Here is a 70,773-nt window from a genome sequence, read left to right on the forward strand (position 1 = left end):
CGTTGGAAGCTTCGGCCATCTTTTGGATCGTTTTGGGTCGCACCACAGTTCTCCCTCCAACGAGCTCGCTTCCCGACCTATACCTCCGGAAAACGTGTCAGGGAGCATGCCAGGAGTGTGGGTTGAAGTCCTCGGAGCACGAGACCCGAAGATCGAAAGACTTATGACCAATACGGAGCAAAGGGAAGAAACCGTCGGGGGACCGCTTTTTACCCCAGGACGAGAAAACCAAGTCTGGGGCATTCCCGCTCGCGTTTTCTTGGGACGAGCACCGGAAGTCCTCGAGCTCAGCCCGTTTCCTTCGCTGCAAGTGCATTTCCAGTGGTTTCTGACACCGGACGAGCGTTCGCCACTCGTTCGAAGCTTCGGCCATCTTTTGGACCGTTTTGGGTCGCACCACAGTTCTCCCTCCAACGATCTCGCTTCCCGACCTATACCTCCGGAAAACGTTTCAGGGAGCATGCCAGGAGTGTGGGTTGAAGTCCTCGGAGCACGAGACCCGAAGATCGAAAGACTTATGACCAATACGGAGCAAAGGGAAGAAACCGTCGGGGGACCGCTTTTTACCCCAGGACGAGAAAACTGAGTCCGGGGCATTCCCGCTCGCGTTTTCTTGGGACGAGCACCGGATGTCCTCGAGCTCAGCCCGTTTCCTTCGCTGCAAGTGCATTTCCAGTGGTTTCTGACACCGGACGAGCGTTCGCCACTCGTTGGAAGCTTCGGCCATCTTTTGGATCGTTTTGGGTCGCACCACAGTTCTCCCTCCAACGAGCTCGCTTCCCGACCTATACCTCCGGAAAACGTGTCAGGGAGCATGCCAGGAGTGTGGGTTGAAGTCCTCGGAGCACGAGACCCGAAGATCGAAAAACTTATGACCAATACGGAGCAAAGGGAAGAAACCGTCGGGGGACCGCTTTTTACCCAAGGACGAGAAAACTGAGTCCGGGGCATTCCCGCTCGCGTTTTCTTGGGACGAGCACCGGAAGTCCTCGAGCTCAGCCCGTTTCCTTCGCTGCAAGTGCATTTCCAGTGGTTTCTGACACCGGACGAGCGTTCGCCACTCGTTGGAAGCTTCGGCCAACTTTTGGACCGTTTTGGGTCGCACCACAGTTCTCCCTCCAACGAGCTCGCTTCCCGACCTATACCTCCGGAAAACGTGTCAGGGAGCATGCCAGGAGTGTGGGTTGAAGTCCTCGGAGCACGAGACCCGAAGATCGAAAGACTTATGACCAATACGGAGCAAAGGGAAGAAACCGTCGGGGGACCGCTTTTTACCCCAGGACGAGAAAACTAAGTCCGGGGCATTCCCGCTCGCGTTTTCTTGGGACGAGCACCGGAAGTCCTCGAGCTCAGCCCGTTTCCTTCGCTGCAAGTGCATTTCCAGTGGTTTCTGACACCGGACGAGCGTTCGCCACTCGTTGGAAGCTTCGGCCATCTTTTGGACCGTTTTGGGTCGCACCACAGTTCTCCCTCCAACGAGCTCGCTTCCCGACCTATACCTCCGGAAAACGTGTCAGGGAGCATGCCAGGAGTGTGGGTTGGAGTCCTCGGAGCACGAGACCCGAAGATCGAAAGACTTATGACCAATACGGAGCAAAGGGAAGAAACCGTCGCGGGACGGCTTTTTACCCCAGGACGAGAAAACTGAGTCCGGGGCATTCCCGCTCGCGTTTTCTTGGGACGAGCACCGGAAGTCCTCGAGCTCAGCCCGTTTCCTTCGCTGCAAGTGCATTTCCAGTGGTTTCTGACACCGGACGAGCGTTCGCCACTCGTTGGAAGCTTCGGCCATCTTTTGGACCGTTTTGGGTCGCACCACAGTTCTCCCTCCAACGAGCTCGCTTCCCGACCTATACCTCCGGAAAACGTGTCAGGGAGCATGCCAGGAGTGTGGGTTGAAGTCCTCGGAGCACGAGACCCAAAGATCGAAAGACTTATGACCAATACGGAGCAAAGGGAAGAAACCGTCGGGGGACGGCTTTTTACCCCAGGACGAGAAAACTGAGTCCGGGGCATTCCCGCTCGCGTTTTCTTGGGACGAGCACCGGAAGTCCTCGAGCTCAGCCCGTTTCCTTCGCTGCAAGTGCATTTCCAGTGGTTTCTGACACCGGACGAGCGTTCGCCACTCGTTGGAAGCTTCGGCCATCTTTTGGACCGTTTTGGGTCGCACCACAGTTCTCCCTCCAACGAGCTCGCTTCCCGACCTATACCTCCGGAAAACGTGTCAGGGAGCATGCCAGGAGTGTGGGTTGAAGTCCTCGGAGCACGAGACCCAAAGATCGAAAGACTTATGACCAATACGGAGCAAAGGGAAGAAACCGTCGGGGGACGGCTTTTTACCCCAGGACGAGAAAACTGAGTCCCGGGCATTCCCGCTCGCGTTTTCTTGGGACAAGCACCGAAAGTCCTCGAGCTCAGCCCGTTTCCTTCGCTGCAAGTGCATTTCCAGTGGTTTCTGACACCGGACGAGCGTTCGCCACTCGTTGGAAGCTTCGGCCATCTTTTGGACCGTTTTGGGTCGCACCACAGTTCTCCCTCCAACGAGCTCGCCTCCCGACCTATACCTCCGGAAAACGTGTCAGGGAGCATGCCAGGAGTGTGGGTTGAAGTCCTCGGAGCACGAGACCCGAAGATCGAAAGACTTATGACCAATACGGAGCAAAGGGAAGAAACCGTCGGGGGACCGCTTTTTACCCCAGGACGAGAAAACTGAGTCCGGGGCATTCCCGCTCGCGTTTTCTTGGGACGAGCACCGGAAGTCGTCGAGCTCAGCCCGTTTCCTTCGCTGCAAGTGCATTTCCAGTGGTTTCTGACACCGGACGAGCGTTCGCCACTCGTTCGAAGCTTCGGCCATCTTTTGGACCGTTTTGGGTCGCACCACAGTTCTCCCTCCAACGAGCTCGCCTCCCGACCTATACCTCCGGAAAACGTGTCAGGGAGCATGCCAGGAGTGTGGGTTGCAGTCCTCGGAGCAAGAGACCCAAAGATCGAAAGACTTATGACCAATACGTAGCAAAGGGAAGAAACCGTCGGGGGACCGCTTTTTACCCCAGGACGAGAAAACTGAGTCCGGGGCATTCCCGCTCGCGTTTTCTTGGGACGAGCACCGGAAGTCCTCGAGCTCAGCCCGTTTCCTTCGCTGCAAGTGCATTTCCAGTGGTTTCTGACACCGGACGAGCGTTCGCCACTCGTTGGAAGCTTCGGCCATCTTTTGGACCGTTTTGGGTCGCACCACAGTTCTCCCTCCAACGAGCTCGCTTCCCGACCTATACCTCCGGAAAACGTGTCAGGGAGCATGCCAGGAGTGTGGGTTGAAGTCCTCGGAGCACGAGACCCAAAGATCGAAAGACTTATGACCAATACGGAGCAAAGGGAAGAAACCGTCGGGAGACGGCTTTTTACCCCAGGACGAGAAAACTGAGTCCGGGGCATTCCCGCTCGCCTTTTCATGGGACGAGCACCGGAAGTCCTCGAGCTCAGCCCGTTTCCTTCGCTGCAAGTGCATTTCCAGTGGTTTCTGACACCGGACGAGCGTTCGCCACTCGTTGGAAGCTTCGGCCATCTTTTGGACCGTTTTGGGTCGCACCACAGTTCTCCCTCCAACGAGCTCGCCTCCCGACCTATACCTCCGGAAAACATGTCAGGGAGCATGCCAGGAGTGTGGGTTGAAGTCCTCGGAGCACGAGACCCGAAGATCGAAAGACTTATGACCAATACGGAGCAAAGGGAAGAAACCGTCGGGGGACCGCTTTTTACCCCAGGACGAGGAAACTGAGTCCGGGGCATTCCCGCTCGCGTTTTCTTGTGACGAGCACCGGAAGTCCTCGAGCTCAGCCCGTTTCCTTCGCTGCAAGTGCATTTCCAGTGGTTTCTGACACCGGACGAGCGTTCGCCACTCGTTGGAAGCTTCGGCCATCTTTTGGACCGTTTTGGGTCGCACCACAGTTCTCCCGCCAACGAGCTCGCCTCCCGACCTATACCTACGGAAAACGTGTCAGGGAGCATGCCAGGAGTGTGGGTTGCAGTCCTCGGAGCACGAGACCCGAAGATCGAAAGACTTATGACCAATACGGAGCAAAGGGAAGAAACTGTCGGGGGACCGCTTTTTACCCCAGGACGAGAAAACTGAGTCCGGGGCATTCCCGCTCGCGTTTTCTTGGGACGAGCACCGGAAGTCCTCGAGCTCAGCCCGTTTCCTTCGCTGCAAGTGCATTTCCAGTGGTTTCTGACACCGGACGAGCGTTCGCCACTCGTTGGAAGCTTCGGCCATCTTTTGGACCGTTTTGGGTCGCACCACAGTTCTCCCTCCAACGAGCTCGCTTCCCGACCTATACCTCCGGAAAACGTGTCAGGGAGCATGCCAGGAGTGTGGGTTAAAGTCCTCGGAGCACGAGACCCAAAGATCGAAAGACTTATGACCAATACGGAGCAAAGGGAAGAAACCGTCGGGGGACGGCTTTTTACCCCAGGACGAGAAAACTGAGTCCGGGGCATTCCCGCTCGCGTTTTCTTGGGACGAGCACCGGAAGTCCTAGAGCTCAGCCCGTTTCCTTCGCTGCAAGTGCATTTCCAGTGGTTTCTGACACCGGACGAGCGTTCGCCACTCGTTGGAAGCTTCGGCCATCTTTTGGACCGTTTTGGGTCGCACCACAGTTCTCCCTCCAACGAGCTCGCTTCCCGACCTATACCTCCGGAAAACGTGTCAGGGAGCATGCCAGGAGTGTGGGTTGAAGTCCTCGGAGCACGAGACCCGAAGATCGAAAGACTTATGACCAATACGGAGCAAAGGGAAGAAACCGTCGGGGGACCGCTTTTTACCCCAGGACGAGAAAACTGAGTCCTGGGCATTCCCGCTCGCGTTTTCTTGGGACGAGCACCGGAAGTCCTCGAGCTCAGCCCGTTTCCTTTGCTGCAAGTGCATTTCCAGTGGTTTCTGACACCGGACGAGCGTTCGCCACTCGTTGGAAGCTTCGGCCATCTTTTGGACCGTTTTGGGTCGCACCACAGTTCTCCCTCCAACGAGCTCGCGTCCCGACCTATACCTCCGGAAAACGTGTCAGGGAGCATGCCAGGAGTGTGGGTTGAAGTCCTCGGAGCACGAGAGCCGAAGATCGAAAGACTTATGACCAATACGGAGCAAAGGGAAGAAACCGTCGGGGGACCGCTTTTTACCCCAGGACGAGAAAACGGAGTCCGGGGCATTCCCGCTCGCGTTTTCTTGGGACGAGCACCGGAAGTCCTCGAGCTCAGCCCGTTTCCTTCGCTGCAAGTGCACTTCCAGTGGTTTCTGACACCGGACGAGCGTTCGCCACTCGTTGGAAGCTTCGGCCATCTTTTGGACCGTTTTGGGTCGCACCACAGTTCTCCCTCCAACGAGCTCGCCTCCCGACCTATACCTCCAGAAAACGTGTCAGGGAGCATGCCAGGAGTGTGGGTTGAAGTCCTCGGAGCACGAGACCCGAAGATCGAAAGACTTATGACCAATACGGAGCAAAAAGGGAAGAAACCGCCGGGGGACCGCTTTTTACCCCAGGACGAGAAAACCGAGTCCGGGGCATTCCCGCTCGCGTTTTCTTGGGACGAGCACCGGAAGTCCTCGAGCTCAGCCCGTTTCCTTCGCTGCAAGTGCATTTCCAATGGTTTCTGACACCGGACGGGCGTTCGCCACTCGTTGGAAGCTTCGGCCATCTTTTGGACCGTTTTGGGTCGCACCACCGTTCTCCCTCCAACGAGCTCGCTTCCCGACCTATACCTCCGAAAACGTGTCAGGGAGCATGCCAGGAGTGTGGGTTGAAGTCCTCAGAGCACGAGACCCGAAGATCGAAAGACTTATGACCAATACGGAGCAAAGGGAAGAAACCGTCGGGGGACCGCTTTTTACCCCAGGACGAGAAAACTGAGTCCGGGGCATTCCCGCTCGCGTTTTCTTGGGACGAGCACCGGAAGTCCTCGAGCTCAGCCCGTTTCCTTCGCTGCAAGTGCATTTCCAGTGGTTTCTGACACCGGACGAGCGTTCGCCACTCGTTGGAAGCTTCGGCCATCTTTTGGACCGTTTTGGGTCGCACCACCGTTCTCCCTCCAACGAGCTCGCTTCCCGACCTATACCTCCGGAAAAAGTGTCAGGGAGCATGCCAGGAGTGTGGGTTGAAGTCCTCGGAGCACGAGACCCGAAGATCGAAAGACTTATGACCAATACGGAGCAAAGGGAAGAAACCGTCGGGGGACCGCTTTTTACCCCAGGACGAGAAAACTGAGTCCGGGGCATTCCCGCTCGCGTTTTCTTGGGACGAGCACCGGAAGTCCTCGAGCTCAGCCCGTTTCCTTCGCTGCAAGTGCATTTCCAGTAGTTTCTGACACCGGACGAGCGTTCGCCACTCGTTGGAAGCTTCGGCCATCTTTTGGACCGTTTTGGGTCGCACCACAGTTCTCCCTCCAACGAGCTCGCTTCCCGACCTATACCTCCGGAAAACGTGTCAGGGAGCATGCCAGGAGTGTGGGTTGAAGTCCTCGGAGCACGAGACCCGAAGATCGAAAGACTTATGACCAATACGGAGCAAAGGGAAGAAACCGTCGGGGGACCGCTTTTTACCCCAGGACGAGAAAACTGAGTCCGGGGCATTCCCGCTCGTGTTTTCTTGGGACGAGCACCGGAAGTCCTCGAGCTCAGCCCGTTTCCTTCGCTGCAAGTACATTTCCTTTGGTTTCTGACACCGGACGAGCGTTCGCCACTCGTTGGAAGCTTCGGCCATCTTTTGGACCGTTTTGGGTCGCACCACAGTTCTCCCTCCAACGAGCTCGCTTCCCGACCTATACCTCTGGAAAACGTGTCAGGGAGCATGCCAGGAGTGTGGGTTGAAGTCCTCGGAGCACGAGAGCCGAAGATCGAAAGACTTATGACCAATACGGAGCAAAGGGAAGAAACCGTCGGGGGACCGCTTTTTACCCCAGGACGAGAAAACTGAGTCCGGGGCATTCCCGCTCGCGTTTTCTTGGGACGAGCACCGGAAGTCCTCGAGCTCAACCCGTTTCCTTCGCTGCATGTGTATTTCCATTGGTTTCTGACACCGGACGAGCGTTCGCCACTCGTTGGAAGCTTCGGCCATCTTTTGGACCGTTTTGGGTCGCACCACCGTTCTCCCTCCAACGAGCTCGCTTCCCGACCTATACCTCCGGAAAAAGTGTCAGGGAGCATGCCAGGAGTGTGGGTTGAAGTCCTCGGAGCACGAGACCCGAAGATCGAAAGACTTATGACCAATACGGAGCAAAGGGAAGAAACCGTCGGGGGACCGCTTTTTACCCCAGGACGAGAAAACTGAGTCCGGGGCATTCCCGCTCGCGTTTTCTTGGGACGAGCACCGGAAGTCCTCGAGCTCAGCCCGTTTCCTTCGCTGCAAGTGCATTTCCAGTAGTTTCTGACACCGGACGAGCGTTCGCCACTCGTTGGAAGCTTCGGCCATCTTTTGGACCGTTTTGGGTCGCACCACAGTTCTCCCTCCAACGAGCTCGCTTCCCGACCTATACCTCCGGAAAACGTGTCAGGGAGCATGCCAGGAGTGTGGGTTGAAGTCCTCGGAGCACGAGACCCGAAGATCGAAAGACTTATGACCAATACGGAGCAAAGGGAAGAAACCGTCGGGGGACCGCTTTTTACCCCAGGACGAGAAAACTGAGTCCGGGGCATTCCCGCTCGTGTTTTCTTGGGACGAGCACCGGAAGTCCTCGAGCTCAGCCCGTTTCCTTCGCTGCAAGTACATTTCCATTGGTTTCTGACACCGGACGAGCGTTCGCCACTCGTTGGAAGCTTCGGCCATCTTTTGGACCGTTTTGGGTCGCACCACAGTTCTCCCTCCAACGAGCTCGCTTCCCGACCTATACCTCTGGAAAACGTGTCAGGGAGCATGCCAGGAGTGTGGGTTGAAGTCCTCGGAGCACGAGAGCCGAAGATCGAAAGACTTATGACCAATACGGAGCAAAGGGAAGAAACCGTCGGGGGACCGCTTTTTACCCCAGGACGAGAAAACTGAGTCCGGGGCATTCCCGCTCGCGTTTTCTTGGGACGAGCACCGGAAGTCCTCGAGCTCAACCCGTTTCCTTCGCTGCATGTGTATTTCCATTGGTTTCTGACACCGGACGAGCGTTCGCCACTCGTTGGAAGCTTCGGCCATCTTTTGGACCGTTTTGGGTCGCACCACAGTTCTCCCTCCAACGAGCTCACTTCCCGACCTATACCTCTGGAAAACGTGTCAGGGAGCATGCCAATAGTGTGGGTTGAAGTCCTCGGAGCACGAGAGCCGAAGATCGAAAGACTTATGACCAATACGGAGCAAAGGGAAGAAACCGTCGGGGGACCGCTTTTTACCCCAGGACGAGAAAACTGAGTCCGGGGCATTCCCGCTCGCGTTTTCTTGGGACGAGCACCGGAAGTCCTCGAGCTCAGCCCGTTTCCTTCGCTGCAAGTGCATTTCCAGTGGTTTCTGACACCGGACGAGCGTTCGCCACTCGTTGGAAGCTTCGGCCATCTTTTGGACCGTTTTGGGTCGCACCACAGTTCTCCCTCCAACGAGCTCGCTTCCCGACCTATACCTCCGAAAAACGTGTCAGGGAGCATGCCAGGAGTGTTGGTTGAAGTCCTCGGAGCACGAGAGCCGAAGATCGAAAGACTTATGACCAATACGGAGCAAAGGGAAGAAACCGTCGGGGGACCGCTTTTTACCCCAGGACGAGAAAACTGAGTCCGGGGCATTCCCGCTCGTGTTTTCTTGGGACGAGCACCGGAAGTCCTCGAGCTCAGCCCGTTTCCTTCACTGCAAGTGCATTTCCAGTGGTTTCTGACACCGGACGAGCGTTCGCCACTCGTTGGAAGCTTCGGCCATCTTTTGGACCGTTTTGGGTCGCACCACAGTTCTCCCTCCAACGAGCTCGCTTCCCGACCTATACCTCCGGAAAACGTGTCAGGGAGCATGCCAGAAGTGTGGGTTGAAGTCCTCGGAGCACGAGAGCCGAAGATCGAAAGACTTATGACCAATACGGAGCAAAGGGTAGAAACCGTCGGGGGACCGCTTTTTACCCCAGGACGAGAAAACTGAGTCCGGGGCATTCCCGCTCGCGTTTTCTTGGGACGAGCACCGGAAGTCCTCGAGCTCAGCCCGTTTCCTTCGCTGCAACTGCATTTCCATTGGTTTCTGACACCGGACGAGCGTTCGCCACTCGTTGGAAGCTTCGGCCATCTTTTGGACCGTTTTGGGTCGCACCACAGTTCTCCCTCCAACGAGCTCGCTTCCCGACCTATACCTCCGGAAAACATGTCAGGGAGCATGCCAGGAGTGTGGGTTGAAGTCCTCGGAGCACGAGACCCGAAGATCGAAAGACTTATGACCAATACGGAGCAAAGGGAAGAAACCGTCGGGGGACCGCTTTTTACCCCAGGACGAGAAAACTGAGTCCGGGGCATTCCCGCTCGCGTTTTCTTGGGACGAGCACCGGAAGTCCTCGAGCTCAGCCCGTTTCCTTCGCTGCAAGTGCATTTCGAGTGGTTTCTGACACCGGACGAGCGTTCGCCACTCGTTGGAAGCTTCGGCCATCTTTTGGACCGTTTTGGGTCGCACCACAGTTCTCCCTCCAACGAGCTCGCTTCCCGACCTATACCTCTGGAAAACGTGTCAGGGAGCATGCCAGGAGTGTGGGTTGAAGTCCTCGGAGCACGAGAGCCGAAGATCGAAAGACTTATGACCAATACGGAGCAAAGGGTAGAAACCGTCGGGGGACCGCTTTTTACCCCAGGACGAGAAAACTGAGTCCAGGGCATTCCCGCTCGCGTTTTCTTGGGACGAGCACCGGAAGTCCTCGAGCTCAGCCCGTTTCCTTCGCTGCAAGTGCATTTCCAGTGGTTTCTGACACCGGACGAGCGTTCGCCACTCGTTGGAAGCTTCGGCAATCTTTTGGACCGTTTTGGGTCGCACCACATTTCTCCCTCCAACGAGCTCGCTTCCCGACCTATACCTCCGGAAAACGTGTCAGGGAGCATGCCAATAGTGTGGGTTGAAGTCCTCGGAGCACGAGACCCGAAGATCGAAAGACTTATGACCAATACGGAGCAAAGGGAAGAAACCGTCGGGGGACCGCTTTTTACCCCAGGACGAGAAAACTGAGTCCGGGGCATTCCCGCTCGCGTTTTCTTGGGACGAGCACCGGAAGTCCTCGAGCTCAGCCCGTTTCCTTCGCTGCAAGTGCATTTCCAGTGGTTTCTGACACCGGACGAGCGTTCGCCACTCGTTGGAAGCTTCGGCCATCTTTTGGACCGTTTTGGGTCGCACCACAGTTCTCCCTCCAACGAGCTCGCTTCCCGACCTATACCTTCGGAAAACGTGTCAGGGAGCATGCCAGGAGTGTGGGTTGAAGTCCTCGGAGCACGAGAGCCGAAGATCGAAAGACTTATGACCAATACGGAGCAAAGGGAAGAAACCGTCGGGGGACCGCTTTTTACCCCAGGACGAGAAAACTGAGTCCGGGGCATTCCCGCTCGCGTTTTCTTGGGACGAGCACCGGAATTCCTCGAGCTCAGCCCGTTTCCTTCGCTGCATGTGTATTTCCATTGGTTTCTGACACCGGACGAGCGTTCGCCACTCGTTGGAAGCTTCGGCCATCTTTTGGACCGTTTTGGGTCGCACCACAATTCTCCCTCCAACGAGCTCGCTTCCCGACCTATACCTCCGGAAAACGTGTCAGGGAGCATGCCAGGAGTGTGGGTTGAAGTCCTCGAAGCACGAGAGCCGAAGATCGAAAGACTTATGACCAATACGGAGCAAAGGGAAGAAACCGTCGGGGGACCGCTTTTTACCCCAGAACGAGAAAACTGAGTCCGTATCATTCCCGCTCGCGTTTTCTTGGGACGAGCACCGGAAGTCCTCGAGCTCAGCCCGTTTCCTTCGCTGCAAGTGCATTTCCATTGGTTTCTGACACCGGACGAGCGTTCGCCACTCGTTGGAAGCTTCGGCCATCTTTTGGACCGTTTTGGGTCGCACCATAGTTCTCCCTCCAACGAGCTCGCTTCCCGACCTATACCTCCGGAAAACGTGTCAGGGAGCATGCCAGGAGTGTGGGTTGAAGTCCTCGGAGCACGAGACCCGAAGATCGAAAGACTTATGACCAATACGGAGCAAAGGGAAGAAACCGTCGGGGGACCGCTTTTTACCCCAGGACGAGAAAACTGAGTCCGAGGCATTCCCGCTCGCGTTTTCTTGGGACGAGCACCGGAAGTCCTCGAGCTCAGCCCGTTTCCTTCGCTGCAAGTGCATTTCCAGTGGTTTCTGACACCGGACGAGCGTTCGCCACTCGTTGGAAGCTTCGGCCATCTTTTGGACCGTTTTGGGTCGCACCACAGTTCTCCCTCCAACGAGCTCGCTTCCCGACCTATACCTCCGGAAAACGTGTCAGGGAGCATGCCAGGAGTGTTGGTTGAAGTCCTCGGAGCACGAGAGCCGAAGATCGAAAGACTTATGACCAATACGGAGCAAAGGGAAGAAACCGTCGGGGGACCGCCTTTTACCCCAGGACGAGAAAACTGAGTCCGGGCATTCCCGCTCGCGTTTTCTTGGGACGAGCACCGGAAGTCCTCGAGCTCAGCCCGTTTCCTTCGCCGCAAGTGCATTTCCAGTGGTTTCTGACACCGGACGAGCGTTCGCCACTCGTTGGAAGCTTCGGCCATCTTTTGGACCGTTTTGGGTCGCACCACAGTTCTCCCTCCAACGAGCTCGCTTCCCGACCTATACCTCCGGAAAACGTGTCAGGGAGCATGCCAGGAGTGTGGGTTGAAGTCCTCGGAGCACGAGACCCGAAGATCGAAAGACTTATGACCAATACGGAGCAAAGGGAAGAAACCGTCGGGGGACCGCCTTTTACCCCAGGACGAGAAAACTGAGTCCGGGGCATTCCCGCTCGCGTTTTCTTGGGACGAGCACCGGAAGTCCTCGAGCTCAGCCCGTTTCCTTCGCTGCAAGAGCATTTCCAGTGGTTTCTAACACCGGACGAGCGTTCGCCACTCGTTGGAAGCTTCGGCCATCTTTTGGACCGTTTTGGGTCGCACCACAGTTCTCCCTCCAACGAGCTCGCTTCCCGACCTATACCTCTGGAAAACGTGTCAGGGAGCATGCCAGGAGTGTGGGTTGAACTCATCGGAGCACGACACCCGAAGATCGAAAGAATTATGACCAATACGGAGCAAAGGGAAGAAACCGTCGGGGGACCGCCTTTTACCCCAGGACGAGAAAACTGAGTCCGGGGCATTCCCGCTCGCGTTTTCTTGGGACGAGCACCGAAAGTCCTCGAGCTCAGCCCGTTTCCTTCGCCGCAAGTGCATTTCCAGTGGTTTCTGACACCGGACGAGCGTTCGCCACTCGTTGGAAGCTTCGGCCATCTTTTGGACCGTTTTGGGTCGCACCACAGTTCTCCCTCCAACGAGCTCGCTTCCCGACCTATACCTCCGGAAAACGTGTCAGGGAGCATGCCAGGAGTGTGGGTTGAAGTCCTCGGAGCACGAGACCCGAAGATCGAAAGACTTATGACCAATACGGAGCAAAGGGAAGAAACCGTCGGGGGACCGCTTTTTACCCCAGGACGAGAAAACTGAGTCCGGGGCATTCCCGCTCGTGTTTTCTTGGGACGAGCACCGGAAGTCCTCGAGCTCAGCCCGTTTCCTTCGCTGCAAGTGCATTTCCAGTGGTTTCTGACACCGGACGAGCGTTCGCCACTCGTTGGAAGCTTCGGCCATCTTTTGGACCGTTTTGGGTCGCACCACAGTTCTCCCTCCAACGAGCTCGCTTCCTGACCTATACCTCCGGAAAACGTGTCAGGGAGCATGCCAGGAGTGTGGGTTGAAGTCCTCGAAGCACGAGAACCGAAGATCGAAAGACTTATGACCAATACGGAGCAAAGGGAAGAAACCGTCGGGGGACCGCTTTTTACCCCAGGACGAGAAAACTGAGTCCGGGGCATTCCCGCTCGCGTTTTCTTGGGACGAGCACCGGAAGTCCTCGAGCTCAGCCCGTTTCCTTCGCTGCAAGTGCATTTCCAGTGGTTTCTGACACCGGACGAGCGTTCGCCACTCGTTGGAAGCTTCGGCCATCTTTTGGACCGTTTTGGGTCGCACCACAGTTCTCCCTCCAACGAGCTCGCTTCCTGACCTATACCTCCGGAAAACGTGTCAGGGAGCATGCCCGGAGTGTGGGTTGAAGTCCTCGGAGCACGAGACCCGAAGATCGAAAGACTTATGACCAATACGAAGCAAAGGGAAGAAACCGTCGGGGGACCGCTTTTTACCCCAGGACGAGAAAACTGAGTCCTGGGCATTCCCGCTCCCGTTTTCTTGGGAAGAGCACCGGAAGTCCTCGAGCTCAGCCCGTTTCCTTCGCTGCAAGTGCATTTCCAGTGGTTTCTGACACCGGACGAGCGTTCGCCACTCGTTGGAAGCTTCGGCCATCTTTTGGACCGTTTTGGGTCGCACCACAGTTCTCCCTCCAACGAGCTCGCTTCCCGACCTATACCTCCGGAAAACGTGTCAGGGAGCATGCCAGGAGTGTGGGTTGAAGTCCTCGGAGCACGAGACCCGAAGATCGAAAGACTTATGACCAATATGGAGCAAAGGGAAGAAACCGTCGGGGGACCGCTTTTTACCCCAGGACGAGAAAACTGAGTCCGGGGCATTCCCGCTCGCGTTTTCTTGGGACGAGCACCGGAAGTCCTCGAGCTCAGCCCGTTTCCTTCGCTGCAAGTGCATTTCCAGTGGTTTCTGACACCGGACGAGCGTTCGCCACTCGTTGGAAGCTTCGGCCATCTTTTGGACCGTTTTGGGTCGCACCACAGTTCTCCCTCCAACGAGCTCGCTTCCCGACCTATACCTCCGGAAAACGTGTCAGGGAGCATGCCAGGAGTGTGGGTTGAAGTCCTCGGAGCACGAGACCCGAAGATCGAAAGACTTATGACCAATACGGAGCAAAGGGAAGAAACCGTCGGGGGACCGCTTTTTACCCCAGGACGAGAAAACTGAGTCCGGGGCATTCCCGCTCGCGTTTTCTTGGGACGAGCACCGGAAGTCCTCGAGCTCAGCCCGTTTCCTTCGCTGCAAGTGCATTTCCAGTGGTTTCTGACACCGGACGAGCGTTCGCCACTCGTTGGAAGCTTCGGCCATCTTTTGGACCGTTTTGGGTCGCACCACAGTTCTCCCTCCAACGAGCTCGCTTCCCGACCTATACCTCCGGAAAACGTGTCAGGGAGCATGCCAGGAGTGTGGGTTGAAGTCCTCGGAGCACGAGACCCGAAGATCGAAAGACTTATGACCAATACGGAGCAAAGGGAAGAAACCGTCGGGGGACCGCCTTTTACCCCAGGACGAGAAAACTGAGTCCGGGGCATTCCCGCTCGCGTTTTCTTGGGACGAGCACCGGAAGTCCTCGAGCTCAGCCCGTTTCCTTCGCTGCAAGAGCATTTCCAGTGGTTTCTAACACCGGACGAGCGTTCGCCACTCGTTGGAAGCTTCGGCCATCTTTTGGACCGTTTTGGGTCGCACCACAGTTCTCCCTCCAACGAGCTCGCTTCCCGACCTATACCTCTGGAAAACGTGTCAGGGAGCATGCTAGGAGTGTGGGTTGAACTCATCGGAGCACGACACCCGAAGATCGAAAGAATTATGACCAATACGGAGCAAAGGGAAGAAACCGTCGGGGGACCGCCTTTTACCCCAGGACGAGAAAACTGAGTCCGGGGCATTCCCGCTCGCGTTTTCTTGGGACGAGCACCGAAAGTCCTCGAGCTCAGCCCGTTTCCTTCGCCGCAAGTGCATTTCCAGTGGTTTCTGACACCGGACGAGCGTTCGCCACTCGTTGGAAGCTTCGGCCATCTTTTGGACCGTTTTGGGTCGCACCACAGTTCTCCCTCCAACGAGCTCGCTTCCCGACCTATACCTCCGGAAAACGTGTCAGGGAGCATGCCAGGAGTGTGGGTTGAAGTCCTCGGAGCACGAGACCCGAAGATCGAAAGACTTATGACCAATACGGAGCAAAGGGAAGAAACCGTCGGGGGACCGCTTTTTACCTCAGGACGAGAAAACTGAGTCCGGGGCATTCCCGCTCGCGTTTTCTTGGGACGAGCACCGGAAGTCCTCGAGCTCAGCCCGTTTCCTTCGCTGCAAGTGCATTTCCAGTGGTTTCTGACACCGGACGAGCGTTCGCCACTCGTTGGAAGCTTCGGCCATCTTTTGGACCGTTTTGGGTCGCACCACAGTTCTCCCTCCAACGAGCTCGCTTCCCGACCTATACCTCCGGAAAACGTGTCAGGGAGCATGCCAGGAGTGTGGGTTGAAGTCCTTGGAGCACGAGACCCGAAGATCGAAAGACTTATGACCAATACGGAGCAAAGGGAAGAAACCGTCGGGGGACCGCTTTTTACCCCAGGACGAGAAAACTGAGTCCGGGGCATTCCCGCTCCCGTTTTCTTGGGACGAGCACCGGAAGTCCTCGAGCTCAGCCCGTTTCCTTCGCTGCAAGTGCATTTCCAGTGGTTTCTGACACCGGACGAGCGTTCGCCACTCGTTGGAAGCTTCGGCCATCTTTTGGACCGTTTTGGGTCGCACCACAGTTCTCCCTCCAACGAGCTCGCTTCCCGACCTATACCTCCGGAAAACGTGTCAGGGAGCATGCCAGGAGTGTGGGTTGAAGTCCTCGGAGCACGAGACCCGAAGATCGAAAGACTTATGACCAATACGGAGCAAAGGGAAGAAACCGTCGGGGGACCGCCTTTTACCCCAGGACGAGAAAACTGAGTCCGGGGCATTCCCGCTCGCGTTTTCTTGGGACGAGCACCGGAAGTCCTCGAGCTCAGCCCGTTTCCTTCGCTGCAAGAGCATTTCCAGTGGTTTCTAACACCGGACGAGCGTTCGCCACTCGTTGGAAGCTTCGGCCATCTTTTGGACCGTTTTGGGTCGCACCACAGTTCTCCCTCCAACGAGCTCGCTTCCCGACCTATACCTCTGGAAAACGTGTCAGGGAGCATGCCAGGAGTGTGGGTTGAACTCATCGGAGCACGACACCCGAAGATCGAAAGAATTATGACCAATACGGAGCAAAGGGAAGAAACCGTCGGGGGACCGCCTTTTACCCCAGGACGAGAAAACTGAGTCCGGGGCATTCCCGCTCGCGTTTTCTTGGGACGAGCACCGAAAGTCCTCGAGCTCAGCCCGTTTCCTTCGCCGCAAGTGCATTTCCAGTGGTTTCTGACACCGGACGAGCGTTCGCCACTCGTTGGAAGCTTCGGCCATCTTTTGGACCGTTTTGGGTCGCACCACAGTTCTCCCTCCAACGAGCTCGCTTCCCGACCTATACCTCCGGAAAACGTGTCAGGGAGCATGCCAGGAGTGTGGGTTGAAGTCCTCGGAGCACGAGACCCGAAGATCGAAAGACTTATGACCAATACGGAGCAAAGGGAAGAAACCGTCGGGGGACCGCTTTTTACCTCAGGACGAGAAAACTGAGTCCGGGGCATTCCCGCTCGCGTTTTCTTGGGACGAGCACCGGAAGTCCTCGAGCTCAGCCCGTTTCCTTCGCTGCAAGTGCATTTCCAGTGGTTTCTGACACCGGACGAGCGTTCGCCACTCGTTGGAAGCTTCGGCCATCTTTTGGACCGTTTTGGGTCGCACCACAGTTCTCCCTCCAACGAGCTCGCTTCCCGACCTATACCTCCGGAAAACGTGTCAGGGAGCATGCCAGGAGTGTGGGTTGAAGTCCTTGGAGCACGAGACCCGAAGATCGAAAGACTTATGACCAATACGGAGCAAAGGGAAGAAACCGTCGGGGGACCGCTTTTTACCCCAGGACGAGAAAACTGAGTCCGGGGCATTCCCGCTCCCATTTTCTTGGGACAAGCACCGGAAGTCCTCGAGCTCAGCCCATTTCCTTCGCTGCAAGTGCATTTCCAGTGGTTTCTGACACCGGACGAGCGTTCGCCACTCGTTGGAAGCTTCGGCCATCTTTTGGACCGTTTTGGGTCGCACCACAGTTCTCCCTCCAACGAGCTCGCTTCCCGACCTATACCTCCGGAAAACGTGTCAGGGAGCATGCCAGGAGTGTGGGTTGAAGTCCTTGGAGCACGAGACCCGAAGATCGAAACACTTATGACCAATACGGAGCAAAGGGAAGAAACCGTCGGGGGACCGCTTTTTACCCCAGGACGAGAAAACTGAGTCCGGGGCATTCCCGCTCGCGTTTTCTTGGGACGAGCACCGGAAGTCCTCGAGCTCAGCCCGTTTCCTTCGCTGCAAGTGCATTTCCAGTGGTTTCTGACACCGGACGAGCGTTCGCCACTCGTTGGAAGCTTCGGCCATCTTTTGGACCGTTTTGGGTCGCACCACAGTTCTCCCTCCAACGAGCTCGCTTCCCGACCTATACCTCCGAAAAACGTGTCAGGGAGCATGCCAGGAGTGTGGGTTGAAGTCCTTGGAGCACGAGACCCGAAGATCGAAAGACTTATGACCAATACGGAGCAAAGGGAAGAAACCGTCGGGGGACCGCTTTTTACCCCAGGACGAGAAAACTGAGTCCGGGGCATTCCCACTCGAGTTTTCTTGGGACGAGCACCGGAAGTCCTCGAGCTCAGCCCGTTTCCTTCGCTGCAAGTGCATTTCCAGTGGTTTCTGACACCGGACGAGCGTTCGCAACTCGTTGGAAGCTTCGGCCATCTTTTGGACCGTTTTGGGTCGCACCACAGTTCTCACTCCAACGAGCTCGCTTCCCGACCTATACCTCCGGAAAACGTGTCAGGGAGCATGCCAGGAGTGTGGGTTGAAGTCCTCGGAGCACGAGACCCGAAGATCGAAAGACTTATGACCAATACGGAGCAAAGGGAAGAAACCGTCGGGGGACCGCTTTTTACCCCAGGACGAGAAAACTGAGTCCGGGGCATTCCCGCTCGCGTTTTCTTGGGACGAGCACCGGAAGTCCTCGAGCTCAGCCCGTTTCCTTCGCTGCAAGTGCATTTCCAGTGGTTTCTGACACCGGACGAGCGTTCGCCACTCGTTGGAAGCTTCGGCCATCTTTTGGACCGTTTTGGGTCGCACCACAGTTCTCCCTCCAACGAGCTCGCTTCCCGACCTATACCTCCGGAAAACGTGTCAGGGAGCATGCCAGGAGTGTGGGTTGAAGTCCTCGGAGCACGAGACCCGAAGATCGAAAGACTTATGACCAATACGGAGCAAAGGGAAGAAACCATCGAGGGACCGCTTTTTACCCCAGGACGAGAAAACTGAGTCCGGGGCATTCCCGCTCGCGTTTTCTTGGGACGAACACCGGAAGCCCTCGAGCTCAGCCCGTTTCCTTCGCTGCAAGTGCATTTCCAGTGGTTTCTGACACCGGACGAGCGTTTGCCACTCGTTGGAAGCTTCGGCCATCTTTTGGACCGTTTTGGGTCGCACCACAGTTCTCCCTCCAACGAGCTCGCTTCCCGACCTATACCTAAGGAAAACGTGTCAGGGAGCATGCCAGGAGTGTGGGTTGAAGTCCTCGGAGCACGAGACCCGAAGATCGAAAGACTTATGACCAATACGGAGCAAAGGGAAGAAACCGTCAGGGGACCGCTTTTTACCTCAGGACGAGAAAACTGAGTCCGAAGCATTCCCGCTCGCGTTTTCTTGGGACGAGCACCGGAAGTCCTCGAGCTCAGCCCGTTTCCTTCGTTGCAAGTGCATTTCCAGTGGTTTCTGACACCGGACGAGCGTTCGCCACTCGTTGGAAGCTTCGGCCATCTTTTGGACCGTTTTGGGTCGCACCACAGTTCTCCCTCCAACGAGCTCGCTTCCCGACCTATACATCCGGAAAACGTGTCAGGGAGCATGCCAGGAGTGTGGGTTGAAGTCCTTGGAGCACGAGACCCGAAGATCGAAAGACTTATGACCAATACGGAGCAAAGGGAAGAAACCGTCGGGGGACCGCTTTTTACCCCAGGACGAGAAAACTGAGTCCGGGGCATTCCCGCTCGAGTTTTCTTGGGACGAGCACCGGAAGTCCTCGAGCTCAGCCCGTTTCCTTCGCTGCAAGTGCATTTCCAGTGGTTTCTGACACCGGACGAGCGTTCGCCACTCGTTGGAAGCTTCGGCCATCTTTTGGACCGTTTTGGGTCGCACCACAGTTCTCCCTCCAACGAGCTCGCTTCCCGACCTATACCTTCGGAAAACGTGTCAGGGAGCATGCCAGGAGTGTGGGTTGAAGTCCTCGGAGCACGAGACCCGAAGATCGAAAGACTTATGACCAATACGGAGCAAAGGGAAGAAACCGTCGGGGGACCGCTTTTTACCCCAGGACGAGAAAACTGTGTCCGGGGCATTCCCGCTCGCGTTTTCTTGGGACGAGCACCGGAAGTCCTCGAGCTCAGCCCGTTTCCTTCGCTGCAAGTGCATTTCCAGTGGTTTCTGACACCGGACGAGCGTTCGCCACTCGTTGGAAGCTTCGGCCATCTTTTGGACCGTTTTGGGTCGCACCACAGTTCTCCCTCCAACGAGCTCGCTTCCCGACCTATACCTCCGGAAAACGTGTCAGGGAGCATGCCAGGAGTGTGGGTTGAAGTCCTCGGAGCACGAGACCCGAAGATCGAAAGACTTATGACCAATACGGAGCAAAGGGAAGAAACCGTCGGGGGACCGCTTTTTACCCCAGGACGAGAAAACTGAGTCCGAAGCATTCCCGCTCGCGTTTTCTTGGGACGAGCACCGGAAGTCCTCGAGCTCAGCCCGTTTCCTTCGCTGCAAGTGCATTTCCAGTGGTTTCTGACACCGGACGAGCGTTCGCCACTCGTTGGAAGCTTCGGCCATCTTTTGGACCGTTTTGGGTCGCACCACAGTTCTCCCTCCAACGAGCTCGCTTCCCAACCTATACCTCCGGAAAACGTGTCAGAGAGCATGCCAGGAGTGTGTGTTGAAGTCCTCGGAGCACGAGACCCGAAGATCGAAAGACTTATGACCAATACGGAGCAAAGGGAAGAAACCGTCGGGGGACCGCTTTTTACCCCAGGACGAGAAAACTGAGTTCGGGGCATTCCCGCTCGCGTTTTCTTGGGACGAGCACCAAAAGTCCTCGAGCTCAGCCCGTTTCCTTCGCTGCAAGTGCATTTCCAGTGGTTTCTGACACCGGACGAGCGTTCGCCACTCGTTGGAAGCTTCGGCCATCTTTTGGACCGTTTTGGGTCGCACCACAGTTCTCCCTCCAACGAGCTCGCTTCCCGACCTATACCTCTGGAAAACGTGTCAGGGAGCATGCCAGGAGTGTGGGTTGAAGTCCTCGGAGCACGAGACCCGAAGATCGAAAGACTTATGACCAATACGGAGCAAAGGGAAGAAACCGTCGGGGGACCGCTTTTTACCCCAGGACGAGAAAACTGAGTCCGGGGCATTCCCGCTCGCGTTTTCTTGGGACGAGCATCGGAAGTCCTCGAGCTCAGCCCGTTTCCTTCGCTGCAAGTGCATTTCCAGTGGTTTCTGACACCGGACGAGCGTTCGCCACTCGTTGGAAGCTTCGGCCATCTTTTGGACCGTTTTGGGTCGCACCACAGTTCTCCCTCCAACGAGCTCGCTTCCCGACCTATACCTCCGGAAAACGTGTCAGGGAGCATGCCAGGAGTGTGGGTTGAAGTCCTCGGAGCACGAGACCCGAAGATCGAAAGACTTATGACCAATACGGAGCAAAGGGAAGAAACCGTCGGGGGACCGCTTTTTACCCCAGGACGAGAAAACTGAGTCCGAAGCATTCCCGCTCGCGTTTTCTTGGGACGAGCACCGGAAGTCCTCGAGCTCAGCCCGTTTCCTTCGCTGCAAGTGCATTTCCAGTGGTTTCAGACACCGGACGAGCGTTCGCCACTCGTTGGAAGCTTCGGCCATCTTTTGGACCGTTTTGGGTCGCACCACAGTTCTCCCTCCAACGAGCTCGCTTCCCGACCTATACCTCCGGAAAACGTGTCAGGGAGCATGCCAGGAGTGTGGGTTGAAGTCCTTGGAGCACGAGACCCGAAGATCGAAACACTTATGACCAATACGGAGCAAAGGGAAGAAACCGTCGGGGGACCGCTTTTAACCCCAGGACGAGAAAACTGAGTCCAGGGCATTCCCGCTCGCGTTTTCTTGGGACAAGCACCGGAAGTCCTCGAGCTCAGCCCGTTTCCTTCGCTGCAAGTGCATTTCCAGTGGTTTCTGACACCGGACGAGCGTTCGCCACTCGTTGGAAGCTTCGGCCATCTTTTGGACCGTTTTGGGTCGCACCACAGTTCTCCCTCCAACGAGCTCGCTTCCCGACCTATACCTCCAAAAAACGTGTCAGGGAGCATGCCAGGAGTGTGGGTTGAAGTCCTTGGAGCACGAGACCCGAAGATCGAAAGACTTATGACCAATACGGACCAAAGGGAAGAAACCGTCGGGGGACCGCTTTTTACCCCAGGACGAGAAAACTGAGTCCGGGGCATTCCCGCTCGAGTTTTCTTGGGACGAGCACCGGAAGTCCTCGAGCTCAGCCCGTTTCCTTCGCTGCAAGTGCATTTCCAGTGGTTTCTGACACCGGACGAGCGTTCGCCACTCGTTGGAAGCTTCGGCCATCTTTTGGACCGTTTTGGGTCGCACCACAGTTCTCCCTCCAACGAGCTGGCTTCCCGACCTATACCTCTGGAAAACGTGTCAGGGAGCATGCCAGGAGTGTGGGTTGAAGTCCTCGGAGCACGAGACCCGAAGATCGAAAGACTTATGACCAATACGGAGCAAAGGGAAGAAACAGTCGGGGGACCGCTTTTTACCCCAGGACGAGAAAACTGAGTCCGGGGCATTCCCGCTCGCGTTTTCTTGGGACGAGCACTGGAAGTCCTCGAGCTCAGCCCGTTTCCTTCGCTGCAAGTGCATTTCCAGTGGTTTCTGACACCGGACGAGCGTTCGCCACTCGTTTGAAGCTTCGGCCATCTTTTGGACCGTTTTGGGTCGGACCACAGTTCTCCCTCCAACGAGCTCGCTTCCCGACCTATACCTCCGGAAAACGTGTCAGGGAGCATGCCAGGAGTGTGGGTTGAAGTCCTCGGAGCACGAGACCCGAAGATCGAAAGACTTATGACCAATACGGAGCAAAGGGAAGAAACCGTCGGGGGACCGCTTTTTACCCCAGGACGAGAAAACTGAGTCCGGGGCATTCCCGCTCGCGTTTTCTTGGGACGAGCACCGGAAGTCCTCGAGCTCAGTTCGTTTCCTTCGCTGCAAGTGCATTTCCAGTGGTTTCTGACACCGGACGAGCGTTCGCCACTCGTTGGAAGCTTCGGCCATCTTTTGGACCGTTTTGGGTCGCACCACAGTTCTCCCTCCAACGAGCTCGCTTCCCGACCTATACCTCCGGAAAACGTGTCAGGGAGCATGCCAGGAGTGTGTGTTGAAGTCCTCGGAGCACGAGACCCGAAGATCGAAAGATTTATGACCAATACGGAGCAAAGGGAAGAAACCGTCGGGGGACCGCTTTTTACCCCAGGACGAGAAAACTGAGTCCGGGGCATTCCCGCTCGCGTTTTCTTGGGACGAGCACCGAAAGTCCTCGAGCTCAGCCCGTTTCCTTCGCTGCAAGTGCATTTCCAGTGGTTTCTGACACCGGACGAGCGTTCGCCACTCGTTGGAAGCTTCGGCCATCTTTTGGACCGTTTTGGGTCGCACCACAGTTCTCCCTCCAACGAGCTCGCTTCCCGACCTATACCTCTGGAAAACGTGTCAGGGAGCATGCCAGGAGTGTGGGTTGAAGTCCTTGGAGCACGAGACCCGAAGATCGAAAGACTTATGACCAATACAGAGCAAAGGAAAGAAACCGTCGGGGACCGCTTTTTACCCCAGGACGAGAAAACTGAGTCCGGGGCATTCCCGCTCGCGTTTTCTTGGGACGAGCACCGGAAGTCCTCGAGCTCAGCCCGTTTCCTTCGCTGCAAGTGCATTTCCAGTGGTTTCTGACACCGGACGAGCGTTCGCCACTCGTTGGAAGCTTCGGCCATCTTTTGGACCGTTTTGGGTCGCACCACAGTTCTCCCTCCAACGAGCTCGATTCCCGACCTATACCTCCGGAAAACGTGTCAGGGAGCATGCCAGGAGTGTGGGTTGAAGTCCTCGGAGCACGAGACCCGAAGATCGAAAGACTTATGACCAATACGGAGCAAAGGGAAGAAACCGTCGGGGGACCGCTTTTTACCCCAGGACGAGAAAACTGAGTCCGGGGCATTCCCGCTCGCGTTTTCTTGGGACGAGCACCGGAAGTCCTCGAGCTCAGCCCGTTTCCTTCGCTGCAAGTGCATTTCCAGTGGTTTCTGACACCGGACGAGCGTTCGCCACTCGTTGGAAGCTTCGGCCATCTTTTGGACCGTTTTGGGTCGCACCACAGTTCTCCCTCCAACGAGCTCGCTTCCCGACCTATACCTCCGGAAAACGTGTCAGGGAGCATGCCAGGAGTGTGGGTTGAAGTCCTCGGAGCACGAGACCCGAAGATCGAAAGACTTATGACCAATACGGAGCAAAGGGAAGAAACCGTCGGGGGACCGCTTTTTACCCCAGGACGAGAAAACTGAGTCCGGGGCATTCCCGCTCGCGTTTTCTTGGGACGACCACCAGAAGTCCTCGAGCTCAGCCCGTTTCTTTCGCTGCATGTGCATTTCCAGTGGTTTCTGACACCGGACGAGCGTTCGCCACTCGTTGGAAGCTTCGGCCATCTTTTGGACCGTTTTGGGTCGCACCACAGTTCTCCCTCCAACGAGCTCGCTTCCCGACCTATGCCTCCGGAAAACGTGTCAGGGAGCATGCCAGGAGTGTGGGTTGAAGTCCTCGGAGCACGAGACCCGAAGATCGAAAGACTTATGACCAATACGGAGCAAAGGGAAGAAACCGTCGGGGGACCGCTTTTTACCCCAGGACGAGAAAACTGAGTCCGGGGCATTCCCGCTCGCGTTTTCTTGGGACGAGCACCAGAAGTCCTCGAGCTCAGCCCGTTTCCTTCGCTGCATGTGCATTTCCAGTGGTTTCTGACACCGGACGAGCGTTCGCCACTCGTTGGAAGCTTCGGCCATCTTTTGGACCGTTTTGGGTCGCACCACAGTTCTCCCTCCAACGAGCTCGCTTCCCGACCTATACCTCCGGAAAACGTGTCAGGGAGCATGCCAGGAGTGTGGGTTGAAGTCCTCAGAGCACGAGATTCGAAGATCGAAAGACTTATGACCAATACGGAGCAAAGGGAAGAAACCGTCGGGGGACCGCTTTATACCCCAGGACGAGAAAACTGAGTCCGGGGCATTCCCGCTCGCGTTTTCTTGGGACGAGCACCGGAAGTCCTCAAGCTCCGCCCATTTCCTTCGCTGCAAGTGCATTTCCAGTGGTTTCTGACACCGGACGAGCGTTCGCCACTCGTTGGAAGCTTCGGCCATCTTTTGGACCGTTTTGGGTCGCACCACAGTTCTCCCTCCAACGAGCTCGCTTCCCGACCTATACCTCCGGAAAACGTGTCAGGGAGCATGCCAGGAGTGTGGGTTGAAGTCCTCAGAGCACGAGATTCGAAGATCGAAAGACTTATGACCAATACGGAGCAAAGGGAAGAAACCGTCGGGGGACCGCTTTATACCCCAGGACGAGAAAACTGAGTCCGGGGCATTTCCGCTCGCGTTTTCTTGGGACGAGCACCGGAAGTCCTCAAGCTCAGCCCATTTCCTTCGCGGCAAGTGCATTTCCAGTGGTTTTGACACCGGACGAGCGTTCGCCACTCGTTGGAAGCTTCGGCCATCTTTTGGACCGTTTTGGGTCGCACCACAGTTCTCCCTCCAACGAGCTCGCTTCCCGACCTATACCTCCGGAAAACGTGTCAGGGAGCATGCCAGGAGTGTGGGTTGAAGTCCTCGGAGCACGAGACCCGAAGATCGAAAGACTTATGACCAATACGAAGCAAAGGGAAGAAACCGTCGGGGGACCGCTTTTTACCCCAGGATGAGAAAACTGAGTCCGGGGCATTCCCGCTCGCGTTTTCTTGGGACGAGCACCGGAAGTCCTCGAGCTCAGCCCGTTTCCTTCGCTGCAAGTGCATTTCCAGTGGTTTCTCACACCGGACGAGCGTTCGCCACTCGTTGGAAGCTTCGGCCATCTTTTGGACCGTTTTGGGTCGCACCACAGTTCTCCCTCCAACGAGCTCGCTTCCCGACCTATACCTCCGGAAAACGTGTCTGGGAGCATGCCAGGAGTGTGGGTTGAAGTCCTCGGAGCACGAGACCCGAAGATCGAAAGACTTCTGACCAATACGGAGCAAAGGGAAGAAACCGTCGGGGGACCGCTTTTTACCCCAGGACGAGAAAACTGAGTCCGGGGCATTCCCGCTCGCGTTTTCTTGGGACGAGCGCCGGAAGTCCTCGAGCTCAGCCCGTTTTCTTCGCTGCAAGTGCATTTCCAATGGTTTCTGACACCGGACGAGCGTTCGCCACTCGTTGGAAGCTTCGGCCATCTTTTGGACCGTTTTGGGTCGCACCACAGTTCTCCCTCCAACGAGCTCGCTTCCCGACCTATACCTCCGGAAAACGTGTCAGGGAGCATGCCAGGAGTGTGGGTTGAAGTCCTCGGAGCACGAGACCCGAAGATCGAAAGACTTATGACCAATACGAAGCAAAGGGAAGAAACCGTCGGGGGACCGCTTTTTACCCCAGGACGAGAAAACTGAGTCCGGGGCATTCCCGCTCGCGTTTTCTTGGGACGAGCACCAGAAGTCCTCGAGCTCAGCCCGTTTCCTTCGCTGCATGTGCATTTCCAGTGGTTTCTGACACCGGACGAGCGTTCGCCACTCGTTGGAAGCTTCGGCCATCTTTTGGACCGTTTTGGGTCGCACCACAGTTCTCCCTCCAACGAGCTCGCTTCCCGACCTATACCTCCGGAAAACGTGTCAGGGAGCATGCCAGGAGTGTGGGTTGAAGTCCTCAGAGCACGAGATTCGAAGATCGAAAGACTTATGACCAATACGGAACAAAGGGAAGAAACCGTCGGGGGACCGCTTTATACCCCAGGACGAGAAAACTGAGTCCGGGGCATTCCCGCTCGCGTTTTCTTGGGACGAGCACCGGAAGTCCTCAAGCTCAGCCCATTTCCTTCGCTGCAAGTGCATTTCCAGTGGTTTCTGACACCGGACGAGCGTTCGCCACTCGTTGGAAGCTTCGGCCATCTTTTGGACCGTTTTGGGTCGCACCACAGTTCTCCCTCCAACGAGCTCGCTTCCCGACCTATACCTCCGGAAAACGTGTCAGGGAGCATGCCAGGAGTGTGGGTTGAAGTCCTCAGAGCACGAGATTCGAAGATCGAAAGACTTATGACCAATACGGAGCAAAGGGAAGAAACCGTCGGGGGACCGCTTTATACCCCAGGACGAGAAAACTGAGTCCGGGGCATTTCCGCTCGCGTTTTCTTGGGACGAGCACCGGAAGTCCTCAAGCTCAGCCCATTTCCTTCGCTGCAAGTGCATTTCCAGTGGTTTCTGACACCGGACGAGCGTTCGCCACTCGTTGGAAGCTTCGGCCATCTTTTGGACCGTTTTGGGTCGCACCACAGTTCTCCCTCCAACGAGCTCGCTTCCCGACCTATACCTCCGGAAAACGTGTCAGGGAGCATGCCAGGAGTGTGGGTTGAAGTCCTCAGAGCACGAGATTCGAAGATCGAAAGACTTATGACCAATACGGAGCAAAGGGAAGAAACCGTCGGGGGACCGCTTTATACCCCAGGACGAGAAAACTGAGTCCGGGGCATTCCCGCTCGCGTTTTCTTGGGACGAGCACCGGAAGTCCTCAAGCTCAGCCCATTTCCTTCGCTGCAAGTGCATTTCCAGTGGTTTCTAACACCGGACGAGCGTTCGCCACTCGTTGGAAGCTTCGGCCATCTTTTGGACCGTTTTGGGTCGCACCACAGTTCTCCCTCCAACGAGCTCGCTTCCCGACCTATACCTCCGGAAAACGTGTCAGGGAGCATGCCAGGAGTGTGGGTTGAAGTCCTCGGAGCACGAGACCCGAAGATCGAAAGACTTATGACCAATACGAAGCAAAGGGAAGAAACCGTCGGGGGACCGCTTTTTACCCCAGGACGAGAAAACTGAGTCCGGGGCATTCCCGCTCGCGTTTTCTTGGGACGAGCACCGGAAGTCCTCGAGCTCAGCCCGTTTCCTTCGCTGCAAGTGCATTTCCAGTGGTTTCTGACACCGGACGAGCGTTCGCCACTCGTTGGAAGCTTCGGCCATCTTTTGGACCGTTTTGGGTCGCACCACAGTTCTCCCTCCAACGAGCTCGCTTCCCGACCTATACCTCCGGAAAACGTGTCTGGGAGCATGCCAGGAGTGTGGGTTGAAGTCCTCGGAGCACGAGACCCGAAGATCGAAAGACTTCTGACCAATACGGAGCAATGGGAAGAAACCGTCGGGGGACCGCTTTTTACCCCAGGACGAGAAAACTAAGTCCGGGGCATTCCCGCTCGCGTTTTCTTGGGACGAGCGCCGGAAGTCCTCGAGCTCAGCCCGTTTCCTTTGCTGCAAGTGCATTTCCAGTGGTTTCTGACACCGGACGAGCGTTCGCCACTCGTTGGAAGCTTCGGCCATCTTTTGGACCGTTTTGGGTCGCACCACAGTTCTCCCTCCAACGAGCTCGCTTCCCGACCTATACCTCCGGAAAACGTGTCAGGGAGCATGCCAGGAGTGTGGGTTGAAGTCCTCGGAGCACGAGACCCGAAGATCGAAAGACTTATGACCAATACGGAGCAAAGGGAAGAAACCGTCGGGGGACCGCTTTTTACCCAGGACGAGAAAACTGAGTCCGGGGCATTCCCGCTCGCATTTTCTTGGGACGAGCACCGGAAGTCCTCGAGCTCAACCCATTTGCTTCGCTGCAAGTGCATTTCCAGTGGTTTCTGACACCGGACGAGCGTTCGCCACTCGTTGGAAGCTTCGGCCATCTTTTGGACCGTTTTGGGTCGCACCACAGTTCTCCCTCCAACGAGCTCGCTTCCCGACCTATACCTCCGGAAAACGTGTCAGGGAGCATGCCAGGAGTGTGGGTTGAAGTCCTCGGAGCACGAGACCCGAAGATCGAAAGACTTATGACCAATACGGAGCAAAGGGAAGAAACCGTCGGGGGACCGCTTTTTACCCCAGGACGAGAAAACCGAGTCCGGCGCATTCCCGCTCGCGTTTTCTTGGGACGAGCACCGGAAGTCCTCGAGCTCAGCCCGTTTCCTTCGCTGCAAGTGCATTTCCAGTGGTTTCTGACACCGGACGAGCGTTCGCCACTCGTTGGAAGCTTCGGCCATCTTTTGGACCGTTTTGGGTCGCACCACAGTTCTCCCTCCAACGAGCTCGCTTCCCGACCTATACCTCCGGAAAACGTGTCTGGGAGCATGCCAGGAGTGTGGGTTGAAGTCCTCGGAGCACGAGACCCGAAGATCGAAAGACTTCTGACCAATACGGAGCAATGGGAAGAAACCGTCGGGGGACCGCTTTTTACCCCAGGACGAGAAAACTGAGTCCGGGGCATTCCCGCTCGCGTTTTCTTGGGACGAGCGCCGGAAGTCCTCGAGCTCAGCCCGTTTCCTTTGCTGCAAGTGCATTTCCAGTGGTTTCTGACACCGGACGAGCGTTCGCCACTCGTTGGAAGCTTCGGCCATCTTTTGGACCGTTTTGGGTCGCACCACAGTTCTCCCTCCAACGAGCTCGCTTCCCGACCTATACCTCCGGAAAACGTGTCAGGGAGCATGCCAGGAGTGTGGGTTGAAGTCCTCGGAGCACGAGACCCGAAGATCGAAAGACTTATGACCAATACGGAGCAAAGGGAAGAAACCGTCGGGGGACCGCTTTTTACCCCAGGACGAGAAAACTGAGTCCGGGGCATTCCCGCTCGCGTTTTCTTGGGACGAGCACCGGAAGTCCTCGAGCTCAACCCATTTCCTTCGCTGCAAGTGCATTTCCAGTGGTTTCTGACACCGGACGAGCGTTCGCCACTCGTTGGAAGCTTCGGCCATCTTTTGGACCGTTTTGGGTCGCACCACAGTTCTCCCTCCAACGAGCTCGCTTCCCGACCTATACCTCCGGAAAACGTGTCAGGGAGCATGCCAGGAGTGTGGGTTGAAGTCCTCGGAGCACGAGACCCGAAGATCGAAAGACTTATGACCAATACGGAGCAAAGGGAAGAAACCGTCGGGGGACCGCTTTTTACCCCAGGACGAGAAAACTGAGTCCGGGGCATTCCCGCTCCCGTTTTCATGGGACGAGCACCGGAAGTCCTCGAGCTCAGCCTGTTTCCTTCGCTGCAAGTTCATTTCCAGTGGTTTCTGACACCGGACGAGCGTTCGCCACTCGTTGGAAGCTTCGGCCATCTTTTGGACCGTTTTGGGTCGCACCACAGTTCTCCCTCCAACGAGCTCGCTTCCCGACCTATACCTCCGGAAAACGTGTCAGGGAGCATGCCAGGAGTGTGGGTTGAAGTCCTCGGAGCACGAGACCCGAAGATCGAAAGACTTATGACCAATACGGAGCAAAGGGAAGAAACCGTCGGGGGACCGCTTTTTACCCCAGGACGAGAAAACTGAGTCCGGGGCATTCCCGCTCGCGTTTTCCTGGGACGAGCACCGGAAGTCCTCGAGCTCAGCCCGTTTCCTTCGCTGCAAGTGCATTTCCAGTGGTTTCTGACACCGGACGAGGGTTCACCACTCGTTGGAAGCTTCGGCCGTCTTTTGGACAGTTTTGGGTCGCACCACAGTTCTCCCTCCAACGAGCTCGCTTCCCGACCTATACCTCCGCAAAACGTGTCAGGGAGCATGCCAGGAGTGTGGCTTGAAGTCCTCGGAGCACGAGACCCGAAGATCGAAAGACTTATGACCAATACGGAGCAAAGGGAAGAAACCGTCGGGGGACCGCTTTTTACCCCAGGACGAGAAAACTGAGTCCGGGGCATTCCCGCTCGCGTTTTCTTGGGACGAGCACCGGAAGTCCTCGAGCTCAGCCCGTTTCCTTCGCTGCAAGTGCGTTTCCAGTGGTTTCTGACACCGGACGAGCGTTCGCCACTCGTTGGAAGCTTCGGCCATCTTTTGGACCGTTTTGGGTCGCACCACAGTTCTCCCTCCAACGAGCTCGCTTCCCGACCTATACCTCCGAAAAACGTGTCAGGGAGCATGCCAGGAGTGTGGGTTGAAGTCCTCGGAGCACGAGACCCGAAGATCAAAAGACTTATGACCAATACGGAGCAAAGGGAAGAAACCGTCGGGGGACCGCTTTTTACCCCAGGACGAGAAAAATGAGTCCGGGGCATTCCCGCTCGCGTTTTCTTGGGACGAGCACCGGAAGTCCTCGAGCTCAGCCCGTTTCCTTCGCTGCAAGTGCGTTTCCAGTTGTTTCTGACACCGGACGAGCGTTCGCCACTCGTTGGAAGCTTCGGCCATCTTTTGGACCGTTTTGGGTCGCACCACAGTTCTCCCTCCAACGAGCTCGCTTCCCGACCTATACCTCCGGAAAACGTGTCAGGGAGCATGCCAGGAGTGTGGGTTGAAGTCCGAAGGAGCACGAGACCCGAAGATCGAAAGACTTATGACCAATACGGAGCAAAGGGAAGAAACCGTCGGGGGACCGCTTTTTACCCCAGGACGAGAAAACTGAGTCCGGGGCATTCCCGCTCGCGTTTTCCTGGGACGAGCACCGGAAGTCCTCGAGCTCAGCCCGTTTCCTTCGCTGCAAGTGCATTTCCAGTGGTTTCTAACACCGGACGAGCGTTCGCCACTCGTTGGAAGCTTCGGCCATCTTTTGGACCGTTTTGGGTCGCACCACAGTTCTCCCTCCAACGAGCTCGCTTCCCGACCTATACCTCTGGAAAACGTGTCAGGGAGCATGCCTGGAGTGTGGGTTGAAGTCCTCGGAGCACGAGACCCGAAGATCGAAAGACTTATGACCAATACGGAGCAAAGGGAAGAAACCGTCGGGGGACCGCTTTTTACCCCAGGACGAGAAAACTGAGTCCGGGGCATTCCCGCTCGCGTTTTCTTGGGACGAGCACCGGAAGTCCTCGAGCTCAGCCCGTTTCCTTCGCTGCAAGTGCATTTCCAGTGGTTTCTGACACCGGACGAGCGTTCGCCACTCGTTGGAAGCTTCGGCCATCTTTTGGACCGTTTTGGGTCGCACCACAGTTCTCCCTCCAACGAGCTCGCTTCCCGACCTATACCTCCGAAAAACGTGTCAGGGAGCATGCCAGGAGTGTGGGTTGAAGTCCTCGGAGCACGAGACCCGAAGATCGAAAGACTTATGACCAATACGGAGCAAAGGGAAGAAACCGTCGGGGGACCGCTTTTTACCCCAGGACGAGAAAACTGAGTCCGGGGCATTCCCGCTCGCGTTTTCCTGGGACGAGCACCGGAAGTCCTCGAGCTCAGCCCGTTTCCTTCGCTGCAAGTGCATTTCCAGTGGTTTCTGACACCGGACGAGCGTTCGCCACTCGTTGGAAGCTTCGGCCGTCTTTTGGACAGTTTTGGGTCGCACCACAGTTCTCCCTCCAACGAGCTCGCTTCCCGACCTATACCTCCGCAAAACGTGTCAGGGAGCATGCCAGGAGTGTGGGTTGAAGTCCTCGGAGCACGAGACCCGAAGATCGAAAGACTTATGAGCAATACGGAGCAAAGGGAAGAAACCGTCGGGGGACCGCTTTTTACCCCAGGACGAGAAAACTGAGTCCAGGGCATTCCCGCTCGCGTTTTCTTGGGACGAGCACCGGAAGTCCTCGAGCTCAGCCCGTTTCCTTCGCTGCAAGTGCGTTTCCAGTGGTTTCTGACACCGGACGAGCGTTCGCCACTCGTTGGAAGCTTCGGCCATCTTTTGGACCGTTTTGGGTCGCACCACAGTTCTCCCTCCAACGAGCTCGCTTCCCGACCTATACCTCCGCAAAACGTGTCAGGGAGCATGCCAGGAGTGTGGGTTGAAGTCCTCGGAGCACGAGACCCGAAGATCGAAAGACTTATGAGCAATACGGAGCAAAATGAAGAAACCGTCGGGGGACCGCTTTTTACCCCAGGACGAGAAAACTGAGTCCAGGGCATTCCCGCTCGCGTTTTCTTGGGACGAGCACCGGAAGTCCTCGAGCTCAGCCCGTTTCCTTCGCTGCAAGTGCGTTTCCAGTGGTTTCTGACACCGGACGAGCGTTCGCCACTCGTTGGAAGCTTCGGCCATCTTTTGGACCGTTTTGGGTCGCACCACAGTTCTACCTCCAACGAACTCGCTTCCCGACCTATACCTCCGGAAAACGTGTCAGGGAACATGCCAGGAGTGTGGGTTGAAGTCCTCGGAGCACGAGACCCGAAGATCGAAAGACTTATGACCAATACGGAGCAAAGGGAAGAAACCGTCGGGGGACCACTTTTTACCCCAGGATGAGAAAACTGAGTCCGGGGCATTCCCGCTCGCGTTTTCTTGGGACGAGCACCGGAAGTCCTCGAGCTCAGCCCGTTTCCTTCGCTGCAAGTGCGTTTCCAGTGGTTTCTGACACCGGACGAGCGTTCGCCACTCGTTGGAAGCTTCGGCCATCTTTTGGACCGTTTTGGGTCGCACCACAGTTCTCCCTTCAACGAGCTCGCTTCCCGACCTATACCTCCGGAAAACGTGTCAGGGAGCATGCCAGGAGTGTGGGTTGAAGTCCTCGGAGCACGAGACCCGAAGATCGAAAGACTTATGACCAATACGGAGCAAAGGGAAGAAACCGTCGGGGGACCGCTTTTTACCCCAGGACGAGAAAACTGAGTCCGGGGCATTCCCGCTCGCGTTTTCTTGGGACGAGCACCAGAAGTCCTCGAGCTCAATCCATTTCCTTCGCTGCAAGTGCATTTCCAGTGGTTTCTGACACCGGACGAGCGTTCGCCACTCGTTGGAAGCTTCGGCCATCTTTTGGACCGTTTTGGGTCGCACCACAATTCTCCCTCCAACGAGCTCGCTTCCCGACCTATACCTCCGGAAAACGTGTCAGGGAGCATGCCAGGAGTGTGGGTTGAAGTCCTCGGAGCTCGAGACCCGAAGATCGAAAGACTTATGACCAATACGGAGCAAAGGGAAGAAACCGTCGGGGGACCGCTTTTTACCCCAGGACGAGAAAACTGAGTCCGGGGCATTCCCGCTCGCGTTTTCCTGGGACGAGCACCGGAAGTCCTCGAGCTCAGCCCATTTCCTTCGCTGCAAGTGCATTTCCAGTGGTTTCTGACACCGGACGAGCGTTCGCCACTCGTTGGAAGCTTCGGTCGTCTTTTGGACCGTTTTGGGTCGCACCACAGTTCTCCCTCCAACGAGCTCGCTTCCCGACCTATACCTCCGGAAAACGTGTCAGGGAGCATGCCAGGAGTGTGGGTTGAAGTCCTCGGAGCACGAGACCCTAAGATCGAAAGACTTATGACCAATACGGAGCAAAGGGAAGAAACCGTCGGGGGACCGCTTTTTACCCCAGAACGAGAAAACTGAGTCCAGGGCATTCCCGCTCGCGTTTTCTTGGGACGAGCACCGGAAGTCCTCGAGCTCAGCCCGTTTCCTTCGCTGCAAGTGCGTTTCCAGTGGTTTCTGACACCGGACGAGCGTTCGCCACTCGTTGGAAGCTTCGGCCATCTTTTGGACCGTTTTGGGTCGCACCACAGTTCTCCCTCCAACGAGCTCGCTTCCCGACCTATACCTCCGGAAAACGTGTCCGGGAGCATGCCAGGAGTGTGGGTTGAAGTCCTCGGAGCACGAGACCCGAAGATCGAAAGACTTATGACCAATACGGAGCAAAGGGAAGAAACCGTCGGGGGACCGCTTTTTACCCCAGGACGAGAAAACTGAGTCTGGGGCATTCCCGCTCGCGTTTTCTTGGGACGAGCACCGGAAGTCCTCGAGCTCAGCCCGTTTCCTTCGCTGCAAGTGCATTTCCAGTGGTTTCTGACACCGGACGAGCGTTCGCCACTCGTTGGAAGCTTCGGCCATCTTTTGGACCGTTTTGGGTCGCACCACAGTTCTACCTCCAACGAGCTCGCTTCCCGACCTATACCTCCGGAAAACGTGTCAGGGAGCATGCCAGGAGTGTGGGTTGAAGTCCTCGGAGCACGAGACCCGAAGATCGAAAGACTTATGACCAATACGGAGCAAAGGGAAGAAACCGTCGGGGGACCGCTTTTTACCCCAGGACGAGAAAACTGAGTCCGGGGCATTCCCGCTCGCGTTTTCCTGGGACGAGCACCGGAAGTCCTCGAGCTCAGCCCATTTCCTTCGCTGCAAGTGCATTTCCAGTGGTTTCTGACACCGGACGAGCGTTCGCCACTCGTTGGAAGCTTCGGTCGTCTTTTGGACCGTTTTGGGTCGCACCACAGTTCTCCCTCCAACGAGCTCGCTTCCCGACCTATACCTCCGGAAAACGTGTCAGGGAGCATGCCAGGAGTGTGGGTTGAAGTCCTCGGAGCACGAGACCCTAAGATCGAAAGACTTATGACCAATACGGAGCAAAGGGAAGAAACCGTCGGGGGACCGCTTTTTACCCCAGAACGAGAAAACTGAGTCCAGGGCATTCCCGCTCGCGTTTTCTTGGGACGAGCACCGGAAGTCCTCGAGCTCAGCCCGTTTCCTTCGCTGCAAGTGCGTTTCCAGTGGTTTCTGACACCGGACGAGCGTTCGCCACTCGTTGGAAGCTTCGGCCATCTTTTGGACCGTTTTGGGTCGCACCACAGTTCTCACTCCAACGAGCTCGCTTCCCGACCTATACCTCCGGAAAACGTGTCCGGGAGCATGCCAGGAGTGTGGGTTGAAGTCCTCGGAGCACGAGACCCGAAGATCGAAAGACTTATGACCAATACGGAGCAAAGGGAAGAAACCGTCGGGGGACCGCTTTTTACCCCAGGACGAGAAAACTGAGTCTGGGGCATTCCCGCTCGCGTTTTCTTGGGACGAGCACCGGAAGTCCTCGAGCTCAGCCCGTTTCCTTCGCTGCAAGTGCATTTCCAGTGGTTTCTGACACCGGACGAGCGTTCGCCACTCGTTGGAAGCTTCGGCCATCTTTTGGACCGTTTTGGGTCGCACCACAGTTCTACCTCCAACGAGCTCGCTTCCCGACCTATACCTCCGGAAAACGTGTCAGGGAGCATGCCAGGAGTGTGGGTTGAAGTCCTCGGAGCACGAGACCCGAAGATCGAAAGACTTATGACCAATACGGAGCAAAGGGAAGAAACCGTCGGGGGACCGCTTTTTACCCCAGGACGAGAAAACTGAGTCCGGGGCATTCCCGCTCGCGTTTTCCTGGGACGAGCACCGGAAGTCCTCGAGCTCAGCCCGTTTCCTTCGCTGCAAGTGCATTTCCAGTGGTTTCTGACACCGGACGAGCGTTCGCCACTCGTTGGAAGCTTCGGCCGTCTTTTGGACAGTTTTGGGTCGCACCACAGTTCTCCCTCCAACGAGCTCGCTTCCCGACCTATACCTCCGCAAAACGTGTCAGGGAGCATGCCAGGAGTGTGGGTTGAAGTCCTCGGAGCACGAGACCCGAAGATGGAAAGACTTATGACCAATACGGAGCAAAGGGAAGAAACCGTCGGGGGACCGCTTTTTACCCCAGGACGAGAAAACTGAGTCCAGGGCATTGCCGCTCGCGTTTTCTTGGGACGAGCACCGGAAGTCCTCGAGCTCAGCCCGTTTCCTTCGCTGCAAGTGCGTTGCCAGTGGTTTCTGACACCGGACGAGCGTTCGCCACTCGTTGGAAGCTTCGGCCATCTTTTGGACCGTTTTGGGTCGCACCACAGTTCTCCCTCCAACGAGCTCGCTTCCCGACCTATACCTCCGGAAAACGTGTCAGGGAGCATGCCAGGAGTGTGGGTTGAAGTCCTCGGAGCACGAGACCCGAAGATCGAAAGACTTATGACCAATACGGAGCAAAGGGAAGAAACCGTCGGGGGACCGCTTTTTACCCCAGGACGAGAAAACTGAGTCCGGGGCATTCCCGCTCGCGTTTTCCTGGGACGAGCACCGGAAGTCCTCGAGCTCAGCCTGTTTCCTTCGCTGCAAGTGCGTTTCCAGTGGTTTCTGACACCGGACGAGCATTCGCCACTCGTTGGAAGCTTCGGCCATCTTTTGGACCGTTTTGGGTCGCACCACAGTTCTCCCTCCAACGAGCTCGCTTTCCGACCTATACCTCCAGAAAACGTGTCAGGGAGCATGCCAGGAGTGTGGGTTGAAGTCCTCGGAGCACGAGACCCGAAGATCGAAAGACTTATGACCAATACGGAGCAAAGGGAAGAAACCGTCGGGGGACCGCTTTTTACCCCAGGACGAGAAAACTGAGTCCGGGGCATTCCCGCTCGCGTTTTCTTGGGACGAGCACCGGAAGTCCTCGAGCTCAGCCCGTTTTCTTCGCTGCAAGTGCATTTCCAGTGGTTTCTGACACCGGACGAGCGTTCGCCACTCGTTGGAAGCTTCGGCCATCTTTTGGACCGTTTTGGGTCGCACCACAGTTCTCCCTCCAACGAGCTCGCTTCCCGACCTATACCTCCGGAAAACGTGTCAGGGAGCATGCCAGGAGTGTGGGTTGAAGTCCGAAGGAGCACGAGACCCGAAGATCGAAAGACTTATGACCAATACGGAGCAAAGGGAAGAAACCGTCGGGGGACCGCTTTTTACCCCAGGACGAGAAAACTGAGTCCGGGGCATTCCCGCTCGCGTTTTCTTGGGACGAGCACCGGAAGTCCTCGAGCTCAGTTCGTTTCCTTCGCTCCAACTGCATTTCCGGTGGTTTCTGACACCGGACGAGCGTTCGCCACTCGTTGGAAGCTTCGACCATCTTTTGGACCGTTTTGGGTCCCACCACAGTTCTCCCTCCAACGAGCTCGCTTCCCGACCTATACCTCCGGAAAACGTGTCAGGGAGCATGCAAGGAGTGTGGGTTGAAGTCCGAAGGAGCACGAGACCCGAAGATCGAAAGACTTATGACCAATACGGAGCAAAGGGAAGAAACCGTCGGGGGACCGCTTTTTACCCCAGGACGAGAAAACTGAGTCCGGGGCATTCCCGCTCGCGTTTTCTTGGGACAAGCACCGGAAGTCCTCCAGCTCAGCCCGTTTCCTTCGCTGCAAGTGGATTTTCAGTGGTTTCTGACACCGGACGAGCGTTCGCCACTCGTTGGAAGCTTCGCCCATCTTTTGGACCGTTTTGGGTCGCACCACAGTTCTCCCTCCAACGAGCTCGCTTCCCGACCTATACCTCCGCAAAACGTGTCAGGGAGCATGCCAGGAGTGTGGGTTGAAGTCCTCGGAGCACGAGACCCGAAGATCGAAAGACTTATGACCAATACGGAGCAAAGGGAAGAAACCGTCGGGGGACCGCTTTTTACCCCAGGACGAGAAAACTGAGTCCGGGGCATTCCCGCTCGCGTTTTCTTGGGACGAGCACCGGAAGTCCTCGAGCTCAGCCCGTTTTCTTCGCTGCAAGTGCATTTCCAGTGGTTTCTGACACCGGACGAGCGTTCGCCACTCGTTGGAAGCTTCGGCCATCTTTTGGACCGTTTTGGGTCGCACCACAGTTCTCCCTCCAACGAGCTCGCTTCCCGACCTATACCTCCGGAAAACGTGTCAGGGAGCATGCCAGGAGTGTGGGTTGAAGTCCGAAGGAGCACGAGACCCGAAGATCGAAAGACTTATGACCAATACGGAGCAAAGGGAAGAAACCGTCGGGGGACCGCTTTTTACCCCAGGACGAGAAAACTGAGTCCGGGGCATTCCCGCTCGCGTTTTCTTGGGACGAGCACCGGAAGTCCTCGAGCTCAGTTCGTTTCCTTCGCTCCAACTGCATTTCCGGTGGTTTCTGACACCGGACGAGCGTTCGCCACTCGTTGGAAGCTTCGACCATCTTTTGGACCGTTTTGGGTCCCACCACAGTTCTCCCTCCAACGAGCTCGCTTCCCGACCTATACCTCCGGAAAACGTGTCAGGGAGCATGCCAAGAGTGTGGGTTGAAGTCCGAAGGAGCACGAGACCCGAAGATCGAAAGACTTATGACCAATACGGAGCAAAGGGAAGAAACCGTCGGGGGACTGCTTTTTACCCCAGGACGAGAAAACTGAGTCCGGGGCATTCCCGCTCGCGTTTTCTTGGGACAAGCACCGGAAGTCCTCCAGCTCAGCCCGTTTCCTTCGCTGCAAGTGCATTTCCGGTGGTTTCTGACACCGGACGAGCGTTCGCCACTCGTTGGAAGCTTCGACCATCTTTTGGACCGTTTTGGGTCCCACCACAGTTTTCCCTCCAACGAGCTCGCTTCCAGACCTATACCTCCGGAAAACGTGTCAGGGAGCATGCCAGGAGTGTGGGTTGAAGTCCGAAGGAGCACGAGACCCGAAGATCGAAAGACTTATGACCAATACGGAGCAAAGGGAAGAAACCGTCGGGGGACCGCTTTTTACCCCAGGACGAGAAAACTGAGTCCGGGGCATTCCCGCTCGCGTTTTCTTGGGACAAGCACCGGAAGTCCTCCAGCTCAGCCCGTTTCCTTCGCTGCAAGTGCATTTCCGGTGGTTTCTGACACCGGACGAGCGTTCGCCACTCGTTGGAAGCTTCGCCCATCTTTTGGACCGTTTTGGGTCGCACCACAGTTCTCCCTCCAACGAGCTCGCTTCCCGACCTATACCTCCGGAAAATGTGTCAGGGAGCATGCCAGGAGTGTGGGTTGAAGTCCTCGGAGCATGAGACCCGAAGATCGAAAGACTTATGACCAATACGGAGCAAAGGGAAGAAACCGTCGGAGGACCGCTTTTTACCCCAGGACGAGAAAACTGAGTCCGGGGCATTCCCGCTCGCGTTTTCTTGGGACGAGCACCGGAAGTCCTCGAGCTCAGCCCGTTTCCTTCGCTACAAGTGCATTTCCGGTGGTTTCTGACACCGGACGAGCGTTCGCCACTCGTTGGAAGCTTCGGCCATCTTTTGGACCGTGTTGGGTCGCACCACAATCCCTCCAACGAGCTCGCTTCCCGACCTATACCTCCGGAAAACGTGTCAGGGAGCATGCCTGGAGTGTGGGTTGAAGTCCTCGGAGCACGAGACCCGAAGATCGAAAGATTTATGACCAATACGGAGCAAAGGGAAGAAACCGTCGGAGGACCGCTTTTTACCCCAGGACGAGAAAACTGAGTCCGGGGCATTCCCGCTCGCGTTTTCTTGGGACGAGCACCGGATGTCCTCGAGCTCAGCCCGTTTCCTTCGCTCCAAGTGCATTTCCGGTGGTTTCTGACACCGGACGAGCGTTCGCCACTCGTTGGAAACTTCGGCCATCTTTTGGACCGTTTTGGGTCGCACCACAGTTCTCCCTCCAACGAGCTCGCTTCCCGACCTATACCTCCGGAAAACGTGTCAGGGAGCATGCCAGGAGTGTGGGTTGAAGTCCGAAGGAGCACGAGACCCGAAGATCGAAAGACTTATGACCAATACGGAGCAAAGGGAAGAAACCGTCGGGGGACCGCTTTTTACCCCAGGACGAGAAAACTGAGTCCGGGGCATTCCCGCTCGCGTTTTCTTGGGACAAGCACCGGAAGTCCTCGAGCTCAGCCCGTTTCCTTCGCTGCAAGTGCATTTCCAGTGGTTTCTGACACCGGACGAGCGTTCGCCACTCGTTGGAAGCTTCGGCCATCTTTTGGACCGTTTTGGGTCGCACCACAGTTCTCCCTCCAACGAGCTCGCTTCCCGACCTATACCTCCGGAAAACGTGTCAGGGAGCATGCCAGGAGTGTGGGTTGAAGTCCTCGGAGCACGAGAGCCGAAGATCGAAAGACTTATGACCAATACGGAGCAAAGGGAAGAAACCGTCGGGGGACCGCTTTTTACCCCAGGACGAGAAAACTGAGTCCGGGGCATTCCCGCTCGCGTTTTCTTGGGACGAGCACCGGAAGTCCTCGAGCTCAGCCCGTTTCCTTCGCTGCAAGTGCATTTCCGGTGGTTTCTGACACCGGACGAGCGTTCGCCACTCGTTGGAAGCTTCGGCCATCTTTTGGACCGTTTTGGGTCGCACCACAATCCCTCCAACGAGCTCGCTTCCCGACCTATACCTCCGGAAAACGTGTCAGGGAGCATGCCAGGAGTGTGGGTTGAAGTCCTCGGAGCACGAGACCCGAAGATCGAAAGACTTATGACCAATACGGAGCAAAGGGAAGAAACCGTCGGGGGAACGCTTTTTACCCCAGGACGAGAAAACTGAGTCCGGGGCATTCCCGCTCGCGTTTTCTTGGGACAAGCACCGGAAGTCCTCTAGCTCAGCCTGTTTCCTTCGCTGCAAGTGCATTTTCAGTGGTTTCTGACACCGGACGAGCGATCGCCACTCGTTGGAAGCTTCGCCCATCTTTTGGACCGTTTTGGGTCGCACCACAGTTCTCCCTCCAACGAGCTCGCTTCCCGACCTATACCTCCGGAAAATGTGTCAGGGAGCATGCCAGGAGTGTGGGTTGAAGTCCTCGGAGCACGAGACCCGAAGATCGAAAGACTTATGACCAATACGGAGCAAAGGGAAGAAACCGTCGGGGGACCGCTTTTTACCCCAGGACGAGAAAACTGAGTCCGGGGCATTCCCGCTCGCGTTTTCTTGGGACGAGCACCGGAAGTCCTCGAGCTCAGCCCGTTTCCTTCGCTACAAGTGCATTTCCGGTGGTTTCTGACACCGGACGAGCGTTCGCCACTCGTTGGAAGCTTCGGCCATCTTTTGGACCGTGTTGGGTCGCACCACAATCCCTCCAACGAGCTCGCTTCCCGACCTATACCTCCGGAAAACGTGTCAGGGAGCATGCCTGGAGTGTGGGTTGAAGTCCTCGGAGCACGAGACCCGAAGATCGAAAGACTTATGACCAATACGGAGCAAAGGGAAGAAACCGTCGGGGGACCGCTTTTTACCCCAGGACGAGAAAACTGAGTCCGGGGCATTCCCGCTCGCGTTTTCTTGGGACGAGCACCGGAAGTCCTCGAGCTCAGCCCGTTTCCTTCGCTCGAAGTGCATTTCCGGTGGTTTCTGACACCGGACGAGCGTTCGCCACTCGTTGGAAGCTTCGGCCATCTTTTGGACCGTTTTGGGTCGCACCACAGTTCTCCCTCCAACGAGCTCGCTTCCCGACCTATACCTCCGGAAAACGTGTCAGGGAGCATGCCAGGAGTGTGGGTTGAAGTCCTCGGAGCACGAGACCCGAAGATCGAAAGACTTATGACCAATACGGAGCAAAGGGAAGAAACCGTCGGGGGACCGCTTTTTACCCCAGGACGAGAAAACTGAGTCCGGGGCATTCCCGCTCGCGTTTTCTTGGGACGAGCACCGGAAGTCCTCGAGCTCAGCCCGTTTCCTTCGCTGCAAGTGCATTTCCGGTGGTTTCTGACACCGGACGAGCGTTCGCCACTCGTTGGAAGCTTCGGCCATCTTTTGGACCGTTTTGGGTCGCACCACAATCCCTCCAACGAGCTCGCTTCCCGACCTATACCTCCGAAAAACGTGTCAGGGAGCATGCCAGGAGTGTGGGTTGAAGTCCTCGGAGCACGAGACCCGAAGATCGAAAGACTTATGACCAATACGGAGCAAAGGGAAGAAACCGTCGGGGGACCGCTTTTTACCCTAGGACGAGAAAACTGAGTCCGGGGCATTCCCGCTCGCGTTTTCTTGGGACGACCACCCGAAGTCCTCGAGCTCAGCCCGTTTCCTTCGCTCCAAGTGCATTTCCGGTGGTTTCTGACACCGGACGAGCGTTCGCCACTCGTTGGAAGCTTCGACCATCTTTTGGACCGTTTTGGGTCGCACCACAGTTCTCCCTCCAACGAGCTCGCTTCCCGACCTATACCTCCGGAAAACGTGTCAGGGAGCATGCCAGGAGTGTGGGTTGAAGTCCGAAGGAGCACGAGACCCGAAGATCGAAAGACTTATGACCAATACGGAGCAAAGGGAAGAAACCGTCGGGGGACCGCTTTTTACCCCAGGATGAGAAAACTGAGTCCGGGGCATTCCCGCTCGCGTTTTCTTGGGACGAGCACCGGAAGTCCTCGAGCTCAGCCCGTTTCCTTCGCTGCAAGTGCATTTCCGGTGGTTTCTGACACCGGACGAGCGTTCGCCACTCGTTGGAAGCTTCGGCCATCTTTTGGACCGTTTTGGGTCGCACCACAATCCCTCCAACGAGCTCGCTTCCCGACCTATACCTCTGGAAAACGTGTCAGGGAGCATGCCAGGAGTGTGGGTTGAAGTCCTCGGAGCACGAGACCCGAAGATCGAAAGACTTATGACCAATACGGAGCAAAGGGAAGAAACCGTCGGGGGACCGCTTTTTACCCCAGGACGAGAAAACTGAGTCCGGGGCATTCCCGCTCGCGTTTTCTTGGGACGAGCACCGGAAGTCCTCGAGCTCAGCCCGTTTCCTTTGCTGCAAGTGCATTTCCGGTGGTTTCTGACACCGGACGAGCGTTCGCCACTCGTTGGAAGCTTCGGTCATCTTTTGGACCGTTTTGGGTCGCACCACAATCCCTCCAACGAGCTCGCTTCCCGACCTATACCTCCGAAAAACGTGTCAGGGAGCACGCCAGGAGTGTGGGTTGAAGTCCTCGGAGCACGAGACCCGAAGATCGAAAGACTTATGACCAATACGGAGCAAAGGGAAGAAACCGTCGGGGGACCGCTTTTTACCCCAGGACGAGAAAACTGAGTCCGGGGCATTCCCGCTCGCGTTTTCTTGGGACGAGCACCGGAAGTCCTCGAGCTCAGCCCGTTTCCTTCGCTCCAAGTGCATTTCCGGTGGTTTCTGACACCGGACGAGCGTTCGCCACTCGTTGGAAGCTTCGACCATCTTTTGGACCGTTTTGTGTCACACCACAGTTCTCCCTCCAACGAGCTCGCTTCCCGACCTATACCTCCGGAAAACGTGTCAGGGAGCATGCCAGGAGTGTGGGTTGAAGTCCGAAGGAGCACGAGACCCGAAGATCGAAAGACTTATGACCAATACGGTGCAAAGGGAAGAAACCGTCGGGGGACCGCTTTTTACCCCAGGACGAGAAAACTGAGTCCGGGGCATTCCCGCTCGCGTTTTCTTGGGACAAGCATCGGAAGTCCTCGAGCTCAGCCCGTTTCCTTCGCTGCAAGTGCATTTTCAGTGGTTTCTGACACCGGACGAGCGTTCGCCACTCGTTGGAAGCTTCGGCCATCTTTTGGACCGTTTTGGGTCGCACCACAGTTCTCCCTCCAACGAGCTCGCTTCCCGACCTATACCTCCGGAAAACATGTCAGGGAGCATGCCAGGAGTGTGGGTTGAAGTCCTCGGAACACGAGACCCGAAGATCGAAAGACTTATGACCAATACGGAGCAAAGGGAAGAAACCGTCGGGGGACCGCTTTTTACCCCAGGACGAGAAAACTGAGTCCGGGGCATTCCCGCTCGCGTTTTCTTGGGACGAGCACCGGAAGTCCTCGAGCTCAGCCCGTTTCCTTCGCTCCAAGTGCATTTCCGGTGGTTTCTGACACCGGACGAGCGTTCGCCACTCGTTGGAAGCTTCGGCCATCTTTTGGACCGTTTTGGGTCGCACCACAGTTCTCCCTCCAACGAGCTCGCTTCCCGACCTATACCTCCGGAAAACGTGTCAGGGAGCATGCCAGGAGTGTGGGTTGAAGTCCTCGGAGCACGAGACCCGAAGATCGAAAGACTTATGACCAATACGGAGCAAAGGGAAGAAACCGTCGGGGGACCGCTTTTTACCCCAGGACGAGAAAACTGAGTCCGGGGCATTCGCGCTCGCGTTTTCTTGGGACAAGCACCGGAAGTCCTCGAGCTCAGCCCGTTTCCTTCGCTGCAAGTGCATTTCCAGTGGTTTCTGACACCGGACGAGCGTTCGCCACTCGTTGGAAGCTTCGGCCATCTTTTGGACCGTTTTGGGTCGCACCACAGTTCTCCCTCCAACGAGCTCGCTTCCCGACCTATACCTCTGGAAAACGTGTCAGGGAGCATGCCAGGAGTGTGGGTTGAAGTCCTCGGAGCACGAGACCCGAAGATCGAAAGACTTATGACCAATACGGAGCAAAGGGAAGAAACCGTCGGGGGACCGCTTTTTACCCCAGGACGAGAAAACCGAGTCCGGGGCATTCCCGCTCGTGTTTTCTTGGGACGAGCACCGGAAGTCCTCGAGCTCAGCCCGTTTCCTTCGCTGCAAGTGCATTTCCAGTGGTTTCTGACACCGGACGAGCGTTCGCCACTCGTTGGAAGCTTCGGCCATCTTTTGGACCGTTTTGGGTCGCACCACAGTTCTCCCTCCAACGAGCTCGCTTCCCGACCTATACCTCCGGAAAACGTGTCAGGGAGCATGCCAGGAGTGTGGGTTGAAGTCCGAAGGAGCACGAGACCCGAAGATCGAAAGACTTATGACCAATACGGAGCAAAGGGAAGAAACCGTCGGGGGACCGCTTTTTACCACATGACGAGAAAACTGAGTCCGGGGCATTCCCGCTCGCATTTTCTTGGGACGAGCACCGGAAGTCCTCGAGCTCAGCCCGTTTCCTTCGCTGCAAGTGCATTTCCGGTGGTTTCTGACACCGGACGAGCGTTCGCCACTCGTTGGAAGCTTCGGCCATCTTTTGGACCGTTTTGGGTCGCACCACAATCCCTCCAACGAGCTCGCTTCCCGACCTATACCTCCGGAAAACGTGTCAGGGAGCATGCCAGGAGTGTGGGTTGAAGTCCTCGGAGCACGAGACCCGAAGATCGAAAGACTTATGACCAATACGGAGCAAAGGGAAGAAACCGTCGGGGGACCGCTTTTTACCCCAGGACGAGAAAACTGAGTCCGGGGCATTCCCGCTCGCGTTTTCTTGGGACGAGCACCGGAAGTCCTCGAGCTCAGCCCGTTTCCTTCGCTGCAAGTGCGTTTCCAGTGGTTTCTGACACCGGACGAGCGTTCGCCACTCGTTGGAAGCTTCGGCCATCTTTTGGACCGTTTTGGGTCGCACCACAGTTCTCCCTCCAACGAGCTCGCTTCCCGACCTATACCTCCGGAAAACGTGTCAAGGAGCATGCCAGGAGTGTGGGTTGAAGTCCTCGGAGCACGAGACCCGAAGATCGAAAGACTTATGACCAATACGGAGCAAAGGGAAGAAACCGTCGGGGGACCGCTTTTTACCCCAGGACGAGAAAACTGAGTCCGGGGCATTCCCGCTCGCGTTTTCTTGAGATGAGCACCGGAAGTCCTCGAGCTCAGCCCGTTTCCTTCGCTGCAAGTGCATTTCCACTGGTTTCTGACACCGGACGAGCGTTCGCCACTCGTTGGAAGCTTCGGCCATCTTTTGGACCGTTTTGGGTCGCACCACAGTTCTCCCTCCAACGAGCTCGCTTCCCGACCTATACCTCCGGAAAACGTGTCAGGGAGCATGCCAGGAGTGTGGGTTGAAGTCCTCGGAGCACGAGACCCGAAGATCGAAAGACTTATGACCAATACGGAGCAAAGGGAAGAAACCGTCGGGGGACCGCTTTTTACCCCAGGACGAGAAAACTGAGTCCGGGGCATTCCCGCTCTCGTTTTCTCGGGACGAGCACCGGAAGTCCTCGAGCTCAGCCCGTTTCCTTCGCTGCAAGTGCATTTCCAGTGGTTTCTGACACCGGACGAGCGTTCGCCACTCGTTGGAAGCTTCGGCCATCTTTTGGACCGTTTTGGGTCGCGCCACAGTTCTCCCTCCAACGAGCTCGCTTCCCGACCTATACCTCCGGAAAACGTGTCAGGGAGCATGCCAGGAGTGTGGGTTGAAGTCCTCGGAGTACGAGACCCGAAGATCGAAAGACTTATGACCAATACGGAGCAAAGGGAAGAAACCGTCGGGGGACCGCTTTTTACCCCAGGACGAGAAAACTGAGTCCGGGGCATTCCCGCTCGCGTTTTCTTGGGACGAGCACCGGAAGTCCTCGAGTTCAGCCCGTTTCCTTCGCTGCAAGTGCATTTCCAGTGGTTTCTGACACCGGACGAGCGTTCGCCACTCGTTGGAAGCTTCGGCCATCTTTTGGACCGTTTTGGGTCGCACCACAGTTCTCCCTCCAACGAGCTCGCTTCCCGACCTATACCTCCGGAAAACGTGTCAGGGAGCATGCCAGGAGTGTGGGTTGAAGTCCGCGGAGCACGAGACCCGAAGATCGAAAGACTTATGACCAATACGGAGCAAAGGGAAGAAACCGTCGGGGGACCGCTTTTTACCCCAGGACGAGAAAACTGAGTCCGGGGCATTCCCGCTCTCGTTTTCTCGGGACGAGCACCGGAAGTCCTCGAGCTCAGCCCGTTTCCTTCGCTGCAAGTGCATTTCCAGTGGTTTCTGACACCGGACGAGCGTTCGCCACTCGTTGGAAGCTTCGGCCATCTTTTGGACCGTTTTGGGTCGCGCCACAGTTCTCCCTCCAACGAGCTCGCTTCCCGACCTATACCTCCGGAAAACGTGTCAGGGAGCATGCCAGGAGTGTGGGTTGAAGTCCTCGGAGCACGAGACCCGAAGATCGAAAGACTTATGACCAATACGGAGCAAAGGGAAGAAATCGTCGGGGGACCGCTTTTTACCCCAGGACGAGAAAACTGAGTCCGGGGCATTCCCGCTCGCGTTTTCTCGGGACGAGCACCGGAAGTCCTCGAGCTCAGCCCGTTTCCTTCGCTGCAAGTGCATTTCCAGTGGTTTCTGACACCGGACGAGCGTTCGCCACTCGTTGGAAGCTTCGGCCATCTTTCGGACCGTTTTGGGTCCCACCACAGTTCTCCCTCCAACGAGCTCGCTTCCCGACCTATACCTCCGGAAAACGTGTCAGGGAGCATGCCAGGAGTGTGGGTTGAAGTCCTCAGAGCACGAGACCCGAAGATCGAAAGACTTATGACCAATACGGTGCAAAGGGAAGAAACCGTCGGGGGACCGCTTTTTACCCCAGGACGAGAAAACGGAGTCCGGGGCATTCCCGCACGCGTTGTCTTGGGACGAGCACCGGAAGTCCTCGAGCTCAGCCCGTTTCCTTCGCTGCAAGTGCATTTCCAGTGGTTTCTGACACCGGACGAGCGTTCGCCACTCGTTGGAAGCTTCGGCCATCTTTTGGGCCGTTTTGGGTCGCACCACAGTTCTCCCACCAACGAGCTCGCTTCCCGACCTATACCTTCGGAAAACGTGTCAAGGAGCATGCAGGAGTGTGGGTTGAAGTCCTCGGAGCACGAGACCCGAAGATCGAAAGACTTATGACCAATACGGAGCAAAGGGAAGAAACCGTCGGGGGACCGCTTTTTACCCCAGGACGAGAAAACCGAGTCCGGGGCATTCCCGCTCGTGTTTTCTTGGGACGAGCACCGGAAGTCCTCGAGCTTAGCCCGTTTCCTTCGCTGCAAGTGCATTTCCAGTGGTTTCTGACACCGGACGAGCGTTCGCCACTCGTTGGAAGCTTCGGCCATCTTTTGGACCGTTTTGGATCGCACCACAGTTCTACCTCCAACGAGCTCGCTTCCCGACCTATACCTCCGGAAAACGTGTCAGGGAGCATGCCAGGAGTGTGGGTTGAAGTCCTCAGAGCACGAGACCCGAAGATCGAAAGACTTATGACCAATACGGTGCAAAGGGAAGAAACCGTCGGGGGACCGCTTTTTACCCCAGGACGAGAAAACGGAGTCCGGGGCATTCCCGCACGCGTTGTCTTGGGACGAGCACCGGAAGTCCTCGAGCTCAACCCATTTCCTTCGCTGCAAGTGCATTTCCAGTGGTTTCTGACACCGGACGAGCGTTCGCCACTCGTTGGAAGCTTCGGCCATCTTTTGGACCGTTTTGGATCGCACCACAGTTCTACCTCCAACGAGCTCGCTTCCCGACCTATACCTCCGGAAAACGTGTCAGGGAGCATGCCAGGAGTGTGGGTTGAAGTCCTCAGAGCACGAGACCCGAAGATCGAAAGACTTATGACCAATACGGAGCAAAGGGAAGAAACCGTCGGGGGACCGCTTTTTACCCCAGGACGAGAAAACCGAGTCCGGGGCATTCCCGCTCGTGTTTTCTTGGGACGAGCACCGGAAGTCCTCGAGCTTAGCCCGTTTCCTTCGCTGCAAGTGCATTTCCAGTGGTTTCTGACACCGGACGAGCGTTCGCCACTCGTTGGAAGCTTCGGCCATCTTTTGGACCGTTTTGGATCGCACCACAGTTCTACCTCCAACGAGCTCGCTTCCCGACCTATACCTCCGGAAAACGTGTCAGGGAGCATGCCAGGAGTGTGGGTTGAAGTCCTCGGAGCACGAGACCCGAAGATCGAAAGACTTATGACCAATACGGAGCAAAGGGAAGAAACCGTCGGGGGACCGCTTTTTACCCCAGGACGAGAAAACCGAGTCCGGGGCATTCCCGCTCGTGTTTTCTTGGGACGAGCACCGGAAGTCCTCGAGCTTAGCCCGTTTCCTTCGCTGCAAGTGCATTTCCAGTGGTTTCTGACACCGGACGAGCGTTCGCCACTCGTTGGAAGCTTCGGCCATCTTTTGGACCGTTTTGGGTCGCACCACAGTTCTCCCTCCAACGAGCTCGCTTCCCGACCTATACCTCCGGAAAACGTGTCAGGGAGCATGCCAGGAGTGTGGGTTGAAGTCCTCAGAGCACGAGACCCGAAGATCGAAAGACTTATGACCAATACGGTGCAAAGGGAAGAAACCGTCGGGGGACCGCTTTTTACCCCAGGACGAGAAAACGGAGTCCGGGGCATTCCCGCACGCGTTGTCTTGGGACGAGCACCGGAAGTCCTCGAGCTCAGCCCGTTTCCTTCGCTGCAAGTGCATTTCCAGTGGTTTCTGACACCGGACGAGCGTTCGCCACTCGTTGGAAGCTTCGGCCATCTTTTGGGCCGTTTTGGGTCGCACCACAGTTCTCCCTCCAACGAGCTCGCTTCCCGACCTATACCTTCGGAAAACGTGTCAAGGAGCATGCAGGAGTGTGGGTTGAAGTCCTCGGAGCACGAGACCCGAAGATCGAAAGACTTATGACCAATGCGGGGCAAAGGGAAGAAACCGTCGGGGGACCGCTTTTTACCCCAGGACGAGAAAACTGAGTCCGGGACATTCCCGCTCGCGTTTTCTTGGGACGAGCACCGGAAGTCCTCGAGCTCAGCCCGTTTCCTTCGCTGCAAGTGCATTTCCAGTGGTTTCTGACACCGGACGAGCGTTCGCCACTCGTTGGAAGCTTCGGCCATCTTTTGGACCGTTTTGGGTCGCACCACAAGTCTCCCTCCAACGAGCTCGCTTCCCGACCTATACCTCCGGAAAACGTGTCAGGGAGCATGCCAGGAGTGTGGGTTGAAGTCCTCGGAGCACGAGACCCGAAGATCGAAAGACTTATGACCAATACGGAGCAAAGGGAAGAAACCGTCGGGGGACCGCTTTTTACCCCAAAACGAGAAAACGGAGTCCGGGGCATTCCCGCTCGCGTTTTCTTGGGACGAGCACCGGAAGTCCTCGAGCTCAGCCCGTTTCCTTCGCTGCAAGTGCATTTCCAGTGGTTTGTAACACCGGACGAGCGTTCGCCACTCGTTGGAAGCTTCGGCCATCTTTTGGACCGTTTTGGGTCGCACCACAGTTCTCCCTTCAACGAGCTCGCTTCCCGACCTATACCTCCGGAAAACGTGTCAGGGAGCATGCCAGGAGTGTGGGTTGAAGTCCTCGGAGCACGAGACCCGAAGATCGAAAGACTTATGACCAATACGGTGCAAAGGGAAGAAACCGTCGGGGGACCGCTTTTTACCCCAGGACGAGAAAACTGTGTCCGGTGCATTCCCGCTCGCGTTTTCTTGGGACGAGCACCGGAAGTCCTCGAGCTCAGCCCGTTTCCTTCGCTGCAAGTGCATTTCCAGTGGTTTCTGACACCGGACGAGCGTTCGCCACTCGTTGGAAGCTTCGGCCATCTTTTGGACCGTTTTGGGTCGCACCACAGTTCTCCCTCCAACGAGCTCGCTTCCCGACCTATACCTCCGGAAAACGTGTCGGGGAGCATGCAGGAGTGTGGGTTGAAGTCCTCGGAGCACGAGACCCAAAGATCGAAAGACTTATGACCAATGCGGGGCAAAGGGAAGAAACCGTCGGGGGACCGCTTTTTACCCCAGGACGAGAAAACTGAGTCCGGGGCATTCCCGCTCGCGTTTTCTTGGGACAAGCACCGGAAGTCCTCGAGCTCAGCCCGTTTCCTTCGCTGCAAGTGCATTTCCAAGTTTTTCTGACACCGGACGAGCGTTCGCTACTCGTTGGAAGCTTCGGCCATCTTTTGGACCGTTTTGGGTCGCACCACAGTTCTCCGTCCAACGAGCTCGCTTCCCGACCTATACCTCCATAAAACGTGTCAGGGAGCATGCCAGGAGTGTGGGTTGAAGTCCTCGGAGCACGAGACCCGAAGATCGAAAGACTTATGACCAATACGGAGCAAAGGGAAGAAACCGTCGGGGGACCGCTTTTTACCCCAGGACGAGAAAACTGAGTCCGGGGCATACCCGCTCGCGTTTTCTTGGGACGAGCACCGGAAGTCCTCGAGCTCAGCCCGTTTCCTTCGCTGCAAGTGCATTTCCAGTGGTTTCTGACACCGGACGAGCGTTCGCCACTCGTTGGAAGCTTCGGCCATCTTTTGGACCGTTTTGGGTCGCACCACAGTTCTCCCTCCAACGAGCTCGCTTCCCTACCTATACCTCCGGAAAACGTGTCAGGGAGCATGCCAGGAGTGTGGGTTGAAGTCCTCGGAGCACGAGACCCGAAGATCGAAAGACTTATGACCAATACGGAGCAAAGGGAAGAAACTGTCGGGGGACCGCTTTTTACCCAAGGACGAGAAAACCGAGTCCGGGGCATTCTCGCTCGCGTTTTCTTGGGACGAGCACCGGAAGTCCTCGAGCTCAGCCCGTTTCCTTCGCTGCAAGTGCATTTCCAGTGGTTTCTGACACCGGACGAGCGTTCGCCACTCGTTGGAAGCTTCGGCCATCTTTTGGACCGTTTTGGGTCGCACCACAGTTCTCCCTCCAACGAGCTCGCTTCCCGACCTATACCTCCGGAAAACGTGTCAGGGAGCATGCCAGGAGTGTGGGTTGAAGTCCTCGGAGCACGAGACCCGAAGATCGAAAGACTTATGACCAATACGGAGCAAAGGGAAGAAACCGTCGGGGGACCGCTTTTTACCCCAGGACGAGAAAACCGAGTCCGGGGCATTGCCGCTCGCGTTTTCTTGGGACGAGCACCGGAAGTCCTCGAGCTCAGCCCGTTTCCTTCGCTGCAAGTGCATTTCCAGTGGTTTCTGACACCGGACGAGCGTTCGCCACTCGTTGGAAGCTTCGGCCATCTTTTGGACCGTTTTGGGTCGCACCACAGTTCTCCCTCCAACGAGCTCGCTTCCCGACCTATACCTCCGGAAAACGTGTCAGGGAGCATGCCAGGAGTGTGGGTTGAAGTCCTTGGAGCACGAGACCCGAAGATCGAAAGACTTATGACCAATACGGAGCAAAGGGTAGAAACCGTCGGGGGACTGCTTTTTACCCCGGGACGAGAAAACTGAGTCCGGGGCATTCCCGCTCGCGTTTTCATGGGACGAGCACCGGAAGTCCTCGAGCTCAGTCCGTTTCCTTCGCTGCAAGTGCATTTCCAGTGGTTTCTGACACCGGACGAGCGTTCGCCACTCGTTGGAAGCTTCGGCCATCTTTTGGACCGTTTTGGGTCGCACCACAGTTCTCCCTCCAACGAGCTCGCTTCCCGACCTATACCTCCGGAAAACGTGTCAGGGAGCATGCCAGGAGTGTGGGTTGAAGTCCTCGGAGCACGAGACCCGAAGATCGAAAGACTTATGACCAATGCGGGGCAAAGGGAAGAAACCGTCGGGGGGACCGCTTTTTACCCCAGGACGAGAAAACTGAGTCCGGGGCATTCGCGCTCGCGTTTTCTTGGGACAAGCACCGGAAGTCCTCGAGCTCAGCCCGTTTCCTTCACTGCAAGTGCATTTCCAGGTTTTTCTGACACCGGACGAGCGTTCGCTACTCGTTGGAAGCTTCGGCCACCTTTTGGACCGTTTTGGGTCGCACCACAGTTCTCCCTCCAACGAGCTCGCTTCCCTACCTATACCTCCGGAAAACGTGTCAGGGAGCATGCCAGGAGTGTGGGTTGAAGTCCTCGGAGCACGAGACCCGAAGATCGAAAGACTTATGACCAATACGGAGCAAAGGGAAGAAACCGTCGGGGGACCGCTTTTTACCCAAGGACGAGAAAACCGAGTCCGGGGCATTCCCGCTCGCGTTTTCTTGAGACGAGCACCGGAAGTCCTCGAGCTCAGCCCGTTTCCTTCGCTGCAAGTGCATTTCCAGTGGTTTCTGACACCGGACGAGCGTTCGCCACTCGTTGGAAGCTTCGGCCATCTTTTGGACCGTTTTGGGTCGCACCACAGTTCTCCCTCCAACGAGCTCGCTTCCCGACCTATACCTCCGGAAAACGTGTCAGGGAGCATGCCAGGAGTGTGGGTTGAAGTCCTCGGAGCACGAGACCCGAAGATCGAAAGACTTATGACCAATACGGAGCAAAGGGAAGAAACCGTCGGGGGACCGCTTTTTACCCCAGGACGAGAAAACCGAGTCCGGGGCATTGCCGCTCGCGTTTTCTTGGGACGAGCACCGGAAGTCCTCGAGCTCAGCCCGTTTCCTTCGCTGCAAGTGCATTTCCAGTGGTTTCTGACACCGGACGAGCGTTCGCCACTCGTTGGAAGCTTCGGCCATCTTTTGGACCGTTTTGGGTCGCACCACAGTTCTCCCTCCAACGAGCTCGCTTCCCGACCTATACCTCCGGAAAACGTGTCAGGGAGCATGCCAGGAGTGTGGGTTGAAGTCCTTGGAGCACGAGACCCGAAGATCGAAAGACTTATGACCAATACGGAGCAAAGGGTAGAAACCGTCGGGGGACTGCTTTTTACCCCGGGACGAGAAAACTGAGTCCGGGGCATTCCCGCTCGCGTTTTCATGGGACGAGCACCGGAAGTCCTCGAGCTCAGCCCGTTTCCTTCGCTGCAAGTGCATTTCCAGTGGTTTCTGACACCGGACGAGCGTTCGCCACTCGTTGGAAGCTTCGGCCATCTTTTGGACCGTTTTGGGTCGCACCACAGTTCTCCCTCCAACGAGCTCGCTTCCCGACCTATACCTCCGGAAAACGTGTCAGGGAGCATGCCAGGAGTGTGGGTTGAAGTCCTCGGAGCACGAGACCCGAAGATCGAAAGACTTATGACCAATACGGAGCAAAGGGAAGAAACCGTCGGGGGACCGCTTTTTACCCCAGGACGAGAAAACCGAGTCCGGGGCATTGCCGCTCGCGTTTTCTTGGGACGAGCACCGGAAGTCCTCGAGCTCAGCCCGTTTCCTTCGCTGCAAGTGCATTTCCAGTGGTTTCTGACACCGGACGAGCGTTCGCCACTCGTTGGAAGCTTCGGCCATCTTTTGGACCGTTTTGGGTCGCACCACAGTTCTCCCTCCAACGAGCTCGCTTCCCGACCTATACCTCCGGAAAACGTGTCAGGGAGCATGCCAGGAGTGTGGGTTGAAGTCCTTGGAGCACGAGACCCGAAGATCGAAAGACTTATGACCAATACGGAGCAAAGGGTAGAAACCGTCGGGGGACTGCTTTTTACCCCGGGACGAGAAAACTGAGTCCGGGGCATTCCCGCTCGCGTTTTCATGGGACGAGCACCGGAAGTCCTCGAGCTCAGCCCGTTTCCTTCGCTGCAAGTGCATTTCCAGTGGTTTCTGACACCGGACGAGCGTTCGCCACTCGTTGGAAGCTTCGGCCATCTTTTGGACCGTTTTGGGTCGCACCACAGTTCTCCCTCCAACGAGCTCGCTTCCCGACCTATACCTCCGGAAAACGTGTCAGGGAGCATGCCAGGAGTGTGGGTTGAAGTCCTCGGAGCACGAGACCCGAAGATCGAAAGACTTATGACCAATACGGAGCAAAGGGAAGAAACCGTCGGGGGACCGCTTTTTACCCCAGGACGAGAAAACTGAGTCCGGGGCATTCTCGCTCGCGTTTTCTTGGGACAAGCACCGGAAGTCCTCGAGCTCAGCCCGTTTCCTTCGCTGCAAGTGCATTTCAAGGTTTTTCTGACACCGGACGAGCGTTTGCGACTCGTTGGAAGCTTCGGCCATCTTTTGGACCGTTTTGGGTCGCACCACAGTTCTCCGTCCAACGAGCTCGCTTCCCGACCTATACCTCCATAAAACGTGTCAGGGAGCATGCCAGGAGTGTGGGTTGAAGTCCTCGGAGCACGAGACCCGAAGATCGAAAGACTTATGACCAATACGGAGCAAAGGGAAGAAACCGTCGGGGGACCGCTTTTTACCCCAGGACGAGAAAACTGAGTCCGGGGCATTCTCGCTCGCGTTTTCTTGGGACAAGCACCGGAAGTCCTCGAGCTCAGCCCGTTTCCTTCGCTGCAAGTGCATTTCCAGGTTTTTCTGACACCGGACGAGCGTTTGCGACTCGTTGGAAGCTTCGGCCATCTTTTGGACCGTTTTGGGTCGCACCACAGTTCTCCGTCCAACGAGCTCGCTTCCCGACCTATACCTCCATAAAACGTGTCAGGGAGCATGCCAGGAGTGTGGGTTGAAGTCCTCGGAGCACGAGACCCGAAGATCGAAAGACTTATGACCAATACGGAGCAAAGGGAAGAAACCGTCGGGGGACCGCTTTTTACCCCAGGACGAGAAAACTGAGTCCGGGGCATTCTCGCTCGCGTTTTCTTGGGACGAGCACCGGAAGTCCTCGAGCTCAGCCCGTTTCCTTCGCTGCAAGTGCATTTCCAGTGGTTTCTGACACCGGACGAGCGTTCGCCACTCGTTGGAAGCTTCGGCCATCTTTTGGACCGTTTTGGGTCGCACCACAATTCTCCCTCCAACGAGCTCACTTCCCGACCTATACCTCCGAAAAACGTGTCAGGGAGCATGCCAGGAGTGTGGGTTGAAGTCCTCGGAGCACGAGACCCGAAGATCGAAAGACTTATGACCAATACGGAGCAAAGGGAAGAAACCGTCGGGGGACCGCTTTTTACCCCAGGACGAGAAAACTGAGTCCGGGGCATTCCCGCTCGCGTTTTCTTGGGACAAGCACCGGAAGTCCTCGAGCTCAGCCCGTTTCCTTCGCTGCAAGTGCATTTCCAGGTTTTTCTGACACCGGACGAGCGTTTGCGACTCGTTGGAAGCTTCGGCCATCTTTTGGACCGTTTTGGGTCGCACCACAGTTCTCCGTCCAACGAGCTCGCTTTCCGACCTATACCTCCATAAAACGTGTCAGGGAGCATGCCAGGAGTGTGGGTTGAAGTCCTCGGAGCACGAGACCCGAAGATCGAAAGACTTATGACCAATACGGAGCAAAGGGAAGAAACCGTCGGGGGACCGCTTTTTACACCAGGACGAGAAAACTGAGTCCGGGGCATTCCCGCTCGCGTTTTCTTGGGACGAGCACCGAAAGTCCTCGAGCTCAGCCTGTTTCCTTCGCTGCAAGTGCATTTCCAGTGGTTTCTGACACCGGACGAGCGTTCGCCACTCGTTGGAAGCTTCGGCCATCTTTTGGACCGTTTTGGGTCGCACCACACTTCTCCCTCCAACGAGCTCGCTTCCCGACCTATACCTCCGAAAACCGTGTCAGAAGCATGCCAGGAGTGTGGGTTGAAGTCCTCGGAGCACGAGACCCGAAGATCGAAAGACTTATGACCAATACGGAGCAAAGGGAAGAAACCGTCGGGGGACCGCTTTTTAGCCCAGGACGAGAAAACTGAGTCCGGGGCATTCCCGCTCGCGTTTTCTTGGGACTAGCACCGGAAGTCCTCGAGCTCAGCCCGTTTCCTTCGCTGCAAGTGCATTTCCAGTGGTTTCTGACACCGGACGAGCGTTCGCCACTCGTTGGAAGCTTCGGCCATCTTTTGGACCGTTTTGGGTCGCACCACAGTTCTCCCTCCAACGAGCTCGCTTCCCGACCTATACCTCCGGAAAACATGTCAGGGAGCATGCCAGGAGTGTGGGTTGAAGTCCTCGGAGCACGAGACCCGAAGATCGAAAGACTTATGACCAATACGGAGCAAAGGGAAGAAACCGTCGGGGGACCGCTTTTTAGCCCAGGACGAGAAAACTGAGTCCGGGGCATTCCCGCTCGCGTTTTCTTGGGAGGAGCACCGGAAGTCCTCGAGCTCAGCCCGTTTCCTTCGCTGCAAGTGCATTTCCAGTGGTTTCTGACACCGGACGAGCGTTCGCCACTCGTTGGAAGCTTCGGCCATCTTTTGGACCGTTTTGGGTCGCACCACAGTTCTCCCTCCAATGAGCTCGCTTCCCGAGCTATACCTCCATAAAACGTGTCAGGGACCATGCCAGGAGTGTGGGTTGAAGTCCTCGGAGCACGAGAACCGAAGATCGAAAGACTTATGACCAATACGGAGCAAAGGGAAGAAACCGTCGGGGGACCGCTTTTTACCCCAGGACGAGAAAACTGAGTCCGGGGCATTCCCGCTCGCGTTTTCTTGGGACGAGCACCGAAAGTCCTCGAGCTCAGCCTGTTTCCTTCGCTGCAAGTGCATTTCCAGTGGTTTCTGACACCGGACGAGCGTTCGCCACTCGTTGGAAGCTTCGGCCATCTTTTGGACCGTTTTGGGTCGCACCACAATTCTTCCTCCAACGAGCTCGCTTCCCGACCTATACCTCTGAAAAACGTGTCAGGGAGCATGCCAGGAGTGTGGGTTGAAGTCCTCGGAGCACGAGACCCGAAGATCGAAAGACTTATGACCAATACGGAGCAAAGGGAAGAAACCGTCGGGGGACCGCTTTTTAGCCCAGGACGAGAAAACTGAGTCCGGGGCATTCCTGCTCGCGTTTTCTTGGGACTAGCACCGGAAGTCCTCAAGCTCAGCCCGTTTCCTTCGCTGCAAGTGCATTTCCAGTGGTTTCTGACACCGGACGAGCGTTCGCCACTCGTTGGAAGCTTCGGCCATCTTTTGGACCGTTTTGGGTCGCACCACAGTTCTCCCTCCAACGAGCTCGCTTCCCGACCTATACCTCCGGAAAACGTGTCAGGGAGCATGCCAGGAATGTGGGTTGAAGTCCTCGGAGCACGAGACCCGAAGATCGAAAGACTTATGACCAATACGGAGCAAAGGGAAGAAACCGTCGGGGGACCGCTTTTTACCCAAGGACGAGAAAACCGAGTCCGGGGCATTCCCGCTCGCGTTTAACTGGGACGAGCACCGGAAGTCCTCGAGCTCAGCCCGTTTCCTTCGCTGCAAGTGCATTTCCAGTGGTTTCTGACACCGGACGAGCGTTCGCCACTCGTTGGAAGCTTCGGCCATCTTTTGGACCGTTTTGGGTCGCACCACAGTTCTCCCTCCAATGAGCTCGCTTCCCGAGCTATACCTCCATAAAACGTGTCAGGGACCATGCCAGGAGTGTGGGTTGAAGTCCTCGGAGCACGAGACCCGAAGATCGAAAGACTTATGACCAATACGGAGCAAAGGGAAGAAACCGTCGGGGGACCGCTTTGTACCCCAGGACGAGAAAACCGAGTCCGGGGCATTCCCGCTCGCGTTTTCTTGGGACGAGCACCGGAAGTCCTCGAGCTCAGCCCGTTTCCTTCGTTGCAAGTGCATTTCCAGTGGTTTCTGACACCGGACGAGCGTTCGCCACTCGTTGGAAGCTTCGGCCGTCTTTTGGACCGTTTTGGGTCGCACCACAGTTCTCCCTCCAACGAGCTCGCTTCCCGACCTATACCTCCGGAAAACGTGTCAGGGAGCATGCCAGGAGTGTGGGTTGAAGTCCTCGGAGCACGAGACCCGAAGATCGAAAGACTCATGACCAATACGGAGCAAAGGGAAGAAACCGTCGGGGGACCGCTTTTTACCCAAGGACGAGAAAACCGAGTCCGGGGCAATCCCGCTCGCGTTTTCTTGGGACGAGCACCGGAAGTCCTCGAGCTCAGCCCGTTTCCTTCGCTGCAAGTGCATTTCCAGTGGTTTCTGACACCGGACGAGCGTTCGCCACTCGTTGGAAGCTTCGGCCATCTTTTGGACCGTTTTGGGTCGCACCACAGTTCTCCCTCCAACGAGCTCGCTTCCCGACCTATACATCCGGAAAACGTGTCAGGGAGCATGCCAGGAGTGTGGGTTGAAGTCCTCGGAGCACGAGACCCGAAGATCGAAAGACTTATGACCAATATGGAGCAAAGGGAAGAAACCGTCGGGGGACCGCTTTTTACCCAAGGACGAGAAAACCGAGTCCGGGGCATTCCCGCTCGCGTTTAACTGGGACGAGCACCGGAAGTCCTCGAGCTCAGCCCGTTTCCTTCGCTGCAAGTGCATTTCCAGTGGTTTCTGACACCGGACGAGCGTTCGTCACTCGTTGGAAGCTTCAGCCATCTTTTGGACCGTTTTGGGTCGCACCACAGTTCTCCCTCCAATGAGCTCGCTTCCCGACCTATACCTCCATAAAACGTGTCAGGGACCATGCCAGGAATGTGGGTTGAAGTCCTCGGAGCACGAGACCCGAAGATCGAAAGACTTATGACCAATACGGAGCAAAGGGAAGAAACCGTCGGGGGACCGCTTTTTACCCCAGGACGAGAAAACCGAGTCCGGGGCATTCCCGCTCGCGTTTTCTTGGGACGAGCACCGGAAGTCCTCGAGCTCAGCCCGTTTCCTTCGTTGCAAGTGCATTTCCAGTGGTTTCTGACACCGGACGAGCGTTCGCCACTCGTTGGAAGCTTCGGCCGTCTTTTGGACCGTTTTGGGTCGCACCACAGTTCTCCCTCCAACGAGCTCGCTTCCCGACCTATACCTCCGGAAAACGTGTCAGGGAGCATGCCAGGAGTGTGGGTTGAAGTCCTCGGAGCACGAGACCCGAGGATCGAAAGACTCATGACCAATACGGAGCAAAGGGAAGAAACCGTCGGGGGACCGCTTTTTACCCAAGGACGAGAAAACCGAGTCCGGGGCAATCCCGCTCGCGTTTTCTTGGGACGAGCACCAGAAGTCCTCGAGCTCAGCCCGTTTCCTTCGCTGCAAGTGCATTTCCAGTGGTTTCTGACACCGGACGAGCGTTCGCCACTCGTTGGAAGCTTCGGCCATCTTTTGGACCGTTTTGGGTCGCACCACAGTTCTCCCTCCAACGAGCTCGCTTCCCGACCTATACCTCCGGAAAACGTGTCAGGGAGCATGCCAGGAGTGTGGGTTGAAGTCCTCGGAGCACGAGACCCGAAGATCGAAAGACTTATGACCAATACGGAGCAAAGGGAAGAAACCGTCGGGCGACCGCTTTTTACCCCAGGACGAGAAAACTGAGTCCGGGGCATTCCCGCTCGCGTTTTCTTGGGACGAGCACCGGAAGTCCTCGAGCTCAGCCCGTTTCCTTCGCTGCAAGTGCATTTCCAGGTTTTTCTGACACCGGACGAGCGTTCGCTACTCGTTGGAAGCTTCGGCCATCTTTTGGACCGTTTTGGGTCGCACCACAGTTCTCCGTCCAACGAGCTCGCTTCCCGACCTATACCTCCATAAAACGTGTCAGGGAGCATGCCAGGAGTGTGGGTTGAAGTCCTCGGAGCACGAGACCCGAAGATCGAAAGACTTATGACCAATACGGAGCAAAGGGAAGAAACCGTCGGGGGACCGCTTTTTACCCCAGGACGAGAAAACTGAGTCCGGGGCATTCCCGCTCGCGTTTTCTTGGGACGAGCACGGGAAGTCCTCGAGCTCAGCCCGTTTCCTTCGCTGCAAGTGCATTTCCAGTGGTTTCTGACACCGGACGAGCGTTCGCCACTCGTTGGAAGCTTCGGCCATCTTTTGGACCGTTTTGGGTCGCACCACACTTCTCCCTCCAACGAGCTCGCTTCCCGACCTATACCTCCGAAAACCGTGTCAGGGAGCATGCCAGGAGTGTGGGTTGAAGTCCTCGGAGCACGAGACCCGAAGATCGAAAGACTTATGACCAATACGGAGCAAAGGGAAGAAACCGTCGGGGGACCGCTTTTTAGCCCAGGACGAGAAAACTGAGTCCGGGGCATTCCCGCTCGCGTTTTCTTGGGACTAGCACCGGAAGTCCTCGAGCTCAGCCCGTTTCCTTCGCTGCAAGTGCATTTCCAGTGGTTTCTGACACCGGACGAGCGTTCGCCACTCGTTGGAAGCTTCGGCCATCTTTTGGACCGTTTTGGGTCGCACCACAGTTCTCCCTCCAACGAGCTCGCTTCCCGACCTATACCTCCGGAAAACATGTCAGGGAGCATGCCAGGAGTGTGGGTTGAAGTCCTCGGAGCACGAGACCCGAAGATCGAAAGACTTATGACCAATACAGAGCAAAGGGAAGAAACCGTCGGGGGACCGCTTTTTACCCAAGGACGAGAAAACCGAGTCCGGGGCATTCCCGCTCGCGTTTAACTGGGACGAGCACCGGAAGTCCTCGAGCTCAGCCCGTTTCCTTCGCTGCAAGTGCATTTCCAGTGGTTTCTGACACCGGACGAGCGTTCGCCACTCGTTGGAAGCTTCGGCCATCTTTTGGACCGTTTTGGGTCGCACCACAGTTCTCCCTCCAACGAGCTCGCTTCCCGACCTATACCTCCATAAAACGTGTCAGGGAGCATGCCAGGAGTGTGGGTTGAAGTCCTCGGAGCACGAGACCCGAAGATCGAAAGACTTATGACCAATACGGAGCAAAGGGAAGAAACCGTCGGGGGACCGCTTTTTACCCCAGGACGAGAAAACCGAGTCCGGGGCATTCCCGCTCGCGTTTTCTTGGGACGAGCACCGGAAGTCCTCGAGCTCAGCCCGTTTCCTTCGCTGCAAGTGCATTTCCAGTGGTTTCTGACACCGGACGAGCGTTCGCCACTCGTTGGAAGCTTCGGCCATCTTTTGGACCGTTCTGGGTCGCACCACAGTTCTCCCTCCAACGAGCTCGCTTCCCGACCTATACCTCCGGAAAACGTGTCAGGGAGCATGCCAGGAGTGTGGGTTGAAGTCCTCGGAGCACGAGACCCGAAGATCGAAAGACTTATGACCAATACGGAGCAAAGGGAAGAAACCGTCGGGGGACCGCTTTTTACCCAAGGACGAGAAAACCGAGTCCGGGGCATTCCCGCTCGCGTTTAACTGGGACGAGCACCGGAAGTCCTCAAGCTCAGCCCGTTTCCTTCGCTGCAAGTGCATTTCCAGTGGTTTCTGACACCGGACGAGCGTTCGCCACTCGTTGGAAGCTTCGGCCATCTTTTGGACCGTTTTGGGTCGCACCACAGTTCTCCCTCCAACGAGCTCGCTTCCCGACCTATACCTCCATAAAACGTGTCAGGGAGCATGCCAGGAGTGTGGGTTGAAGTCCTCGGAGCACGAGACCCGAAGATCGAAAGACTTATGACCAATACAGAGCAAAGGGAAGAAACCGTCGGGGGACCGCTTTTTACCCCAAGACGAGAAAACTGAGTCCGAGGCATTCCCGCTCGCGTTTTCTTGGGACGAGCACCGGAAGTCCTCGAGCTCAGCCCGTTTCCTTCGCTGCAAGTGCATTTCCAGTGGTTTCTGACACCGGACGAGCGTTCGCCACTCGTTGGAAGCTTCGGCCATCTTTTGGACCGTTTTGGGTCGCACCACAGTTCTCCCTCCAACGAGCTCGCTTCCCGACCTATACCTCCGGAAAACGTGTCAGGGAGCATGCCAGGAGTGTGGGTTGAAGTCCTCGGAGCACGAGACCCGAAGATCGAAAGACTTATGACCAATACGGAGCAAAGGGAAGAAACCGTCGGGGGACCGCTTTTTACCCAAGGACGAGAAAACCGAGTCCGGGGCATTCCCGCTCGCGTTTAACTGGGACGAGCACCGGAAGTCCTCAAGCTCAGCCCGTTTCCTTCGCTGCAAGTGCATTTCCAGTGGTTTCTGACACCGGACGAGCGTTCGCCACTCGTTGGAAGCTTCGGCCATCTTTTGGACCGTTTTGGGTCGCACCACAGTTCTCCCTCCAACGAGCTCGCTTCCCGACCTATACCTCCATAAAACGTGTCAGGGAGCATGCCAGGAGTGTGGGTTGAAGTCCTCGGAGCACGAGACCCGAAGATCGAAAGACTTATGACCAATACAGAGCAAAGGGAAGAAACCGTCGGGGGACCGCTTTTTACCCCAAGACGAGAAAACTGAGTCCGAGGCATTCCCGCTCGCGTTTTCTTGGGACGAGCACCGGAAGTCCTCGAGCTCAGCCCGTTTCCTTCGCTGCAAGTGCATTTCCAGTGGTTTCTGACACCGGACGAGCGTTCGCCACTCGTTGGAAGCTTCGGCCATCTTTTGGACCGTTTTGGGTCGCACCACAGTTCTCCCTCCAACGAGCTCGCTTCCCGACCTATACCTCCATAAAACGTGTCAGGGAGCATGCCAGGAGTGTGGGTTGAAGTCCTCGGAGCACGAGACCCGAAGATCGAAAGACTTATGACCAATACGTAGCAAAGGGAAGAAACCGTCGGGGGACCGCTTTTTACCCCAGGACGAGAAAACTGAGTCCGGGTCATTCCCGCTCGCGTTTTCTTGGGACGAGCACCGGAAGTCCTCGAGCTCAGCCCGTTTCCTTCGCTGCAAGTGCATTTCCAGTGGTTTCTGACACCGGACGAGCGTTCGCCACTCGTTGGAAGCTTCGGCCATCTTTTGGACCGTTTTGGGTCGCACCACAGTTCTCCCTCCAACGAGCTCGCTTCCCGACCTATACCTCCGGAAAACGTGTCAGGGAGCATGCCAGGAGTGTGGGTTGAAGTCCTCGGAGCACGAGACCCGAAGATCGAAAGACTTATGACCAATACGGAGCAAAGGGAAGAAACCGTCGGGGGACCGCTTTTTAGCCCAGGACGAGAAAACTGAGTCCGGGGCATTCCCGCTCGCGTTTTCTTGGGACTAGCACCGGAAGTCCTCGAGCTCAGCCCGTTTCCTTCGCTGCAAGTGCATTTCCAGTGGTTTCTGACACCGGACGAGCGTTCGCCACTCGTTGGAAGCTTCGGCCATCTTTTGGACCGTTTTGGGTCGCACCACAGTTCTCCCTCCAACGAGCTCGCTTCCCGACCTATACCTTCGGAAAACGTGTCAGGGAGCATGCCAGGAGTGTGGGTTGAAGTCCTCGGAGCACGAGACCCGAAGATCGAAAGACTTATGACCAATACGGAGCAAAGGGAAGAAACCGTCGGGGGACCGCTTTTTACCCAAGGACGAGAAAACTGAGTCCGGGGCATTCCCGCTCGCATTTAACTGGGACGAGCACCGGAAGTCCTCGAGCTCAGCCCGTTTCCTTCGCTGCAAGTGCATTTCCAGTGGTTTCTGACACCGGACGAGCGTTCGCCACTCGTTGGAAGCTTCGGCCATCTTTTGGACCGTTTTGGGTCGCACCACAGTTCTCCCTCCAACGAGCTCGCTTCCCGACCTATACCTCCGGAAAACATGTCAGGGAGCATGCCAGGAGTGTGGGTTGAAGTCCTCGGAGCACAAGACCCGAAGATCGAAAGACTTATGACCAATACGGAGCAAAGGGAAGAAACCGTCGGGGGACCGCTTTTTACCCCAGGACGAGAAAACTGAGTCCGGGGCATTCCCGCTCGCGTTTTCTTGGGACGAGCACGGGAAGTCCTCGAGCTCAGCCCGTTTCCTTCGCTGCAAGTGCATTTCCAGTGGTTTCTGACACCGGACGAGCGTTCGCCACTCGTTGGAAGCTTCGGCCATCTTTTGGACCGTTTTGGGTCGCACCACACTTCTCCCTCCAACGAGCTCGCTTCCCGACCTATACCTCCGAAAACCGTGTCAGGGAGCATGCCAGGAGTGTGGGTTGAAGTCCTCGGAGCACGAGACCCGAAGATCGAAAGACTTATGACCAATACGGAGCAAAGGGAAGAAACCGTCGGGGGACCGCTTTTTAGCCCAGGACGAGAAAACTGAGTCCGGGGCATTCCCGCTCGCGTTTTCTTGGGACTAGCACCGGAAGTCCTCGAGCTCAGCCCGTTTCCTTCGCTGCAAGTGCATTTCCAGTGGTTTCTGACACCGGACGAGCGTTCGCCACTCGTTGGAAGCTTCGGCCATCTTTTGGACCGTTTTGGGTCGCACCACAGTTCTCCCTCCAACGAGCTCGCTTCCCGACCTATACCTCCGGAAAACATGTCAGGGAGCATGCCAGGAGTGTGGGTTGAAGTCCTCGGAGCACGAGACCCGAAGATCGAAAGACTTATGACCAATACGGAGCAAAGGGAAGAAACCGTCGGGGGACCGCTTTTTACCCAAGGACGAGAAAACCGAGTCCGGGGCATTCCCGCTCGCGTTTAACTGGGACGAGCACCGGAAGTCCTCGAGCTCAGCCCGTTTCCTTCGCTGCAAGTGCATTTCCAGTGGTTTCTGACACCGGACGAGCGTTCGCCACTCGTTGGAAGCTTCGGCCATCTTTTGGACCGTTTTGGGTCGCACCACAGTTCTCCCTCCAACGAGCTCGCTTCCCGACCTATACCTCCATAAAACGTGTCAGGGAGCATGCCAGGAGTGTGGGTTGAAGTCCTCGGAGCACGAGACCCGAAGATCGAAAGACTTATGACCAATACGGAGCAAAGGGAAGAAACCGTCGGGGGACCGCTTTTTACCCCAGGACGAGAAAACCGAGTCCGGGGCATTCCCGCTCGCGTTTTCTTGGGACGAGCACCGGAAGTCCTCGAGCTCAGCCCGTTTCCTTCGCTGCAAGTGCATTTCCAGTGGTTTCTGACACCGGACGAGCGTTCGCCACTCGTTGGAAGCTTCGGCCATCTTTTGGACCGTTCTGGGTCGCACCACAGTTCTCCCTCCAACGAGCTCGCTTCCCGACCTATACCTCCGGAAAACGTGTCAGGGAGCATGCCAGGAGTGTGGGTTGAAGTCCTCGGAGCACGAGACCCGAAGATCGAAAGACTTATGACCAATACGGAGCAAAGGGAAGAAACCGTCGGGGGACCGCTTTTTACCCAAGGACGAGAAAACCGAGTCCGGGGCATTCCCGCTCGCGTTTAACTGGGACGAGCACCGGAAGTCCTCAAGCTCAGCCCGTTTCCTTCGCTGCAAGTGCATTTCCAGTGGTTTCTGACACCGGACGAGCGTTCGCCACTCGTTGGAAGCTTCGGCCATCTTTTGGACCGTTTTGGGTCGCACCACAGTTCTCCCTCCAACGAGCTCGCTTCCCGACCTATACCTCCATAAAACGTGTCAGGGAGCATGCCAGGAGTGTGGGTTGAAGTCCTCGGAGCACGAGACCCGAAGATCGAAAGACTTATGACCAATACAGAGCAAAGGGAAGAAACCGTCGGGGGACCGCTTTTTACCCCAAGACGAGAAAACTGAGTCCGAGGCATTCCCGCTCGCGTTTTCTTGGGACGAGCACCGGAAGTCCTCGAGCTCAGCCCGTTTCCTTCGCTGCAAGTGCATTTCCAGTGGTTTCTGACACCGGACGAGCGTTCGCCACTCGTTGGAAGCTTCGGCCATCTTTTGGACCGTTTTGGGTCGCACCACAGTTCTCCCTCCAACGAGCTCGCTTCCCGACCTATACCTCCATAAAACGTGTCAGGGAGCATGCCAGGAGTGTGGGTTGAAGTCCTCGGAGCACGAGACCCGAAGATCGAAAGACTTATGACCAATACAGAGCAAAGGGAAGAAACCGTCGGGGGACCGCTTTTTACCCCAAGACGAGAAAACTGAGTCCGAGGCATTCCCGCTCGCGTTTTCTTGGGACGAGCACCGGAAGTCCTCGAGCTCAGCCCGTTTCCTTCGCTGCAAGTGCATTTCCAGTGGTTTCTGACACCGGACGAGCGTTCGCCACTCGTTGGAAGCTTCGGCCATCTTTTGGACCGTTTTGGGTCGCACCACAGTTCTCCCTCCAACGAGCTCGCTTCCCGACCTATACCTCCATAAAACGTGTCAGGGAGCATGCCAGGAGTGTGGGTTGAAGTCCTCGGAGCACGAGACCCGAAGATCGAAAGACTTATGACCAATACGTAGCAAAGGGAAGAAACCGTCGGGGGACCGCTTTTTACCCCAGGACGAGAAAACCGAGTCCGGGGCATTCCCGCTCGCGTTTTCTTGGGACTAGCACCGGAAGTCCTCGAGCTCAGCCCGTTTCCTTCGCTGCAAGTGCATTTCCAGTGGTTTCTGACACCGGACGAGCGTTCGCCACTCGTTGGAAGCTTCGGCCATCTTTTGGACCGTTTTGGGTCGCACCACAGTTCTCCCTCCAACGAGCTCGCTTCCCGACCTATACCTTCGGAAAACGTGTCAGGGAGCATGCCAGGAGTGTGGGTTGAAGTCCTCGGAGCACGAGACCCGAAGATCGAAAGACTTATGACCAATACGGAGCAAAGGGAAGAAACCGTCGGGGGACCGCTTTTTACCCAAGGACGAGAAAACTGAGTCCGGGGCATTCCCGCTCGCATTTAACTGGGACGAGCACCGGAAGTCCTCGAGCTCAGCCCGTTTCCTTCGCTGCAAGTGCATTTCCAGTGGTTTCTGACACCGGACGAGCGTTCGCCACTCGTTGGAAGCTTCGGCCATCTTTTGGACCGTTTTGGGTCGCACCACAGTTCTCCCTCCAACGAGCTCGCTTCCCGACCTATACCTCCATAAAACGTGTCAGGGAGCATGCCAGGAGTGTGGGTTGAAGTCCTCGGAGCACGAGACCCGAAGATCGAAAGACTTATGACCAATACGGAGCAAAGGGAAGAAACCGTCGGGGGACCGCTTTTTACCCCAGGACGAGAAAACCGAGTCCGGGGCATTCCCGCTCGCGTTTTCTTGGGACGAGCACCGGAAGTCCTCGAGCTCAGCCCGTTTCCTTCGCTGCAAGTGCATTTCCAGTGGTTTCTGACACCGGACGAGCGTTCGCCACTCGTTGGAAGCTTCGGCCATCTTTTGGACCGTTCTGGGTCGCACAACAGTTCTCCCTCCAACGAGCTTGCTTCCCGACCTATACCTCCGGAAAACGTGTCAGGGAGCATGCCAGGAGTGTGGGTTGAAGTCCTCGGAGCACGAGACCCGAAGATCGAAAGACTTATGACCAATACGGAGCAAAGGGAAGAAACCGTCGGGGGACCGCTTTTTACCCAAGGACGAGAAAACCTAGTCCGGGGCATTCCCGCTCGCGTTTAACTGGGACGAGCACCGGAAGTCCTCGAGCTCAGCCCGTTTCCTTCGCTGCAAGTGCATTTCCAGTGGTTTCTGACACCGGACGAGCGTTCGCCACTCGTTGGAAGCTTCGGCCATCTTTTGGACCGTTTTGGGTCGCACCACAGTTCTCCCTCCAACGAGCTCGCTTCCCGACCTATATCTCCATAAAACGTGTCATGGAGCATGCCAGCAGTGTGGGTTGAAGTCCTCGGAGCACGAGACCCGAAGATCGAAAGACTTATGACCAATACAGAGCAAAGGGAAGAAACCGTCGGGGGACCGCTTTTTACCCCAAGACGAGAAAATTGAGTCCGAGGCATTCCCGCTCGCGTTTTCTTGGGACGAGCACCGGAAGTCCTCGAGCTCAGCCCGTTTCCTTCGCTGCAAGTACATTTCCAGTGGTTTCTGACACCGGACGAGCGTTCGCAACTCGTTGGAAGTTTCGGCCATCTTTTGGACCGTTTTGGGTCGCACCACAGTTCTCCCTCCAACGAGCTCGCTTCCCATCCTATACCTCCGGAAAACGTGTCAGGGAGCATGCCAGGAGTGTGGGTTGAAGTCCTCGGAGCACGAGACCCGAAGATCGAAAGACTTATGACCAATACGTAGCAAAGGGAAGAAACCGTCGGGGGACCGCTTTTTACCCCAGGACGAGAAAACTGAGTCCGGGTCATTCCCGCTCGCGTTTTCTTGGGACGAGCACCGGAAGTCCTCGAGCTAAGCCCGTTTCCTTCGCTGCAAGTGCATTTCCAGTGGTTTCTGACACCGGACGAGCGTTCGCCACTCGTTGGAAGCTTCGGCCATCTTTTGGACCGTTTTGGGTCGCACCACAGTTCTCCCTCCAACGAGCTCGCTTCCCGACCTATACCTCCGGAAAACGTGTCAGGGAGCATGCCAGGAGTGTGGGTTGAAGTCCTCGGAGCACGAGACCCGAAGATCGAAAGACTTATGACCAATACGGAGCAAAGGGAAGAAACCGTCGGGGGACCGCTTTTTACCCCAGGACGAGAAAACTGAGTCCGGGGCATTCCCGCTCGCGTTTTCTTGGGACGAGCACTGGAAGTCCTCGAGCTCAGCCCGTTTCCTTCGCTGCAAGTGCATTTCCAGTGGTTTCTGACACCGGACGAGCGTTCGCCACTCGTTGAAAGCTTCGGCCATCTTTTGGACCGTTTTGGGTCGCACCACAGTTCTCCCTCCAACGAGCTCGCTTCCCGACCTATACCTCCGGAAAACGTGTCAGGGAGCATGCCAGGAGTGTGGGTTGAAGTCCTCGGAGCACGAGACCCGAAGATCGAAAGACTTATGACCAATACGGAGCAAAGGGAAGAAACCGTCGGGGGACCGCTTTTTACCCCAGGACGAGAAAACTGAGTCCGGGGCATTCCCGCTCGCGTTTTCTTGGGACGAGCACCGGAAGTCCTCGAGCTCAGCCCGTTTCCTTCGCTGCAAGTGCATTTCCAGTGGTTTCTGACACCGGACGAGCGTTCGGCACTCGTCGGAAGCTTTGGCCATCTTTTGGACCGTTTTGGGTCGCACCACAGTTCTCCCTCCAACGAGCTCGCTTCCCGACCTATACCTCCGGAAAACGTGTCAGGGAGCATGCCAGGAGTGTGGGTTGAAGTCCTCCGAGCACGAGACCCGAAGATCGAAAGACTTATGACCAATACGGAGCAAAGGGAAGAAACCGTCGGGGGACCGCTTTTTACCCCAGGACGAGAAAACTGAGTCCGGGGCATTCCCGCTCGCGTTTTCTTGGGACGAGCACCGGAAGTCCTTGAGCTCAGCCCGTTTCCTTCGCTGCAAGTGCATTTCCAGTGGTTTCTGACACCGGACGAGCGTTCGCCACTCGTTGAAAGCTTCGGCCATCTTTTGGACCGTTTTGGGTCGCACCACAGTTCTCCCTCCAACGAGCTCGCTTCCCGACCTATACCTCCGGAAAACGTGTCAGGGAGCATGCCAGGAGTGTGGGTTGAAGTCCTCGGAGCACGAGACCCGAAGATCGAAAGACTTATGACCAATACGGAGCAAAGGGAAGAAACCGTCGGGGGACCGCTTTTTACCCCAGGACGAGAAAACTGAGTCCGTGGCATTATCGCTCGCGTTTTCTTGGGACGAGCACCGGAAGTCCTCGAGCTCAGCCCGTTTCCTTCGCTGCAAGTGCATTTCCAGTGGTTTCTGACACCGGACGAGCGTTCGCCACTCGTTGGAAGCTTCGGCCATCTTTTGGACCGTTTTGGGTCGCACCACAGTTCTCCCTCGAACGAGCTCGCTTCCCGACCTATACCTCCGGAAAACGTGTCAGGGAGCATGCCAGGAGTGTGGGTTGAAGTCCTCGGAGCACGAGACCCGAAGATCGAAAGACTTATGACCAATACGGAGCAAAGGGAAGAAACCGTCGAGGGACCGCTTTTTACCCAGGACGAGAAAACTGAGTCCGGGGCATTCCCGCTCGCGTTTTCTTGGGACGAGCACCGGAAGTCCTCGAGCTCAGCCCGTTTCCTTCGCTGCAAGTGCATTTCCAGTGGTTTCTGACACCAGACGAGCGTTCGCCACTCGTTGAAAGCTTCGGCCATCTTTTGGACCGTTTTGGGTCGCACCACAGTTCTCCCTCCAACGAGTTCGCTTCCCGACCTATACCTCCGGAAAACGTGACAGGGAGCATGCCAGGAGTGTGGGTTGAAGTTATCGGAGCACGAGACCCGAAGATCGAAAGACTTATGACCAATACGGAGCAAAGGGAAGAAACCGTCGGGGGACCGCTTTTTACCCCAGGACGAGAAAACTGAGTCCGGGGCATTCCCGCTCGCGTTTTCTTGGGACGAGCACCGGAAGTCCTCGAGCTCAGCCCGTTTCCTTCGCTGCAAGTGCATTTCCAGTGGTTTCTGACACCGGACGAGCGTTCGCCACTCGTTGGAAGCTTCGGCCATCTTTTGGACCGTTTTGGGTCGCACCACAGTTCTCCCTCCAACGAGCTCGCTTCCCGACCTATACCTCCGGAAAACGTGTCAGGGAGCATGCCAGGAGTGTGGGTTGAAGTCCTCGGAGAACGAGACCCGAAGATCGAAAGACTTATAACCAATACGGAGCAAAGGGAAGAAACCGTCGGGGGACCGCTTTTTACCCCAGGACGAGAAAACTGAGTCCGGGTCATTCCCGCTCGCATTTTCTTGGGACGAGCACCGGAAGTCCTCGAGCTCAGCCCGTTTCCTTCGCTGCAAGTGCTTTTCCAGTCGTTTCTGACACCGGACGAGCGTTCGCCACTCGTTGGAAGCTTCGGCCATCTTTTGGACCGTTTTGGGTCGCACCACAGTTCTCCCTCCAACGAGCTCGCTTCCCGACCTATACCTCCAAAAAACGTGTCAGGGAGCATGCCAGAAGTGTGGGTTGAAGTCCTCGGAGCACGAGACCCGAAGATCGAAAGACTTATGACCAATACGGAGCAAAGGGAAGAAACCGTCGGGGGACCGCTTTTTACCCCAGGACGAGAAAACTGAGTCCGGGGCATTCCCGCTTGCGTTTTCTTGGGACGAGCACCGGAAGTCCTCGAGCTCAGCCCGTTTCCTTCGCTGCAAGTGCATTTCCAGTGGTTTCTGACACCGGACGAGCG

Source organism: Cucumis melo, chromosome 7, assembly GCF_025177605.1.
Source record: "Cucumis melo cultivar AY chromosome 7, USDA_Cmelo_AY_1.0, whole genome shotgun sequence".
Lineage (NCBI taxonomy): Eukaryota > Viridiplantae > Streptophyta > Magnoliopsida > Cucurbitales > Cucurbitaceae > Cucumis > Cucumis melo.